This window comes from Salmo salar, chromosome 05 (genome assembly GCF_965601325.2).
Source record: "Salmo salar chromosome 05, fSalSal1, whole genome shotgun sequence".
In the NCBI taxonomy this organism is placed as follows: Eukaryota; Metazoa; Chordata; class Actinopteri; order Salmoniformes; family Salmonidae; genus Salmo; species Salmo salar.
The window spans coordinates 16,145,014-16,217,102 of NC_138295.1; the positions used below are offsets into that span (position 1 = coordinate 16,145,014).

At 43.7% G+C, this 72,089-nt stretch overlaps 1 pseudogene; it reads right to left on the reverse strand.

Moving 5' to 3' along the window:
* Nucleotides 1-8,026: 8,026 nt before the first annotated feature.
* On the reverse strand, nucleotides 8,027-31,278 carry LOC145879486 (uncharacterized; annotated as a pseudogene).
* Between the last annotated feature and the right edge of the window lie 40,811 nt (nucleotides 31,279-72,089).

The following is a 72,089-nucleotide window of genomic DNA, read 5'->3' on the forward strand; positions in this document are numbered from 1 at the left end:
GAACTAGTGTAGCCCATAGCCATATGGCATAGCCACATCAGGATCTGCTAAATGAACTAGTGTAGCCCACAGCCATATGGCATAGCCACATCAGGACCTGCTAAATGAACTAGTGTAGCCCACAGCCATATGGCATAGCCACATCAGGACCTGCTAAATGAACTAGTGTAGCCCATAGCCATATGGCATAGCCACATCAGGATCTGCTAAATGAACTAGTGTAGCCCACAGCCATATGGCATAGCCACATCAGGACCTGCTAAATGAACTAGTGTAGCCCACAGCCATATGGCATAGCCACATTAAGACCTGCTAAATTAACTAGTGTAGCCCACAGCCATATGGCATAGCCACATCAGGACCTGCTAAATGAACTAGTGTAGCCCACAGCCATATGGCATAGCCACATCAGGACCTGCTAAATGAACTAGTGTAGCCCAGAGCCATATGGCATAGCCACATCAGGACCTGCTAAATGAACTAGTGTAGCCCACAGCCATATGGCATAGCCACATCAGGACCTGCTAAATGAACTAGTGTAGCCCACAGCCATATGGCATAGCCACATCAGGACCTGCTAAATGAACTAGTGTAGCCCACAGCCATATGGCATAGCCACATCAGGACCTGCTAAATGAACTAGTGTAGCCCACAGCCATATGGCATAGCCACATCAGGACCTGCTTAATGAACTAGTGTAGCCCACAGCCATATGGCATAGCCACATCAGGACCTGCTATATGAACTAGTGTAGCCCACAGCCATATGGCATAGCCACATCAGGACCTGCTAAATGAACTAGTGTAGCCCACAGCCATATGGCATAGCCACATCAGGACCTGCTAAATGAACTAGTGTAGCCCACAGCCATATGGCATAGCCACATCAGGACCTGCTAAATGAACTAGTGTAGCCCACAGCCATATGGCATAGCCACATCAGGACCTGCTAAATGAACTAGTGTAGCCCACAGCCATATGGCATAGCCACATCAGGACCTGCTAAATGAACTAGTGTAGCCCACAGCCATATGGCATAGCCACATCAGGACAACTCAGAGTATGCTATTCTGTTCTGAAATAGACTACATTTTCTTCATATCATGTTTCTTTAGACAAAATAAATAATGGATTTATTGTGAAGGTTTAGGCTATATTACATGGATTTGTTAGACTTTTGAAAATGTAGATTTTTGAAAGGTCTGCATCAGTGGCTTGTTGGAAGCCAGGAGATGCTAAATGTGTTTATGTTAATTGCTGTCAATTACCGTGAGACCGACAGTTATTTGCGTGACAATCACCAGTCGATGAAATTTCATGACAGCCACAACCTAAGCTGCACAACTTGAATTTTGACAAAGGTAAGTATCATAAAAACTGCATGTGACTCTGAAGGAGGATTTGATAAAGTGATGTTACTTTCCCTGCATCTGTCAATTACAAGATACGCCCATCTCTTCATGTACAATTTGTGACCTGATAGGGTTAATATTGTCACTCATCAGATTAATGTCAATTTAATCTTGCCCATAGGCTAACTCTTATTATGTGTGAAATTCATTTAGGTGTAGTTTAGGTGTAGTTTAGGTGTAGTTTTGATGAGCCGTCTGTGCAGGCTGACTGGCATTATGTGTTTCCTGCTCAACAACTTGGATGGAGTCAAGGATATGTTTTGCATTATTCTAAAGGCCGAATGCAACACATAGCATTCCTTACTTTTCCTTACAATACATTTGTTATAGTAAAGAAAACTGTCTCATAAAAGCTTCCTTTTACAAAGTGAAACGTAAAAGAGAATGGTATCAACCGGCAAGGCATGGTTAAATGATGCTGATAATTACATAGGCATAAAACCAACTCATCATTACACTATTGTCTTTCTAAATTAAATCAACCACTTCACCCTATTTATCATTCAGTTAGGCCTAATTTAAATTCCATTGTGAGGTAAGGTGCACAATTATCCCCCATTCATCCATTTGTCATTCATTCAGTGAGGACAGAGAGACGCATTAGCACCTGGCTGGGTACCAACGTCCTACAGCACATTGTCTTAGAGCCTGGCTGGGTACCAACGTCCTGCAGCACATTGTCTTAGAGCCTGGCTGGGTACCAACATCCTACAGCACATTGTCTTAGAGCCTGGCTGGGTACCAACATCCTACAGCACATTGTCTTAGAGCCTGGCTGGGTACCAACGTCCTACAGCACATTGTCTTAGAGCCTGGCTGGGTACCAACGTCCTACAGCACATTGTCTTGGAGCCTGGCTGGGTACCAACGTCCTACAGCACATTGTCTTGGAGCCTGGCTGGGTACCAACATCCTACAGCACATTGTCTTAGAGCCTGGCTGGGTACCAACATCCTACAGCACATTGTCTTGGAGCCTGGCTGGGTACCAACATCCTGCAGCACATTGTCTTGGAGCCTGACTGGGTACCAACATCCTACAGCACATTGTCTTGGAGCCTGGCTGGGTACCAACATCCTACAGCACATTGTCTTAGAGCCTGGCTGGGTACCAACATCCTACAGCACATTGTCTTAGAGCCTGGCTGGGTACCAACGTCCTGCAGCACATTGTCTTGGAGCCTGGCTGGGTACCAACATCCTACAGCACATTGTCTTAGAGCCTGGCTGGGTACCAACGTCCTGCAGCACATTGTCTTGGAGCCTGGCTGGGTACCAACGTCCTACAGCACATTGTCTTGGAGCCTGGCTGGGTACCAACGTCCTACAGCACATTGTCTTGGAGCCTGGCTGGGTACCAACATCCTACAGCACATTGTCTTGGAGCCTGGCTGGGTACCAACATCCTACAGCACATTGTCTTGGAGCCTGGTTGGGTACCAACGTCCTACAGCACATTGTCTTGGAGCCTGGTTGGGTACCAACGTCCTACAGCACATTGTCTTAGAGCCTGGCTGGGTACCAACATCCTACAGCACATTGTCTTGGAGCCTGGCTGGGTACCAACGTCCTACAGCACATTGTCTTAGAGCCTGGCTGGGTACCAACGTCCTACAGCACATTGTCTTGGAGCCTGGCTGGGTACCAACGTCCTACAGCACATTGTCTTGGAGCCTGGTTGGGTACCAACGTCCTACAGCACATTGTCTTGGCGCCTGGCTGGGTACCAACATCCTACAGCACATTGTTTTGGAGGGTTAAGTTATGAATAGGTGTGAAAAAACAGATAAAAAGGCTCTAAATACTTTTCTGTTTGTGATTTCTAAATTCTGACAAATGAGTAATGTCAAATACAAACATTTAGGAAAAGTAAGGGAAGGAGCAGGACTTTTTTGGGGGGCAGATTTTTTTTATTTACAAAATTAAACATTGGTCGTTGGCCTATTACGGTTTTAATGTTAATGGGTGCTTTGCTATTCTTGGGCAGCGTAATGAACTTTGCCTCCCTCCAGGCCTGAGGACACACTCCATCTTCTTGGCTTAAATTGAAGATGTGGCAAACCGGAGTCACAATGTTTTCCCCTGCCAACCTCAGAAATGTACCATCCAGGTTGTCGATACCAGGTGGCTTGTCCTTATTTATATAGAGGCAAAAGAAACACCTATTTAGGTGAAGTGCTGGTTAGTGGAGTAGAACACTTGAAAAATGAAAGGAGAGCCGCACACTCTAGAAGCTCAGATGCAATAATTGAATAACCAAATAACCAACGTTTTGACAGACAAGCTGTCTTCATCAGGGTATAATGACAAACACTGCGGGGTGACTCGTTTATATAGTGTCAAAGGACACACACAGGTGTCTGTAATCATGGCCGGGTGTGGCCTGATATCATTTGTTAATTCTCAGATATAAAAATAACATACCAAAAACATGAATGGATAGTGCACAATCGTAGATACAATTTGGCTACATAGGCCAACAAACATTTACAATAGCAAAATCACAATAATCACAAGAATGGCTTCAGATCAAAGTCTACGTTGAGACTAAAGGGATCAAGGGTCTTTAAATTAAAGATCCAGGCAGCCTCTCGTTTTAACAATAAATTGACGAGGTCAACCCCTCTCCTAGGGAGGGTGACATGTTCGATGCCAATATAACGCAGGGACTAAATCGAGTGGTTTGTTTCCAGAAAGTGGGCCGCAACCGGGTAAGTCGAGTTTTTGCACCTAATGGTGCTACGACGCTCTGAGATTCGTACTTTTAAACTAATAACGTTGGTTATTTGGTTATTAAATTATTGCATCTGAGCTCCTAGAGTGTGTGGCTCTCCTTTCATTTTTCAATTGTCCTTATTTATAGGCAGCAACAATGTTTCACCTCTTTCACACCAACCTTGAGAAATTCAAAACTACAGTACTTGTCTTTCACTATTTGGTCTGATATGCATGAATATAAAGGCTCAGCATTTGTTGTTTGCATGTCATGCCCAAGTTTGCTAATCTTGTCAACAAAAAAGTTATTAAAGTGTTTGGCAAAATCAAAGGGTTTTGTTATGAACAAACCATCTGCCTCAATGAAGGATGGAGCCGATTTTGCTTTTTCGCCTAGAATTTATTGAAAGGCACCCCAGAGCTTTTTACGATCATTCTATATATAATTTATCTCTGTTCCATAGTACAGTTTTCTGTGCAACTTCTGGTGTGTGGTTACTGTGAACACTGAAGCTGTACCCGCTTTAAGTTCAAGTTTTAACAGTGGCCAAGTAGGCTACTGTGGCTATTTGATCATAATGTAGGCCTGCCAGAGTGGCATACCATCAAAAACAAAGAAAATGCATCCCATACATATTTTACATGTAATTAGCTGTTCTATCATTAAGCCAATGTGTGGTGTTCAATGTAGCCCTACATTCCATGAGACTTTTGAAAAAAACATCCAAGGCTTGGCATTAACTCGTTTAGCCACTTGTCTTTTAGACAAGGAGGTGACTGAAAATGTTGTGTTGTTTGATGCAAGAAAACACTTTACAAAATAAAAGATATTTATATTCCCATACCATCATTACAGAGAATCAGAGAAATTATACTACGCTCTGCCTATTGGCTACTTAGCTTACTCAAGTCTGTCTCAAAATAGAACACTGCCCCTTTAAGACATAAAATAACTCTTTACCTGACTGGCTTTTCAGTGATGGCTAGAAATGCACATATTTTGTGCTCTTATTTGTTGTAAGCAACTACTCCCCCATTGCTGACTAGACATTAGCTATAACTGTGCTAATAACTCACTAACTACTAAAGAATATGTCAAACGGTGCACATGTGGCTACATGCAGCTCTCGCTTTGATCTCAAAACAAGCTCATCTACTCACTGCTGCTCATATCATATCCTAAACACAGTCCAGTTCAAAGTGAATGGCACAGATCCATATATGACAATGGCTATTTGCATATAGGCCTACTGCATCTCGGATTGGTTATGGCGCACCGGTCTGTGTACAGTAGGGCCTGAGCTGTGTCTGTCAATGCAATAGAATCCTACTCCTATGCGCTCTGCCTACAAGAACATTTCTTGTACAGTTCATTTTGTATACTAAGTCTTACATAGTTCATTTTATTTCAGTATATTCCCTTTGAAAAGTGGCTAATATTGCGTTGATTCGATCACATTTCCCACAGTAGAGCGCAACATTGATACTGTTAACTAAAGGGGTAAACTCAAGAATGGTGAGTGAAGTTCAATTGACTCCAGCCTCCACACAGACTCCACACAGACACAGCGTGTAGACATGCTGCTGGACAGCCAGTACTGCATCCATCAAAACTTTGTTCATTTGCACAATATCTCTCTTTCACATTCGCTTGTAAATGTCCAAACTCACCAAAAATGACATTCGGTTGCTCCTACCTATATATGTATAATTTTATGAGCTGTATTGCCTGTCTTTGTAATTCGTTAATTTTCTTTTGCACTGGTTAGCATATTTAGCAAGCAGCCTCCATGCAAATTCGCTATAACTTATGAAGATTGTTGTGCATTCTGGTAATACACGCTCAATAGGCTTTTTTTGTGGGATTTTTTGGCACCCGCTTGAGTACTAAACCAGTAATACCGTAAATCCCAGGGTGAGAGAATATGACGATATGAAAATCTGAACACTGTCCAACCTTACTATATAGTGTGATTATAACGGGTTTTATATATAGTAGGATTAAAATGGGTTTTACATATAGTGTGATTATAATGGGTTTTACATATTGTGTGATTATAATGGGTTTTATATATAGTGTGATTAAAATGGGTTTTACATATAGTGTGATTATAATGGGTTTTACATATAGTGTGATTAAAATGGGTTTTACATATAGTGTGATTAAAATGGGTTTTACATATAGTGTGATTATAATGGGTTTTACATATAGTGTGATTAAAATGGGTTTTACATATAGTGTGATTAAAATGGGTTTGACATATAGTGTGATTATAATGGGTTTTACATATAGTGTGATTATAATGGGTTTTATATATAGTGTGATTATAATGGGTTTTACATATAGTGTGATTATAATGGGTTTTACATATAGTGTGATTATAATGGGTTATATATGTAGTCTGATTATAATGGGTTTTATATATAGTCTGATTATAATGGGTTTTATATATAGTCTGATTATAATGGGTTTTACATATAGTGTGATTATAATGGGTTATATATGTAGTCTGATTATAATGAGTTTTATATATAGTCTGATTATAATGGGTTTTACATATAGTGTGATTATAATGGGTTATATATGTAGTCTGATTATAATGGGTTATATATGTAGTCTGATTATAATGGATTTTATATATAGTGTGATTATAATGGGTTTTATATATAGTGTTATTATAATGGGTTTTACATATAGTGTGATTATAATGGGTTTTATATATAGTGTTATTATAATGGATTTTATATATAGTGTGATTATAATGGGTTTTATATATAGTGTGATTATAATGGGTTTTACATATAGTGTGATTATAATGGGTTTTATATATAGTGTGATTATAATGGATTTTATATATAGTGTGATTGGCTGACATTTGCTCTGACTTAACACTCATTAACCATCACCGACATCTATAGAGATGAACTCTTTACCTCTGGTGGAGAGAGCACCCACCCACCCACACACACACACGCGCACACACACACGCGCACACACACACGCGCACACACACACACACACACACGCACGCACGCGCACACGCACGCACACACACACACACACACACTGCACACACACACTGCACACACACACTGCACACACACACACACACACACACACACACACACACACACACACACACACACACACACACACACACACACACACACACACACACACACACACACACACTGCACACTGCACACTGCACACACACACGGACACACACACACACGGACACACTAATGACTCCTCAGTATGACAGGTCAGGAGTGGACATTACATGAGAGTGATTCAGTGGACTAGATACAGGACACACGCTTCCTGTCCTGACCACTTACACACACTCCTTAAATTATGACACACACACACAGATCTGACATGGCCTGATTATATAGGACATGTGATCACCCTGGAATACAGAGAAGAGTAACTGAGGCATACTGCATGCACAAGGCATCAGCCTAAAATATGCTGACATTTGACAAAAATAAGCTTGAAAGCAATACCTTCTCTCCCTCTTTTTCAAATACAGACACACAAATCCAGCCATGTAGTCTCATAGATCCTCCCGCAGTTCTCTACGTATCAGAGGACCCATCCATAATGTTACTGCTGTCATAACCACTCACATTTTTACTATTCAACAGCTTTCTGTACACATCAAATATCAACAGACAATCATAGTGTGTGTGCGTGTGTCTGTGTGTGAGTGTGCAGGAGATTCAAATCAAGCAGGACATCTCATTATTCTGCGACTGGCATGGGGATTGAAAAGGTTTTTCAACAATAACAAAACTCGTAGAATCTAACCTTGACAACCATTGTCTAACTAGCTCTCTTTTGTAACTGTCTACTGAGTAATGTACTGTTAAGAGATGACTCAGGGCAAGTCCTTCATCATCTCTGTATCTCTCTGTCTCTCTCTGTATCTATCTCTGTCTCTCCATCTCTGTCTCTCTCTGTATATCTCTCTCTCTCTGTATCTCTCTCTCTCTGTATTGATCTCTGTCTCTCTCTGTCTCTCTCTGTATCTATCTCTGTCTCTCCATCTCTGTCTCTCTCTGTATATATATCTCTCTCTGTAAGTCTCTCTCTCTGTATCTCTCTCTATATCTCTCTGTTTCTCTCTCTCTGTCTCTCTCTGTCTCTCTCTGTATCTCTCTGTTTCTCTCTCTCTGTCTCTCTCTCTCTGTATCTCTGTCTCTCTCTGTATATATCTCTGTCTCTCTCTGTATCTCTCTCTGTATCTCTCTCTGTATCTCTCTCTGTCTCTCTCTGTCTCTCTCTGTCTCTCTTTATATCTCTCTCTGTTTCTCTCTGTCTCTCTTTATCTCTCTCTGTCTCTCTCTGTCTCTCTATCTCTCTCTCTCTCTCTGTCTCTCTCTGTCTCTCTGTGTCTCTCTCTGTCTCTCTCTATCTCTCTCTGTCTCTCTATATCTCTGTCTCTCTCTGTCTCTCTGTGTCTCTCTCAGTCTCTCTCTGTCTCTCTATATCTCTCTCTGTCTCTCTATATCTCTCTCTGTCTCTCTCTGTCTCTCTATATCTCTCTCTGTCTCTCTATATCTCTCTCTGTCTCTCTATATCTATCTCTGTCTCTCTATATCTCTCTCTGTCTCTCTCTGTCTCGCTATGTCTCTCTCGGTCTCTCTCTGTCTCTCTATGTCTCTCTCTGTCTCTCTCTGTCTCTCTCTGTCTCTCTCTGTCTCTCTATGTCTCTGTCTGTCTCACTCAGTCTCTCAATTCAATTCAATTCAAGGGGCTTTATTGGCATGGGAAACATGTTAACATTGCCAAAGCAAGTGAGGTAGATAATATACAAAAGTGAAATAATCAATAAAAATTAACAGTAAACATTAAACATACAGAAGTTTCAAAAGAATAAAGACATTACAAATGTCATATTATGTATATATACAGTGTTGTAGCAATGTACAAATGGTTAAAGTACACAAGGGAAAATTAATAAGCATAAATATAGGTTTGTATTTACAATGGTGTTTGTTCTACACTGGTTGCCCTTTCCTTGTGGCAACAGGTCACAAATCTTGCTGCTGTGATGGCACACTGTGGTATTTCACCCAGAGATATGGGAGTCTATCAAAAGTGGGTTTGTTTTCGAATTCATTGTGGATCTGTGGAATCTGAGGGAAATATGTGTCTCTAATATGGTCATACATTGGGCAGGAGGTTAGGAAGTGCAGCTCAGTTTCCACCTCATTTTGTGGGCAGTGTGCACATAGCCTGTCTTCTCTTGAGAGCCATGTCTGCCTACGGCAGCCTTTCTCAATAGCAAGGCTATGCTCACTGAGTCTGTACATAATCCTAGCTTTCCTTAAGTTTGGGTCAGTCCCAGTGGTCAGGTATTCTGCCACTGTGTACTCTCTGTTTAAGGCAAAAAAGCATTCTAGTTTGCTCTGGGTTTTTTTGTTAACCTTTCTGGGAAGGGGGTTCCGCTAGCGGACACCTAGCCTACAGCCAGTGAAATTGCAGGGCGCCAAATTCAAACAGAAAACTCATAATTAAAATTCCTCAAACATACAAGTATTATACACCATTTTAAAGATAAACTTCTCGTTAATCCAACAACAGTACCCGATTTCAAAAAGGCATTACGGTGAAAGCACACCATGCGATTATGTTAGGTCAGCGCCTAGCCACAGAAACCATACAACCATTTTCCAACCAAGGAGAGGTGTCACAAAAGTCAGAAATAGAGTTAAAATGAATCACTAACCTTTGATGATCTTCATCTGGTGGCACTCCCAGGACTCCATGTTAGACAATAAATGTTTGTTTTGTTCGATAAAGTTAATCTTTATGTCCAAAAACCTCATTTGAAATTGGCGTGTTATGTTCAGAAATGCATTGTCTCAAACAAACATCCGGTGAAAATGCAGAGAGCCACATCAAATTACAGAAATACTCATCATAAACATTGATATAAGATACAAGTGTTATACATACGATTCAAGATACACTTCTTGTTAATCCAGCTGCTGTGTCCGATTTCAAAAAGGCTTTACGGTGAAAGCACACCATGCGATTATGTTAGGTCAGCGCCTAGCCACAGAAAACCATACAGCCATTTTCCAACCAAGGAGAGGTGTCACAAAAGTCAGAAATAGCGTTAAAATAAATCACTAACCTTTGATGATCTTCATCTGGTGGCACTCCCAGGTCTCCATGTTAGACAATAAATGTTTGTTTTGTTCGATAAAGTGAATCTTTATGTCCAAATACCTCCTTTTTGTTCACGCGTTTAGTTCCCTATTCCAAATGCACAAGACGCGGGCACTAAGTCCAGACAAAAAGTCAAAAAAGTTCCATTAAAGTTTGTAGAAACATGTCAAACGATGTATAGAATCAATCTTTAGGATGTTTTTATCATAAATCTTCAATAATATTCCAACCGGACAATTCCTTTGTCTTTAGAAATGAAAGGGAACGGAGCTCTTGCCCACGGCTGTGCACGTGACTAAACTAAAGGCTTTCAGCCAGACCACTGGTTCCAACAGCTCTTATTCGCTCTCCTTTTACAATAGAAGCCTGAAACAACATTCTAAAGACTGTTGACATCTAGTGGAAGCCTTAGGAAGTGCAATCTGACCCCACAGACACTGGATATTCGATAGGCATTCACTTGAAAACTACAAACCTCAGAATTCCCACTTCCTAGTTGGATTTTTCTCAGGTTTTCGCCTGCCATATGAGTTCTGTTATACTCACAGACATTATTTTAACAGTTTTGGAAACTGTAGAGTTTTTTTGATCCAAATCCACTAATTATATGCATATAATATAGCTTATGGGCCTAAGTAAAAGGCAGTTTACTCTGGGCATGCTTTTCATCCAAACTTCCCAATGCTGCCCCTTTTCCCTAAAGAGTTTATTCTTTCCAATGTGTCAAGTAATTATCTTTTTATTTTCTCATGATTTGGTTTGGTCTAATTGTGCTGCTGTCCTGGGGCTCTGTGGGGTGTGTTTGTGTTTGTGAACAGAGCCCCAGGACCAGCTTGCTTAGGGGACTCTTCTCCAGGTTCATCTCTGTAGATGATGGCTTTGTTGTGGAAAGTTTGGGAATCGCTTCCTTTTAGGTGGTTGTAGAATTTAACGTCTCATTTCTGGATTTTGATAATTAGTGGGTATCGGCCTAATTCTGCTCTGCATGCATTATTTGGTGTTTTACGTTGTACATGGAGGATATTTTTGCTGAATTCTTCATGCAGAGTCTCAATTTGGTGTTTGTCCCATTTTGTGAATTGTTGGTGAGCGGACCCCAGACCTCACAACCATAAAGGGCAATGGCATAGAATGCCCTTCTTGCCTTGTCTCTCAGATCTCTCTACATCTCTCTCTGTATCGCTCTGTCTTTCTCTGTCTCTCTCTGTATCTATCTGTTGCTCTATGTCTCTCTCTATCTCTCTCTCTCTCTCCAATTCTCTCATTTGTCAATAGAATAATATTTAGCTTTGGCTAGAGGTGGTGTTAGGTTTACCATGTTCAACAGACATATAGATGGATGAGCTTATGTGTGTTGGTGTGCCTGTGCAATCATCTGTGGGATCTCCTGTAGTCCACTGAGCTGAAGCCTAGGCCTCTTCAGGTCTCAAGCAAGGTTACTCATAATGGTGCGCACACACACACACACACACACACACACACACACACACACACACACACACACACACACACACACACACACACACACACACACACACACACACACACACACACACACACACACACACACACACACACACACACACACACACACACACACACCAACTCCTCAGCTGCCCATTTTGGATACATTATAATTCGCTTGCTTGCACTTCACTTCTCCTCCGCTCTCCTCTGTAATGTTCTACCTTTCCTTTCTTCTCCTCCGCTCTCCTCTGTAATGTTCTACCTTTCCTTTCTTCTCCTCTGCTCTCCTCTGTAATGTTCTACCTTTCCTTTCTTCTCCTCCGCTCTCCTCTGTAATGTTCTACCTTTCCTTTCTTCTCCTCCGCTCTCCTCTGTAATGTTCTACCTTTCCTTTCTTCTCCTCCGCTCTCCTCTGTAATGTTCTACCTTTCCTTTCTTCTCCTCCGCTCTCCTCTGTAATGTTCTACCTTTCCTCTCTTCTCTGCATCACAGCTCTATCTCTCTCTGCTTTTCCATATCAATATTTTAGCTGCTGCTTTAATGTGCATTTAATGACAGCAATCTCCAGTTGAACACTCCTCTCCTCTGTTCCTCTGAAATGGACACTAGGAGAGAAGGATGAAAGGATAGAGAGAGAGAGAGAGAGAGAGAGAGAGAGAGAGAGAGAGAGAGAGAGAGAGAGAGAGAGAGAGAGAGAGAGAGAGAGAGAGAGAGAGAGAGAGAGAAAGAGAGAGAGAGAGAGAGAGAGAGAGAGAGAGAGAAAGCAGAGAGAGAGAGAGAGAGAGAGAGAGAGCGAGAGAGAGAGAGCAAGAGAGAGAGAGAGAGAGAAAGAGAGAGAGAGAGAGAGAAAGAGAGAGAGAGAGAGCGAAAGAGAGAGAGAGAGAGAGAAAGAGAGAGAGCGAGAGAGAGGGGACATTGAGTGATGTGACTGTTAGAGTTACATGTGTGTTTCCAGGTAATAGGGGTTTAAATACAGCAGGTAGCATTTACCCTGATCCTCTTAATGATGTTTAAAATGCCAGGTTCTTGGAAACAGTCGTGTGTGTGTCTGTGTGTTTTAGCTAGAGACAGAATCACATGGCCGTAGTTGTGTTAATGAAGACTTCAGACACTTAGCACACTAAGCCATCAACCTTATGCTCTAACGCTGTATAATCCTACAGATTTAACTCAGGCCTGGAGTGTGTGTATGTGTGTGGCTGTGTGTCGCAAAAAGCATGGATAGAGCTCTACAGCAGAGTCTCACAACTCAATCGCTGGTTGAAAACTGTTTTCTGCCCCTCCCAAAAGATAGAATTTGTCGATAATTGGCCCTCTTTCTGGGACTCACCCACAAACAGGACCAAGCCTGGCCTGTTGAGGAGTGACGGACTCCATCCTAGCTGGAGGGGTGCTCTCATCTTATCTACGAACATAGACAGGGCTCTAACTCCTCTAGCTCCACAATGAAATAGGGTGCAGGCCAGGCAGCAGGCTGTTAGCCAGCCTGCCAGCTTAGTGGAGTCTGCCACTAGCACAGTCAGCGTAGTCAGCTCAGCTTTCCCCATTGAGACCGTGTCTGTGCCTCGATCTAGGTTGGGCAAAATTAAAAATGGCGGTGTTCGCTTTAGCAATCTCACTAGTATAAAGACCTCCTCCATTCCTGCCATTATTGAAAGAGATTGTGATACCTCACATCTCAAAATTGGGTTACTTTAATGTTAGATCCCTCACTTCCAAGGCAGTTATAGTCAATGAACTAATCACTGATAATAATCTTGATGTGATTGGCCTGACTGAAACATGGCTTAAGCCTGATGAATTTACTGTGTTAAATGAGGCCTCACCCCCTGGTTACACTAGTGACCATACCCCCGTGCATCCGGCAAAGGCGGAGGTGTTGCTAACATTTACGATAGCAAATTTCAATTTACAAAAAAAATAACAATGACGTTTTCGTCTTTTGAGCTTCTAGTCATGAAATCTATGCAGCCTACTCACTCACTTTTTATAGCTACTGTTTACAGGCCTCCTGGGCCATATGCAGTGTTCCTCACTGAGTTCCCTGAATTCCTATCGGATCTTGTAGTCATAGCAGATAATATTCTAATTTTTGGTGACTTTAACATTCACATGGAAAAGTCCACAGACCCACTCCAAAAGGCTTTCGGAGCCATCATCGACTCAGTGGGTTTTGTCCAACATGTCTCTGGACCTACTCACTGCCACAGTCATACTCTGGACCTAGTTTTGTCCCATGGAATAAATGTTGTGGATCTAAATGTTTTTCCTCATAATCCTGGACTATCGGACCACCATTTTATTACGTTTGCAATTGCAACAAATAATCTGCTCAGACCCCAACCAAGGAGCATTAAAAGTCGTGCTATAAATTCTCAGACAACCCAAAGATTCCTTGATGCCCTTCCAGACTGCCTCTGCCTACCCAAGGACGTCAGAGGACAAAAATCAGTTAACCACCTAACCGAGGAACTCAATTTAACCTTGCGCAATACCCTAGATGCAGTTGCACCCCTAAAAACTAAAAACATCTGTCATAAGAAACTAGCTCCCTGGTATACAGAAAATACACGAGCTCTGAAGCAAGCTTCCAGAAAATTGGAACGGAAATGGCGCCACACCAAACTGGAAGTCTTCCGACTAGCTTGGAAAGACAGTACCGTGCAGTATCGAAGAGCCCTCACTGCTGCTCGATCATCCTATTTTTCCAACTTAATTGAGGAAAATAAGAACAATCCGAAATTTCCTTTTGATACTGTCGCAAAGCTAACTAAAAAGCAGCCTTCGCAAATGGAGGATGGCTTTCACTTCAGCAGTAATAAATTTATGAACTTCTTTGAGGAAAAGATCATGATCATTAGAAAGCAAATTACAGACTCCTCTTTAAATCTGGGTATTCCTCCAAAGCTCCATTGTCCTGAGTCTACACAACTCTGCCAGGACCTAGGATCAAGGGAGATACTAAAGTGTTTTAGTACTATATCTCTTGACGCAATGATGAAAATAATCATGGCCTCCAAACCCTCAAGCTGCATACTGGACCCTATTCCAACTAAACTACTGAAAGAGCTGCTTCCTGTGCTTGGCCCTCCTATGTTGAACATAATAAACGGCTCTCTATCCACCGGATGTGTACCAAGCTCACTAAAAGTGGCAGTAATAAAGCCTCTCTTGAAAAAGCCGAATCTTGACCCAGAAATTATAAAAAACTATCGGCCTATATCGAATCTTCCATTCCTCTCAAAAATTTTAGAAAAAGCTGTTGCACAGCAACTCACTGCCTTCCTGAAGACAAACAATGTATACGAAACGCTTCAGTCTGGTTTTAGACCCCATCATAGCACTGAGACTGCACTTGTGAAGGTGGTAAATGACCTTTTAACCTGTTAGGGCTAGGGGGCAGCATTGACACGGCTGGATAAAAAACATACCCGATTTAATCTGGTTACCACTCCTACTCAGTAACTAGAATATGCATATACTTATTACATATGGATAGAAAACACCCTAAATTTTCTAAAACTGTTTGAATGGTGTCTGTGAGTATAACAGAACTCAAATGGCAGGTCAAAACCTGAGAGATTCCTTTACAGGAAGTGGCCTGTCTGACCATTTCTGGAACTTCTTTGCCATCTCTATCATTTACTAAGGATCTCTGCTCTAACGTGACACTTCCCACGTCTTCCATAGGCTCTCATAGCCCGGGAAAAAAGAGAATGTCGTCATTCCAGCCCCAGGCTGAAACACATTATCGCCTTTCTCAAGTGGCCCATCAAGAGACACTAGCTTATGCGCGTGACCCCGACCGCCCCCGCCTTTGGGATTTTTTCCTCTGTTTGCCGAAAAGGAGATTCCCTGTCGGAATATTATCGCTTTTCTACGAGAAAAATGACGTAAAAATTGATTTTAAACAGCGGTTGACATGCTTCGACGTACGGCAATGGAATACTTTGAATTTTATTGTCAGGAATTGCGCCAAGCGCGCGACACTTCTTTACTATTTCGGATAGTGTCTGGAACGCACGAACAAAACGCCGCTATTCGGATATAACGATGGATTATTTTGGACCAAACCAACATTTGTTATTGAAGTAGACGTCCTGGGTGTGCATTCTGACGAAGACAACAAAAGGTAATGACATTTTTATAATAGTAAATATGATTATGGTGAGTGCTAAACTTGCCGGGTGTCTAAATAGCGAGCCCGTGATGCCTGGGCTATGTACTTAGAATATTGCAAAATGTGCTTTCACCAAAAAGCTATTTTAAAATCGGACATATCGAGTGCATAGAGGAGGTCTGTATCTATAATTCTTAAAATAATTGTTATGCTTTTTGTGAACGTTTATCGTGAGTAATTTAGTAAAATGTTAGCGAATTCCCCGTAAGTTTGCGGGGGGTATGCTAGTTCTGAACGTCACATGCTAATGTAAAAAGCTGGTTTTTGATATAAATATGAACTTGATTGAACAAAACATGCATGTATTGTATAACATAATGTCCTAGGGTTGTCATCTGATGAAGATCATCAAAGGTGAGTGCTGCATTTAGCTGTCTTCTGGGTTTTGGTGACATTATATGCTGGCTTGAAAAATGGGTGTCTGATTATTTCTGGCTTGGTACTCTGCTGACATAATCTAATGTTTTGCTTTCGTTGTAAAGCCTTTTTGAAATCGGACAGTGTGGTTAGATTAACGAGAGTCTTATCTTTAAATGGCTGTAAAATAGTCATATGTTTGAGAAATTGAAGTAATATGATTTTGAAGATTTTGAAAATCGCGCCACAGGCTGGCAGTGGCTGTTACGTAGGTGGGACGAATTCGTCCCGCCGGTCCCATAGAGGTTAATGACGTCAGACCGAGGCTCTGCATCTGTCCTCGTGCTCCTAGATCTTAGTGCCGCTTTTGATACCATCGATCACCACATTCTTTTGGAGAGATTGGAAACCCAAATTGGTCTACATGGACAAGTTCTGGCCTGGTTTAGATCTTATCTGTCGGAAAGATATCAGTTTGTCTCTGTGAATGGTTTGTCCTCTGACAAATCAATTGTAAATTTCGGTGTTCCTCAAGGTTCTGTTTTAGGACCACTATTGTTTTCACTATATATTTTACCTCTTGGGGATGTTATTCGAAAACATAATGTTCAATTTCACTGCTATGCGGACGACACACAGCTGTACATTTCAATGAAACATGGTGAAGCCCCAAAATTGCCCTCGCTAGAAGCCTGTGTTACAGACATAAAGAAGTGGATGGCTGCAAACTTTCTACTTTTAAACTCGGACAAAACAGAGATGCTTGTTCTAGGTCCCAAGAAACAAAGAGATCTTCTGTTGAATCTGACAATTAATCTGGATGGTTGTACAGTCGTCTCAAATAAAACTGTGAAGGACCTCGGCGTTACTCTGGACCCTGATCTCTCTTTTGAAGAACATATCAAGACTGTTTCGAGGACAGCTTTTTTCCATCTACGTAACATTGCAAAAATCAGACATTTTCTGTCCAAAAATGATGCAGAAAAATTAATCCATGCTTTTGTTACTTCTAGGCTGGACTACTGCAATGCTCTACTTTCCGGCTACCCGGATAAAGCACTAAATAAACTTCAGTCAGTGCTAAATACGGCTGCTAGAATCCTGACTAGAACCAAAAAATTTGATCAAATTACTCCAGTGCTAGCCTCCCTACACTGGCTTCCTGTTAAGGCAAGGGCTGATTTCAAGGTTTCACTGCTAACCTACAAAGCATTACATGGGCTTGCTCCTACCTATCTTTCCGATTTGGTCCTGCCGTACATACCTACACGTACGCTACGGTCACAAGACGCAGGCCTCCTAATTGTCCCTAGAATTTCTAAGCAAACGGCTGGAGGTAGGGCTTTCTCCTATAGAGCTCCATTTTTATGGAATGGTCTGCCTACCAATGTGAGAGACGCAGACTCAGTCTCAACCTTTAAGTCTTTACTGAAGACTTATCTCTTCAGTAGGTCCTATGATTAACCTGTTAGGGCTAGGGGGCAGTATTTGCACGGCTGGATAAAAAAAATGTACCCGATTTAATCTGGTTACTAATCCTACCCAGTAACTAGAATATGCATATACTTATTATATATGGATACAAAACACTCTAAAGTTTCTAAAACTGTTTGAATGGTGTCTGTGAGTATAACAGAACTCATTTGGCAGGCAAAACCCTGAGACATTTTCTGATAGGAAGTGGATACCTGATGTGTTGTATTACCTTTAAACCTATGCCATTGAAAAACACAGGGGCTGAGGAATATTTTGGCACTTCCTATTGCTTCCACTAGATGTCACCAGCCTTTACAAAGTGTTTTGAGTCTTCTGGAGGGAGATCTGACCGAACAAGAGCCATGGAACGATGATGTCCCATTAGACACCTGGCGCGCGAGTTCATGTTGGGTACCCTCGTTCCAATACGTTATAAAAGAGTATGCATTCGTCCACCTTGAATATTATTCATGTTCTGGTTAAAAAAGCCCCTAATGATTTATGCTATACAACGTTTGACATGTTTGAACGAACGTAAATATATTTTTTCCCCTCGTTCATGACGAGAAGTCCGGCTGGCTTAGATCATGTGCTAACAAGACGGAGATTTTTGGACATAAATGATGAGCTTTTTTGAACAAAACTACATTCGTTATGGACCTGTGATACCTGGAAGTGACATCTGATGAAGAGAATCAAAGGTAATGGATTATTTACATAGTATTTTCGATTTTAGATCTCCCCAACATGACGACTAGTCTGTATCGCAACGCGTATTTTTCTGGGCGCAGTGCTCAGATTATTGCAAAGTGTGATTTCCCAGTAAGGTTATTTTTAAATCTGGCAAGTTGATTGCGTTCAAGAGATGTAAATCTATAATTCTTTAAATGACAATATAATATTTTACCAATGTTTTCTAATTTTAATTATTTAATTTGTGATGCTGACTTGACTGCCGGTTATTGGAGGGAAACGATTTCCTCAACATCAATGCCATAGTAAAACGCTGTTTTTGGATATAAATATGAACTTGATAGAACTAAAAATGCATGCATTGTCTAACATAATGTCCTAGGAGTGTCATCTGATGGAGATTGTAAAAGGTTAGTGCATCATTTTAGCTGGTTTTATGGTTTTGGTGACCCTGTCTTTGAATTGACAAAACATTACACACAACTCTTGTAAATGTACTGTCCTAACATACTCTAAATTTATGCTTTGGCCGTAAAACCTTTTTGAAATCGTAAAACGTGGTTAGATTAAGGAGATGTTTATCTTTCAAAGGGTGTAAAATAGTTGTATGTTTGAAAAATTTGAATTTTGACATTTATTTGGATTCAAATTTGCCGCTCTTGAAATGCAACTGCTGTTGATGGAGTGCACCACGGGGGGGACGCCTGCGTCCCACCTAGCCCATAGAGGTTAAGTATAGTCTGGCCCAGGAGTGTGAAGGTGAACGGAAAGGCTGGAGCAACGAACCGCCCTTGCTGTCTCTGCCTTGCCGGTTCGCCTCTTTCCACTGGGATTCTCTGCCTCTAACCCTTTTACAGGGGCTGAGTCACTGGCCTACTGGTGTTCTTCCATGCCGGCCATGGGAGGGGTGCGTCACTTGAGTGGGTTGAGTCACTGACGTGGTCTTCCTGTCTGGGTTGGCGCCCCCCCTTTGGGTTGTGTTATGGCGGAGATCGTTGTGGGCTATACTCGGCCTTGTCTTCGGACGGTAAGTTGGTGGTTGGAGACATCCCTCTAGTGGTGTGGGGGCTGTGCTTTGGCAAAGTGGGTGGGGTTATATCCTGCCTGTTTGGCCCTGTCCGGGGGTATCATCGGATGGGGCCACAGTGTCTTCTGATCCCTCCTGTCTCAGCCTCCAGTATTTATGCTGCAGTAGTTTATGTGTCGGGGGGCTAGAGTCAGTCTGTTACATCTGGAGTATTTCTCTTGTCTTATCCGGTGTCCTGTGTGTATTTAAACATGCTCTCTCTAATTCTCTCTTTCCCTCTTTCTGTCTTTCTCTCGGAGGACCTGAGCCCTAGGACCATGCCTCAGGACTACCTGGTATGATGACTCCTTGCTGTCCCCAGTCCACCTGGCCGTGCTGCTGCTCCAGTTTCAACTGTTCTGCCTGCGGCTATGGAACCCTGACCTGTTCACCGGACGTGCTTGTTGCACCCTCGACAACTACTATGATTATTATTATTTGACCATGCTGGTCATTTATGAACATTTTAACATTTTAATATCTTGACCATGTTCTGTTATAATATCCACCCTGCACAGCCAGAAGAGGACTGGCCACCCCTCATAGCCTGGTTCCTCTCTAGGTTTCTTCCTAGGTTTTTGGCCTTTCTAGGGAGTTTTTCCTAGGGAGTTTTTCCTAGCCACCGTGCTTCTTTCACATGCTTTGCTTGCTGTTTGGGGTTTTAGGCTGGGTTTCTGTACAGCACTTTGAGAATATCAGCTGATGTACGAAGGGCTATATAAAAATAAATTTTATTTGATTTTTGATTTGATGAGGGTCTGCTATACAAATTGATGGAAAGTGGTGTTGGGGGAAAAACATACGACATTATAAAATCCATGTAAACAAACAACAAGTGTGTGGTTAAAATTGGCAAAAACACACACATTTCTTCCCACAGGGCCGTGGGGTGAGACAGGGATGCAGCTTTAGCCCCACCCTCTTCAACATATATATCAACGAATTGACAAGGGCACGAGAATAGTCTGCAGCAACCGGCCTCATCCTACTAAAATCTGAAGTCAAATGTCTACTGTTTGCTGATGATCTGGTGCTTCTGTCAACAACCAAGGAGGGCCTACAGCAGCACCTAGAAATTCTGCACAGATTCTGTCAGACCTGGGCCCTGACAGTAACTCTCCGTAAGACCAAAATAATGGTGTTCCAAAAAAGGTCCAGTCACCAGGACCATAAATAAAAATTCCATTTAGACAGCATAGCCCTAGAGCACACAACAAACTATACATAACTTGGCCTAAACATCAGCGCCACAGGTAACTTCCACAAAGCTGTGAATGATCTGAAAGACAAGGCAAGAAGGGCCTTCTATGCCATCAAAAGGAACATAACATTTCACATACCAATTAGGATCTGACTAAAAATACTTGAATCAGTTAAAGAACCCATTGCCTTTTATGGTTGTGAGGTCTGGGGTCCACTCACCAACCAAGAATTCACAAAATGGGGCAAAAACCAAATTGAGACTCTGCATGCAGAATTCTGCAAAAATATCCCCCGTGTAGAACGTAAAACACCAAATAATGCATGCAGAGCAGAATTAAGCTGATACCCACTAATTATCCGAATCCAGAAAAGAGCCGTTAAATTCTACAACCACCTAAAAGGAAGCGATTGCCAAAACCTTCCTTAACAAAGCCATCACCTACAGAGAAATAAACCTGGAGAAGAGCCCCCTAAGCAAGCTGGTCCTGGGGCTCTGTTCACAAACACAAACACACCCCACAGAGCCCCAGGACAGCATTACAATTAGACCAAACCAAATCATGAGAAAACAAAAAGATAATTACTTAACACATTAAAAAAAAAATCCCCAAAAACAGAGCAAACTAAAATGCTATTTGGCCTTAGAGACTACACAGTGGCAGAATACCGGACCACTGTGACGGACCCAAACTTAAGGAAAACTTTGACTATGTACAGACTCAGTGAGCATAGCTATTGAGAAAGGCCGCCGTAGGCAGACCTGGCTCTCAAGAGAAGACAGGCTATGTGCGCACTGCCAACAAAATGAGGTGGAAACTGAGCTGCACTTCCTAACCTCCTGCCAAATGTATGACCATATTAGAGACACATATTTCCCTCAGATTACACAGATCCACAATGAATTTGAAAACAAACCAGATTTTGATAAACTCCCATATCTACTGGGTGAAATACCACAGTGTTCCATCACAGCAGCAAGATTTGTGACCTGTTACCATAAGAAAAGGTCAACCAGTGAAGAACAAACATAATTGTAAATACAACTTGTATTTATTTATTTGTTTTTGTACTTTATCCATTTGCACATCATTACAACATTGTATATGAACATACTATGACATTTGTAATGCATTTTGGAACAGCAATGTTTACTGTTAATTTTTATTGTTTATTTCACTTTTGTATATTATCTACTTCACATGCTTTGGCAATGTTAACATATGTTTCTCATGCCAATAAAGCACCTTGGATTGAATGGAGAGAGAGAGCAATTTTTCTATTTATTTTACTAGGCAAGTCAGTTAAGAACAAATTCTTATTTTCAATGACAGCCTAGGAACAGTGGGTTAACTGCCTTGTTCAGGGGCAGAACAACAGATTTGTACCTTGTCAGCTCAGGGATTCGATCTTGCAACTTTTCGATTACTAGTCCAAAGCTCTAACCAGTAGGCTACGCTGCCGCCCCAAGATGGAGGGAGGGAGCGTAATAGGTGGTATATTACAGTAGTAGAGTGAGATATCATGACAGAATAGGTGGACAGGAGGGTTCAGCACTACCATAGCTGCTCTACACAGATTCTCCCTCCTCCCTTCCATTTAGTTAAAGACAGAGAGCTAGTTAGACAATGGTTGTGAAGGTTAGATCCGACGTGGACATGCGAAAGCACTCAGCGAGATTATCGTAGAACTTGGGCCTTCTCCCTCAAAGTCCATCCAAACTGTACTGTGTGTGTGTGTGTGTGTGTGTGTGTGTGTGTGTGTGTGTGTGTGTGTGTGTGTGTGTGTGTGTGTGTGTGTGTGTGTGTGTGTGTGTGTGTGTGTGTGTGTGTGTGTGTAGCTGACGCAGCCTGCTGTCTAGTGGTGTAAAGTACTTAAGTTAAAATACTTTAAAGTACTACTTAAGAAGTTTTGGGCTGTATCTGTACTTTACTTTAAAATGTATATTTTTGACAACTTTTACCTTTACTTCAATACATTCCCCCCAAAATAATGTACTTTTTTTCTCCATACATTTTCCCTGGCGACCAAAAGTACTCATTACATTTTGAATGCTTAGCAGGATAGAAAAATTGTCAAATTCAAGTACTTATCAAGAGAACACGTGGTCATCCCTACTGCCCCTGGCCTGGCGGACTCACTAAACACAAATGCATCTTTTGTAAATAATGTCTTAGTGTTGGAGTGTGACCCTGGCTATCTGTAAATAATGTCTGAGTGTTGGAGTGTGACCCTGGCTATCTGTAAATAATGTCTGAGTGTTGGAGTGTGACCCTGGCTATCTGTAATTAATGTCTTAGTGTTGGAGTGTGACCCTGGCTATCTGTAAATAATGTCTTAGTGTTGGAGTGTGACCCTGGCTATCTGTAAATAATGTCTGAGTGTTGGAGTGTGACCCTGGCTATCTGTAAATAATGTCTGAGTGTTGGAGTGTGACCCTGTGTCACGGTTGTCGTAAGGATTGGACCAAAATGCAGCGGGAATATGTATACTCATCTTCTTTTTTATTGAAGAAGGAGAAACAACTAAATACATATACAAAAAGAACAAAACAAAACAGTCCTGTCAGGTGCAACAAACACTAAACAAGGAAACAACTACCCACAAACTCCCACAGAAAAACACCCCTCTTAAATAGGACCTTCAATTAGAAGCAACTAGGAGCAGCTGCTTCCAATTGAAAGTCAACCCAACAAACACCACATAGAAATAGACATACTAGAACTAACATAGAAATAGACTAACAAGAACATAACCCAACAAACCCCGAAACACTCTAAACAAACACCCCTCTTAAATAAGAACATAGCCCAACAAACCCCGAAACACTCTAAACAAACACACCCCTGCCACGTCCTGACCAAACTACAATAACAAATAACCCCTTATACTGGTCAGGACGTGACACCCTGGCTATCTGTAATTAATGTCTGAGTGTTGTAGTGTGACCCTGGCTATCTGTAAATAATGTCTGAGTGTTGGAGTGTGACCCTGGCTATCTGTAATTAATGTCTGAGTGTTGTAGTGTGACCCTGACTATCTGTAAATAATGTCTGAGTGTTGGAGTGTGACCCTGGCTATCTGTAAATAATGTCTGAGTGTTGGAGTGTGACCCTGGCTATCTGTAAATAATGTCTTAGTGTTGGAGTGTGACCCTGGCTATCTGTAAATAATGTCTGAGTGTTGGACTGTGACCCTGGCTATCTGTAAATAATGTCTGAGTGTTGGAGTGTGACCCTGGCTATCTGTAAATAATGTCTGAGTGTTGTAGTGTGACCCTGGCTATCTGTAAATAATGTCTGAGTGTTGGAGTGTGACCCTGGCTATCTGTAAATAATGTCTTAGTGTTGGAGTGTGACCCTGGCTATCTGTAAATAATGTCTGAGTGTTGGAGTGTGACCCTGGCTATCTGTAAATAATGTCTGAGTGTTGGAGTGTGACCCTGGCTATCTGTAAACATGGTGCCGTCCACTTTGATTAATATAAGGAATTTGAAATGATTTATACTTTTACTTTTGATACTTAAGTATATTTTTGCAATTACAATTACTTTTGATAAATAAGTACTATTAAAACCAAATACCATTATACTAAATATGACAATTGGGTACTTTTTGCACTACTGCTGCTGTCTACTGTGAGCTCTTAGTAACACCAAAGACCACAGGCAGGACACACACACACACACACACACACACACACACACACACACACACACACACACACACACACACACACACACACACACACACACACACACACACACACACACACACACACACACACACACACACACACACACACACACACAGAGAGAGAGAGAAGTAACGCAGTCTGGCAGGTGAAGAGAGGATGAGGACACATTAGGGTTAATCAGGCGTTGGCTCTCTGACCACTTCAGAGTTTGTGTGTGTGTGTGTGTGTGTGTGTGTGTGTGTGTGTGTGTGTGTGTGTGTGTGTGTGTGTGTGTGTGTGTGTGTGTGTGTGTGTGTGTGTGTGTGTGTGTGTGTGTGTGTGTGTGTGTATGTGTGTGTGTGTGTGTGTGTGTATCCTTAATGATCTCACTCATCCCATCAGAGATTTGTGCCTTCTCACTTATTCATCTGCCACTCTTAGAGGTGAAATGGAGGGAGGGAGTGAGAGAGCGAGGGAGATGGAGGGAGGGAGGGAGGGAGGGAGAAAGAGAGAGGGGGGAGGAGGGAGAGGGAGGGAGGGAGGGAGGGAGGGAGGGAGGGAGGAGGGAGGGAGGGAGGGGGAGGGAGGAGGGAGGGAGGGAGGGAGGGAGGGAGGGAGGGAGGGAGGGAGGGAGGGAGAAAGAGAGAGGGGGAGGAGGGAGAGGGAGGGAGGGAGCGAGAGAGGGAGATGGAGGGAGGGAGCGAGAGAGAGAGGGAGAGGGAGGGAGGGAGAGAGATATCAGACAGGGATCAGAGTGAAGAAGGAAGTGGAGAGAAAGAGAATAAGAGAGATGGAAAAAGACAGAGCACCGGATGAATTAGAGTGTAAAGCCCAGTAGGGAGTATCACCATGTGACACGCTCTACATCAAACTTCCCCTTACATCCTGATTTGATATGAATCAGAGATTTGAGTGAATATTCACAGGCTGTATGGACACACATTTCTAGTAGCTAATGATTGTGCCCTGAATGAACAACAAGTTGGATCAGTTGGAGTGGGGGTTTAAACCAGTCACCATGAGGCCACAGGTTAGAACATCATCTTTTAATAACAGGCTGACAGACAGACAGACAGACAGACAGACAGACAGACAGACAGACAGACAGACAGACAGACAGACAGACAGACAGACAGACAGACAGACAGACAGACAGACAGACAGACAGACAGACAGACAGACAGACAGACAGACAGACAGACAGACAGACAGACAGACAGAAAAGCAGACAGACACACACACTTTGCTAATGCGTACTAGCACTAGCAAGCTAGTCACAAGTTAAGTTCACTCATGCAATATTTCAAAATGCCACGGCTGGAGGACGAAGAGCACGCCCCCATTCTCATCGACGGGGCTGCAGTGGAGCAGGTTGACACCTTCAAGTTCCTTGGTGTTCACATCACCAACAAACTAACATGGTCCAAGCACACCAAGACAGTCGTGAAGAGGGCACGACAAAACCTATTCCCCCTCAGGAGACTGAAAAGATTTGGCATGGGTCCTCAGATCCTCAAAAGGTTCTACAGCTGCACCATCGAGAGCATTCTGACTGGTTGCATCACTGCCTGGTATGGCAACTGCTCGGCCTCTGACTGCAAGGCCCTACAGAGGGTAATGCGAACAGCCCAGTACATCACTGGGGACAAGCCTCCTGCCATCCAGGACCTCTATACCAGGCGGTGTCAGAGGAAGGCCCTGAAAATTGTCAAAGACTCCAGCCACCCTAGTCATAGACTGTTCTCTCTGCTAACACACGGAATGCGGTACCGGACCGCCAAGTCTAGGTCCAAGAGGCTTCTAAACAGTTCTACCTCCACGACATCTAATCAAATGGCTACCCAGCCTATTTTCATTGCCCCCCCCACTCCCTCTTTTACACCACAGCTACTCTCTGTTGTTATCATCTGTGCATAGTCACTTTAATAACTCTACCTACATGTACATATTACCTCAACTAACCCGTCCCCCGCACATTGACTCTGTACCGGTACCCCCTGTATATATAGCCTCACTATTGTCATTTTACTGCTGCTCTTTAATTACTTGTTACTTTTATTTCTTATTCTTATCCATATTTTTTTTAACTGCATTGTTGGTTTGGGGCTCGTAAGTAAGCATTTCACTGTAAGGTGAATACTACACCTGTTGTATTTGGCGCATATGACTAATATAATTTCATTTGATTTGTTCCACTACCTTCATCAGCCCAATCTGTCAGGGTCATCAGCCTAATCTGTCAGGGTCATCAGGCCAATCTGTCAGGGTCATCAGCCTAATCTGTCAGGGTCATCAGGCCAATCTGTCAGGGTCATCAGGCCAATCTGTCAGGGTCATCAGCCCAATCTGTCAGGGACATCAGCCCAATCTGTCAGGGTCATCAGCCCAATCTGTCAGGGACATCAGCCCAGTCTGTCAGGGTCATCAGCCTAATCTGTCAGGGTCATCATCCCAGTCTGTCGGGGTCATCAGCCCAATCTGTCAGGGTCATCAGGCCAATCTGTCAGGGTCATCAACCCAGTCTGTCAGGGTCATCAGCCCAATCTGTCAGGGTCATCAGGCCAATCTGTCAGGGTCATCAACCCAGTCTGTCAGGGTCATCAGCCCAATCTGTCAGGGTCATCAGGCCAATCTGTCATCAGCCCATGAGAACGCTTGCATATCAGCCCATGAGAAGGCTAGCATGTCAGCCCAATCTGTCAGAGTCATCAATTTATGGGGAGGCTAGCATGTCAGCCCAATCTGTCAGAGTCATCAATTTATGAGAAGGTTAGCTTGTCAGCCCATGAGGAGGCTAGCATGTCAGCCCATGAGAAGGTTAGCTTGTCAGCCCATGAGGAGGCTAGCATGTCAGCCCATGAGAAGGTTAGCATGTCAGCCCAAGAGAAGGTTAGCATATCAGCCCATGAGGAGGCTAGCATGTCAGCCCATGAGGCTAGCATGTCAGGCCATGAGGAGGCTAGCATGTCAGCCCATGAGGAGGCTAGTATGTCAGCCCATGAGAAGGTTAGCATGTCAGCCCATGAGAAGGTTAGCATGTCAGCCCATGAGAAGGTTAGCATGTCAGCCTATGAGGCTAGCATGTCAGGCCATGAGAAGGTTAGCATTTCAGCCCAAGAGAAGGTTAGCATGTCAGCCCATGAGAAGGTTAGCATGTCAGCCCATGAGAAGGTTAGCATGTCAGCCCATGAGGCTAGCATGTCAGGCCATGAGAAGGTTAGCATGTCAGCCCAAGAGAAGGTTAGCATGTCAGCCCATGAGAAGGTTAGCATGTCAGCCCATGAGGCTAGCATGTCAGGCCATGAGGAGGCTAGCATGTCAGCCCATGAGGAGGTTAGCATGTCAGCCCATGAGGCTAGCATGTCAGGCCATGAGGAGGCTAGCATGTCAGGCCATTGGGAGGTTAGCATGTCAGCCCATGAGAAGGTTAGCATGTCAGGCCATTGGGAGGTTAGCATGTCAGCCCACGAGAAGGTTAGCATGTCAGCCCATGAGGCTAGCATGTCAGGCCATGAGGAGGTTAGCATGTCAGGCCATGAGGAGGCTAGCATGTCAGGCCATTGGGAGGTTAGCATGTCAGCCCATGAGAAGGTTAGCATGTCAGCCCATGAGGCTAGCATGTCAGGCCATGAGGAGGCTAGTATGTCAGCCCATGAGGAGGCTAGCATGTCAGGCCATTGGGAGGTTAGCATGTCAGCCCATGAGAAGGTTAGCATGTCAGCCCATGAGGCTAGCATGTCAGGCCATGAGGAGGCTTGTATGTCAGCCCATGAGGAGGCTAGCATGTCAGCCCATGAGGAGGCTAGCATGTCAGGCCATTGGGAGGTTAGTATGCCAGGCCATGGGGAGGTTAGCATGGCTACTGCTTCAACTTCCACAGCCCAGCTAGCTCATCATCGCCAGCCCTGTCTCATCACGTTGAGCATGTCATCACGAGTCCACCTGCGGATTTGTCTGCAGTTGACAAACCACCCACACAACCCAAAATGTGAGTGTTTCCCACTACAGCAATCGATGTAAAATCCCAGTATTTCTCATGGTATCGGTATGGACTGTTTTATTAGCTGGAATACAGTTCGACAAGGGATACTGTTTTCTGAAAAATGTGTAAACATTTCCCAGAGGCCACTATGGAAAGCTGATTTGTTACAAACGGATATAAGGATTGGAAGCACCTTTGCAAGGCATGCTTCTGTCAGGAATTCCCATCCTGTATTGAAGTTTTGGACAGCTTCAGCCCTGACATTTTCCCTAACATCAATAACTACCAAGGCCCACCATCACCATTCCTATGACTTCATCTTCTCCACTATAGGCCGCATCAAAACATCCATCAGATCGTGCATGCTGACCGCACGTCTCAGCCATTTAGCCCTGTTGTCCTTTGAAAGGGAACTCAATGACTCTTTGGACTAAAATGAAATAATCTCCATCTTCAACACCAAGCCTAGGCGTCTACGCCTAGTGCTGTAAAACGTGAAACACAAGAAAGGTAAGCCTGAATACTGTTTATTTATGATTTGGTCTAATGTTTTCATGCGGGCCTTGGTAGGCAAAGTCTATATGTGTGTGAGTCAAAGTGAGCTACTGTATTCATACCCACCATGATTTTGGGCTATGTATAGTGAACAAAATTATAAACTCAACATGTAAAGTGTTGGTTCTACGAAATAAAAGATCCCAGAAATGTTCCATATAAACAAAAAGCCTTTTCTCTCAAATTCTGTGCACAAATTTGTTTACATCCCTGTTAGTGAGCATTTCTCCATTGTCAAGATAATCCATCCACCTGACAGGTGTGGCATATCAAGAAGCGGATTAAACAGCATGATCATTTCACAGGTGCACCTTGTGCTGGGGACAATAAAAGGCCACTCTAAAATGTACAGTTTTGTCACACAACACAATGCCACAGATGTCTCAAGTTTTGAGGGAACATGCAATTGGAATGCTGACTGCAGGTATGTTCACCAGAGCTGTTGCCAGAAAATGTAATGTTAATTTCTCTACCATAAGCCGTCTCCAACATTGTTTTAGAGAATTTGGCAGTATGTACAACAGTCCTCACAACCGCAGACCATGTGTAACCACACCAGCCAAGGACTTCCACATCCGGCTTCTTCACCTGATGGACCAGACACCTGGACAGCTGATGAAACTGTGGCTTTGCAAAATCGAAGATTTTCTGCACAAACTGTCAGAAACCGTCTCAGGGAAGCTCGTCTGCGAGCCAGTCATCCTGACCAGGATCTTGACTTGACTGCAGTTCGGTGTTGTAACCGACTTCAGTGGGCAAATGCTCACCTTCGATGGCCACTGGCACGCTGGAGAAGTGTGCTCTTCACGGATGAATCCCGATTTCAACTGTATCGGCAGATGCTAGACAGCATGTATTGTGACGTGTGGGCCAGCGGTTTGCTGATGTCAACATTGTGAACAGAGTGCCCCATGGTGGCGGTGGAGGTATGGTATGGGCAGGCATAAACTACGGACAACGAACACAACTGCATTTTATTGATGGCAATTTCAATGCACAGAGATACCTTGACGAGATCCTGAGGCCTATTGTTGTGTCATTCATCCGCCGCCATCACCTCATGTTTCAGCATGATAATGCATGGCCCCATGTCGCAAGAATATGTACACAATTCCTGGAAGCTGAAAATGTCCCAGTTCTTCCATGGCCTGCATACTCACCAGACATGTCACCAGCCATTGAACATGTTTGGGATACTCTGGATCGACGTGTACGACAGCGTGTTCCAGTTCCTGACAAAATATTCAGCAACTTCACACAGCTATTGAAGAGTAGTGGGACAACATTCCATAGGCCACAATCAACAGCCTGATCAACTTTATGAGAAGGAGATGTGTCACGCTGCAGGAGACAAATGGTGGTCACACCAGATACTGACTGGTTTTCTGATCCACGCCCCTACCTTCTTTTTAAGGTGTCCGTGACCAACAGATGCATATCTATATTCCCAGTCATTTGAAATCCATAGATTAGGGCCTAATGAATTTATTTCAAATGACTGATTTCCTTATATGAACTGTAACTCAGTAAAATATTTGAAATTATTGCATGTTGCATTTATATTTTTGTTCAGTGTTTTTGTTCAGATTTCGTGTTTTCATGCCTGCCTTGGTAGGCCAGGTTTAATTTTGCTGATTCAAGTGAGCTATTGTTGTCATATCTGCCATGGTATTGTGTATAATCAATTCATGTTTACTTATTCAGCTTTAGCTGTTCATTTCATACCCGTCGTACAGTTCAAGATATAGAGCTGAAGTGTTTATTGTATTGTGTGTGACTGTTTTCATCTGGCAGAAAGTGTGCACTTTTAGGCTTAATGAAAACACTCAGGGCTTTCTATTCTTCCTTGCTTCCTTGTGCAATAAGCTGTTTGCTCATATTCCAATCCGGTGCTGAGCTGGTGTCTGGCCTATGCGCTGACCATGGTCCTGAATCCACCTGTTGTACCTGTACTGTAGATCTTTGAATGGAAGTGGTTGATCTGGTCTTATAATAGGTTGATTATTTCATTAGGTTGGACTGAACACTTCATCCATTTTCCGTATTTTGTGACAGCATAATATTTCAAATTTTATCACTGCACTTGTCTGCTGCTGTAGAATCTCTCTCTCTCTCTTTATCTCTCTCTCTCTCTCAATTCAATTCGATTCAATTCAAGGGGCTTTATTGGCATGGGAAACACATGTTAACATTGCCAAAGCAAGTGAGGTAGATAATATACAAAAGTGAAATAAACTATAAAAATGCACAGTGAACAGTAAACATTACACGTGTAAACATCGACGTGTATCTCTCTCTCTATCTCTCTCTCTCTCTCTTTATCTCTCTCTTTATCTCTCTCTCTTTATCTCTCTGAATATGTAAGTGATATGCATGTTGTGTATTTCATTATGTTTGTTTACTGTCGTAAGCGTTTCTGTAATTGTGCACTTGCTGCCTACTTGGCAATAATAACGGGCTTGTTTGTCAAGGGAAATGTGTTGTTTCTTGTGAAACCATAGCATAGGCATATATTATTCAGCACTAGGGGCAGGTAATGTGGCTTGGCCGGCGCTGACTGAACCCGCGAAAGTGGGATCAAAGATTTCAGCACCGGACAGCTCCACACTCAGCTCTAACTCTCTGACTCCTGATGATTCGTATTCACAAGGAGAATTGTGCATGTATTCCCATGTCTCATGAGTTCTACAGTTTAGCCTCTGTATTTTGCTTCTCCATAGAAGAGCTTGAGGAACAGGCGATGATGTTTAGGCCAGGGCTCTGACTCAATTCCGGTAGCGATCACCATTTCCCCTATAGATGAAATAGCCTACAGAAATATGTGGCAAAGATTACAGCCTAGAAAAGTTAATAAAACAATAGTAATAATAGGATAGAAATATGTGGAAATCATGGTGTATGGAATTGAATGTAGCCTAGGCCTTTTTTTGTTACCCATAAATCTCCTCTAGCAAAACGCACAATACAGAGATGAACCAGCAGCGACTAGCATCCAAGCCTTCAACTGATGTGAAGTGTAGGAACTCCTCGAGTTTCCGGTTCACCTGTAACGCACCACCACAGAAAGCTATGCATTTTCTTACCTCTGTGCATATCTGGTCCCTTGGCCTAACTTGACAGCCATATTTAATTCTGGATATCATGGTGGAAATATTTTGCGTTGTCATGATGTTAGGTCATTCAGAGTAGCCTACGTATGTTTCTTATAGAATTTTTCACACAGGGCTAAACCAGTCAGGCCGTTTGGGAATTTCTGGGCAAAATTTGAGTATACTCACTTCTCTATGCAACACGACTACACCAGTGATGTCTCGTTTTTTTTTGCAGAATTTTTGCTGTAAAATGTTGTCCCAGTCACACTGACATTTCTGCCTACGGCTCTGCAGGCAGGCCCAGGTACGGACGCAACGCACCAAGTTGATCATCCCAGAGGGAGGTTTAGCTTTAGCCTAGTGACAGCGTCAGAGACAGGTCAAGCTGATCATCCCAGAGGGAGGTTTAGCTTTAGCCTAGTGACAGCGTCAGGGACAGGTCAAGCTGATCATCCCAGAGGGAGGTTTAGCTTTAGCCTAGTGACAGCGTCAGGGACAGGTCAAGCTGATCATCCCCGAGGGAGGTTTAGCTTTAGCCTAGTGACAGCGTCAGAGAGGTCAAGCTGATCATCCCCGAGGGAGGTTTAGCTTTAGCCTAGTGACAGCGTCAGGGACAGGTCAAGCTGATCATCCCCGAGGGAGGTTTAGCTTTAGCCTAGTGACAGCGTCAGAGACAGGTCAAGCTGCCGCAGCATGGAAGTTGCTAGAGCTTTATTATGATAAAGTGACAGTAGCCAGCTGCCTGCCCCCGCACACACACCCACACACCGGGTCAGAGAGAGCGAAGCGCAGAACTAATAGTGAGCTGAGCACTGCATGACTCTACAACCGTACGGCAGGTCCGATCACTGCACTTCTGGAGGGAGATAAGCGGTGTAGATACAGCAACACAAGGCAGCCTATGCCTAATACTGTTCGTGACATGATATAGGCTACTGCTGACTGGGTCAACAGCTAAAGAAGGCTAGCTGACTAGCAGACTCGTTATCACAAGGCACGGAACTTAAGTCTAAGGTAACTTGTCTACTATATTCATGTAAGGGCTACAGTGATAACAGAGAGCTCGATAGAGTGCTGCTAGCCTATTCTGTAGCGACATGCGCTTCTTGCGAGAGGAGATGCAGTAGAGGGAACTCGCTTGGTTCGCTCTTGTGTCCCCTCGCATCCCCACACCACTCGGGTCTAACTGCAGTAGAGGGAACTAGCTCGTGTCCCTCGCATCCCCACACCACTCGGGTCTAGCTGCAGTAGAGGGAACTAGCTCGTGTCCCCTCGCATCCCCACACCACTCGGGTCTAGCTGCAGTAGAGGGAACTAGCTCGTGTCCCTCGCATCCCCACACCACTCGGGTCTAGCTGCAGTAGAGGGAACTAGCTCGTGTCCCCTCGCATCCCCACACCACTCGGGTCTAGCTGCAGTAGAGGGAACTAGCTCGTGTCCCCTCGCATCCCCACACCACTCGGGTCTAGCTGCAGTAGAGGGAACTAGCTTGTGTCCCCTCGCATCCCCACACCACTCGGGTCTAGCTGCAGTAGAGGGAACTAGCTCGTGTCCCCTCGCATCCCCACACCACTCGGGTCTAGCTGCAGTAGAGGGAACTAGCTTGTGTCCCCTCGCATCCCCACACCACTCGGGTCTAGCTGCAGTAGAGGGAACTAGCTTGTGTCCCCTCGCATCCCCACACCACTCGGGTCTAGCTGCAGTAGAGGGAACTAGCTCGTGTCCCCTCGCATCCCCACACCACTCGGGTCTAGATGCAGAAGCACCAAAGCTCATTCAAATCCTAGTCTGACATCTTAGCTGAGAGGCTCGTGTCGTTTCACTCTGACACACACACACCCGTCCTCTATTCTCTCTTCTGGGGATAGACTTTGGAAACAAATATCCGACGATGCAGTGTCCACTGCACTCGCACGCACACACCCACAAACAAGAAACCTCAATGTCATCGCAGGCTACAACAACGCCCTTCTCTCACACTGGGTGTGATAAAACTGATGCAGACACATTTAGGCGATATGTAGTTTGTTGTTTAAGCACAACAACAGGCTTCTACCACTCTGCATTGTAACCAATGACGTGGAAACGAGCAGAGCCGCGAGCGGCGTTCCAAAGAGGATGTATAATTCCTTACCTGTCTCAGCTGCGTGGCTCTCTCTTCATAATCCTTTCCAACGGAAACTTTTCCTCCACTCCAGACAAACGGTCAAAAATAACCTACACTTATTTTAGACTTCCCCCTCGAATAGATACTTTGAACCACCACCCCACACAAATGTAGACAGGCTGGGGCTGAGAGGAGAGAGAGAAAAATATGCTTCTGAATTCTGGGGAAATCGATCATGAAAATGGATCATACAATCCAGCAGGTCATTTTCCTCTCGTTCCAATCAGAAAACAGTAGACGCGACAGATTCAAACGTCTCTACACAAGATCTGATCCACACATACACATGCACCGCAGGCAGGCAGGCATTCTCTTGACTGAATGAGCGCGGTGGCCAATCTGAAACGCTGCGCGCGGGAGACGCGAGGGAGCGAACTGTTTAGTCGTCGAGGCGCGGGAGCGATAACTCCGCTCAGCCCTGAGCATTCCAACGCGCGCTCACGGTGAAGTCAACGGTCAGCAGCAGATCATATGGGCTGCAATCTGCCTTCTGATGCCTTTGGCGGGACGGTTGATATGATGATGATATGCAAGTTGAAATATTTTAATAAAACAGGACACAAATTTAGTCTACGAAAACAAAACGAAGAAAGACATTACAACATGAAAATTAATTTTCTGGAGTTCAGTCTAATGTTGCGTGTGCAAACAAGTCTTAACTTTTTTGGAAAAAGCTTATGCTCGGAATCTTATTCTTGTAGCATTTATTCAACTAAATGAAGTGCTTATAAATAACTGTGTAAAGTTGCTATTGTGTATAGGCATAATTTATCAACACAAAGCCATTCAGGCACCATGGCGTTATAAATGCTTATACAACTGGTCACTACGCCTATACCAGCATTGATTGAAGATGATACGTTTTACAGTTTGGGTTTTATTTACATGTTCTTTCCGACTTATACACCATGTACTGTATTTGGTCATTGTCAGAGGCTAGGTCCACCATGTCTAACAAAACATGACAATAAAGTTTACAATATTATGGGAATTACAATGCATTTCCACACAGTGCTGTAAAGTACTTAAGTAAAAATATTTTAAAGTACTACTTAAATCGTTTTTTGGGGTATCTGTACTTTATAATTTATATTTTTGACAACTTTTATTTTTACTTCACTACATTCCTAAAGAAAATAATGTTATTTTTACTCCATACATTTTCCATGACACCCAAAAGTCAAATCAAATCAAATTGTATTAGTCACATGCGCTGAATAAAACAGCTGTAGACCTTACAGTGAAATGCTTACTTACCAGCCCCTAACCTACAGTGCAGTTTAAACAAAATACAAATAAGAATAAGAGATAAAACTAACAAGTAATTGAAGAGCAGCAGTAAAAATTAACAATATATACAGGGGGGTGCCAGTACAGTAAATGTGCGGGGGCACCGGTTAGTTGACGTAGTATGTACATGTAGGTAGAGTTAAAGTGACTATGCATAGATGACAACAGAGAGTGGCAGTGGTGTGGAGAAGTCTGGGTAGCCATTTGACTAGTTGTTCAGGAGTCTTTTGGCTTGGGGGTAGAAGCTGTTTAGAAGCCTCTTGGACCGAGACTTGGCGCTCCGGTACCGCTTGCCGTGAGTTAGCAGAGAGAACAGTCTATGACTAGAGTGGTTGGAGTCTTTGACAATTTTTAGGGCCTTCCACTGACACCGCCTGGTATAGAGGTCCTGGATGGCAGGAGGCTTGTCCCCAGTGATGTACTGGGTTGTTCGCACTACCCTCTGTAGTGCCTTGCAGTCAGAGGCCGAGGAGTTGCTATACCAGGCAGGGATGCAACCAATCAGGATGCTCTCGATGGTGCAGCTGTAAAACCTTTTGAGGATCTGAGGACCCATGCCAAATCTTTTCAGTCTCCTGAGGAGACTGGGAATAGGTTTTGTCAAGTCTGCTTCACAACTGTCTTGATGTATTTAGAACATTTTTGTTTGTTGAACTTGAAGGTCTCAACCTGCTCCACTGCAGCCCCATTGATGAGAATGGGGGCGTGCTCGGTCCTTTTTTTCCTGTAGTCGACAATCATCTCCTTTGTCTTGATCACGTTGAGGGAGAGGTTGTTGTCCTGGCACCACACCGCCAGGTCTCTGACCTCCTCCCTATAGGCTGTCTCGTTGTTGTCGGTGATCAGGCCTACCACTGTTGTGTCATCGGCAAATTGAATAATGGTGTAGGAGTCGTGTCTGGCCGTGTAGTCATGAGTGAACAGGGAGTACAGGACGGGGCTGAGCACGCACCCCTGAGGGCCCCTGTGTTGAGGATAAGCATGGCGGATGTGTTGTTACTTACCCTTACCACCTGGGGGCGGCCCATCAGGAAGTCCAGGATCCAGTTGCAGAGGGAGGTGTTTAGTCCCAGGGTCCTTAGCTTAGTGATGAGCTTTGAGGGCACTATGGTGTTGAATGCTGAGCTGTAGTCAATGAATAGCATTCTCATATAGGCGTTGGTGTTGATATGGTGTTGATATGATCCATCAGCCATGCTTGGCTTAATATTTGGACTTTTAAAAGATTTATACTTTTTCTTTTGATATTTAAGTATATTTTAGCAAGTACATTTACATTTGGTCTTATGTATATTTACAATCAAATACTTTTAGACTTTTACTCAAGTATGATTTTACTGTTTGACTTTCACTTTTACTTATTTTAAGTAACTTTCTATTAAGGTATCTTTACTTTTACTCAAGTATGACATTTGGGTACTTTTTCCACCACTGTTTCCACATAACATGATCATTTGAATATCCACAGTATCTTCGCCCTTATGTCTGTACTAGCAATGTAGTGTTAGGTATCAACAGCCATTCCAGTAAGTGTTGGAAGCTATAATGAGCTTCAATTGGTCAATAGCACCGCAATGCCGCAGAGTATTTGCATAAAGTTTAGCTTTCCCCAACCTTTGTCTCACCCTGTTTACACTCCCTCGCAGATGCTCACATTCCCTGCCCACTTCCCTTCCCTCCATTGAAAATGAATGGCTTCTGAAGTGTCATTGGCCCCTGACAGTGGATTTCTGAAGGGGACCAGAAGGGCGATGAAATGTCAGATCCCTGGATTAGCTGTTGATACCTAGCACTATCTAGCCTGCTTGCTAGCACGCATATGAGGGTGAAGCTAGCGTGGCTATCCAAAATATTGTGTTATGTGGAAACCCTCGATTAGCCTACAATCTCCCGCAGTGGCGACAATGGAATTGCTACAATCCCAAACTATTCCCCACGCCTAGTCCAACCCCAGGGAGAACAACTGGGAAGTGACAGGTAAACAAGTATTTTCCTTGATACCTGTATGATAACTCAAATTACTCAAGGGGAGGGAAAATATCGATAACAACATTACTCTATTGAGCGACAGGAGAGGTGGCTGAGACATGAAAATGTTGCCAAATGGTGGTCTGCTCGAGTGTCTTTATCAACATGAAAGGGAAATGGCTCACTACAGTGACATGACATATACAAAATGATATACAATATTTGGTCATGCTTTGAATATTATTTTTGGCCGTGTATCTGCTGTGCTAAACCAAGTTCTTTATACAATTTTAACTGTATGCCCCAACCACACCCTCTTTGCTGCGTAAGCCAATACCCACTGGCACAGACTTCATTTCAACGTAGATTTTTTTTTACATATGGTTGAGTTGTCAACTAAGGTGAATTTAGGTTAAAACAATACAAAATTCCCTTACATTGATGACTTTTTGCAAATGAAATCGCAATTTATTTGTTAGAATGACATGAAAACAACATTGATTCAACCAGTTTTTGGCCACTGTGCAGCCCCTATTCATATTGCCTTCTCCTAATGTCTTCTGTGTATCAGGACCAATAGGAAGACACGATAACTAACAGCACAGTGAAATTAGCTCAGCTAACTAGGGAGATAACGTTCAAAGTTAGCCTATTGCTTTACACCCAACCAAGCTTTAAATGCATATTTCCCCAAGGACACAGAATAATAAAACTTGATTATTCGAAAACACCTTGTTAAGGAAACCCTGTGGCTGCTTTGATGAAGGTTTAACACTAAAGGAGGGTCTAATACATAGCTGGGGAATTAATAGTACCTGGTGAAGATGTAAACCTTGGAATTCTAATTTGGTTCCGTGTCAGTTAAAGGGACATTCTGTTAGATCTAAGTCCCCTTGTGATAACAACAAGACACAGTATAGGCCTACAAACACAGTCCACCTAAATAGGCTACAACAAACATAGAACAAAAATAAAACATGTTCTTTAATATATGCAGATTGAGACTTTAAACGAGGAAGGGAAAGAGTGACTAGCGTGTATTAGGAAATAAGAAGAGGAGATGCAGGGGTGCACAGTACATCTCCTGTGGGTAACAACACAGGTGCGCTATATAACAAAGATGCAAATGAAAGTAGGACTGTAGCTTCTCAATGTTTTTCTAACATACCCCCAAATGATGAATTGGACAATAGTTTTCTGACCTACTAAAGCCTGCATCAGGTGCAAGTAGGCCTAGCTAAAAAAGTTCTGTCAACCACAAAAATACACATTGTATACTAAGCTACAGCTTCACATAAAAAGCACTACCATGCTAAAAGCACAAGATGTATGATTGTGCATGTGCCTGTGTGTGTGTGTGTGTGTGTGTGTGTGTGTGTGTGTGTGTGTGTGTGTGTGTGTGTGTGTGTGTGTGTGTGTGTGTGTGTGTGTGTGTGTGTGTGTGTGTGTGTGTGTGTGTGTGTGTGTGCCTGCTACCAACCCCAAAATACATGATGTAAGCTACAACAGTCAGCTTCATAAAATAAAAACCCCAAAAATGGTATGACAGCTTGATGTAAAAATCTGTTTCATCCCAGACATCAGCCACATGCTGACTGTGTATGCCTGTGCATCCCCTACCTATTCCCTATGGGCCCAATAAAGTGGTGCACTATAAAGTGGTGCACTATATAGTAAATAGTGTGCCATTTGGGACTTAACAACGTTCAGGAGGGGGGATTGTAAAGCCGTGATGTCAGCGGTATTAAATCTGCACTGGCCACTTGTCTGCACTAAAGTCCACACAGATAGACATGCAAGGAGATTATCCCTGTTTTTTTTAAAAATAATCTTCAGTTAGCACAACAAGCTAAGCTTACTGCCTAGCTAGCTTATTGCTCAGCCCCAGCCTTATTCCTACCCTTCGCCATTAGCGCTTACATGCTAATGTTATCTCAGCTTACTTAGCACCACCTATAATAAGCATCCAGACCTTTTAGCTATTGCAAGCTGAGGCCTAGCTTGACCCTCGACACGTGTGCTTACCAAAGGCTAACAATTAGGCACAACTCATCATCATACCCATCATACCTATTGCCAAGCGCACAAGCTAAAGCGTGGCTTAGCGAAGGAGCCTTGAGCCTTATTAGCTCCATATGCATGAGTTAGTTCTGACTGAGTCTCCGGTGCGATCTTGGCCATTACAACTTGCACAGAGTCAGACATTCCATTTAACCTTGTTCAAGAGTTCCTTCTGACCTACTCATCACAGCCAATCATATCACCATCCTCAAGGGTTAACATACATGGTTCTATGGAAGGTTGTGTGTGTGTGTGTGTGTGTGTGTGTGTGTGTGTGTGTGTGTGTGTGTGTGTGTGTGTGTGCCTGCCTGCGTGTGTGTACTGTATGCATAAGTGTGTGTGTGTGTGTGTGTGTGTGTGTGTGTGTGCCCGCTGAGCCGACAGAGAGAAGAAGATGCATTGCACTGTTAATTATAAAATCAATGCTGATTAATTCTCAAAATGCAAATTAGCTCATTAAAGGACCTCAACTTATAGAATTACTACTGATTAGCAAGCTAAGCACTATCGCTGGCCCATGGACACAACCTTGTTAGGCTGCATTAACCATTCCTCTCTCTGTTCCTCTCCTCTCTCTGTTCCTCTCCTATCTCTGTTCCTCTCCTCTCTCTGTGCCTCTCCTCTCTCTGTTACTCTCCTCTGTTCCTCTCCTCTCTCTGTTCCTCTCCTCTCTCCCTATAGTGCTAACATGACGCTTAATTCAATTAAAGATACTCTGAAGAAAGAAAATGAAAAGAAAGTGTAGCATTTCTTGGGCATTTGGTCAAAGAAGGAACTCTGTGAAGTAAATCCTCTTTACAGCACAGCTCAGTGCTAATAGAATCATGTACCCCCAGCAAACGTGGAAACATATATTATAAAAAGGCTAAATACTATACACAGTTAGCTTCCCCTCTCTCCCATTATTTTCATACCTCAACCAATGCGAACAAACATCTTCTTTGTCTCTGGTGTGTGTGTGTTCTGATATGGTAGTCTAACCCAGTGTTTCCCAAACTCGGTCCTCGGGACCCCAAGGGGTACATGTTTTGGTTTTTGCCCTAACAATACACAGCTGATTCAAATCATCAAAGCTTGATGACTAGTTGATTATTTGAGTCAGCTGTGTAGTGCTAGGGAAAAATACAAACGTGCACATAGGGGGACGACGGCTCTTGTCTAACAACTACTGGAGGGACTGGGGTCTCTCTCTCGCTCTCTCTCTCTCTATCTTTCTCTCAGGTACAGTAGGGATACTGGGGTTTGGTTTGGTAAGATCCTATTTAAATTACATCAGGGCCACAGGGGCCAAATGAGCATTTATTTTGGGGAACGGGGGGGTTCCTCAAAATGAGGTCTCTCCGCACGTGCTGTGAGCGTATGTGTGCATGCGTCCATGTTTGTGAGCGTGCATGTGTGTGCGTGTGTGTTTGTGTTGGGGGTAATAGATCCACAGCACACATCTGGATGCTTCTAGACAGCTTACAGATCAGCAGGGGATGATGAGGGAGGAGAGGTAAAATGGGGGAGGGAAGGAGGAGGTAGGAGTAAGAATGCTGGAGGGGCAACTGAGGTACACAGCTGGTTTTTAAATTAATCCCCCCCCCCCTCCCTCCCCCCTCCCTCCCTCCCTCTTTGTTTCTGCTCAGCAGTTTCCCAGCTGATAGCTCAGAGGAAGTAAATAGCTCCATACAGCAGTATGGAGGCTTCCCACGGACTGCTCTGCACATGCTCCGTTAGGATCATGTGACCAGAAGTAGGCACCTCCAATTAGGACCCCTGACAGCTGTCTGGTTCTCATGGATCGATGTAAGTCTCCAACGCTCTAAAGTTGAAACTACCTGCTTCTTATGTCTCTCATGACCACTCAGCTGCTCGTCAGCTGCCTAGTTGAATCCGGTGTGTTGGAGCAGGGCTGGAACAAAAGCCTGAATAGCCAGTAGCTCAGGAGTAGGGTTGACCACCCTTCGTTTAGTTAAAGGAGCCAAAGACATTGTGAATTATATCAAACAGATTAAGAAACAGAGACCGATGAACCTAGAGAATCCATTAACAGCTGATGAAGTCCTATCCTGTTATTCTAAAGGCTTCCATTTCCAGAGGTGCAAAAGTGTCAGGAGGACGTGTCAACCTATTCATTTTGACACAAACAAACAAACAAAAAGAAGGATCTTTGTGCTAACGAGCGGTGTGATAATTGTCTGGGTGTAGAGAGATTTGATAGTGTGAAAGGTCTAAGCTGGGAGCATTGCAGTGCTGAATACTTGTATTCTCGGATGCTAATCAACACGTGTCTGCTTCCCCAGTTCAGACACAGAGTCTGCTTCCCCAGTTCAGACACAGAGTCTGCTTCCCCAGTTCAGACACAGAGTCTGCTTCCCCAGTTCAGACACAGAGTCTGCTTCCCCAGTTCAGACACAGAGTCTGCTTCCCCAGTTCAGACACAGAGTCTGCTTCCCCAGTTCAGACACAGTCTGCTTCCCCAGTTCAGACACAGAGTCTGCTTCCCCAGTTCAGACACAGAGTCTGCTTCCCCAGTTCAGACACAGAGTCTGCTTCCCCAGTTCAGACACAGAGTCTGCTTCCCCAGTTCAGACACAGAGGAAAGACAGTGTTTTACTGCAATAGTACTTCCTACAAGATGAAGCATAACTAGTCATTGTTGAAAATATCTGTAGTGGTATTATAACTGTACCATTTTAAATATTGCTAAAGTATTTTAGCCACACTCAGTGAAAATGATATACTGCCTTAAAACACTTTCCATTTCTATAATTGCTATATTTAGTATACTGTATCTACCCATGGGGGTGTTACAGATAGTACATTAGGTGAGTTCCCCCACCTACAATGGGAAGCCTTTTCAGCACTGTCTAGGAAAAATGCCTATTCATTCCACTGTTATTATTTGTTATATTTATGTGCAGTATTTTTAGAATCATCAGCAGGAGCAGTAATAACTGTTGAGCTGGTGGTGAAATATGTAGTTGACATATTCATCATCTAATCGACTGAGTCCGTAATCTCCTACTTGGCTGTTCTTGACTGTATCTGAATGCTGTCAGAGGGCCCTTAGAGCATGGACTATGATGGGCTAAGTCTCACACTCACACACATACACACACACACACACAGACAGACAGACAGACAGACAGACAGACAGACAGACAGACAGACAGACAGACAGACAGACAGACAGACAGACAGACAGACAGACAGACAGACAGACAGACAGACAGACAATGATGGGCCTTGCTTTTCTTTCAATACATTGCAATCAGATTCACTGAGGGGAAAAAGAAGGAAGAGAGAGGCTGGCAGGATGGGCTCGCTATTTAGAAAGACTACTCACTCACTTTTTTGTCTCTATCTAACTCTCTTTCTTTAAAATCTGCTCTCTTTCGTTTAAGTCAAATCAAATCAAATCAAATTTATTTTTATATAGCCCTTCGTACATCAGCTGATATTCTCAAAGTGCTGTACAGAAACCCAGCCTAAAACCCCAAACAGCAAGCAAAGCATGTGAAAGAAGCACGGTGGCTAGGAAAAACTCCCTAGGAAAAACTCCCTAGAAAGGCCAAAAACCTAGGAAGAAACCTAGAGAGGAACCAGGCTATGAGGGGTGGCCAGTCCTCTTCTGGCTGTGCAGGGTGGATATTATAACAGAACATGGTCAAGATGTTAAAATGTTAAAATGTTCATAAATGACCAGCATGGTCAAATAATAATAATCATAGTAGTTGTCGAGGGTGCAACAAGCACGTCCGGTGAACAGGTCAGGGTTCCATAGCCGCAGGCAGAACAGTTGAAACTGGAGCAGCAGCACGGCCAGGTGGACTGGGGACAGCAAGGAGTCATCATACCAGGTAGTCCTGAGGCATGGTCCTAGGGCTCAGGTCCTCCGAGAGAAAGACAAAAAGAGAGAAAGAGAGAATTAGAGAGAGCATATTTAAATACACACAGGACACCGGATAAGACAAGAGAAATACTCCAGATGTAACAGACTGACCCTAGCACCCCGACACATAAACTACTGCAGCATAAATACTGGAGGCTGAGACAGGAGGGATCAGAAGACACTGTGGCCCCATCCGATGATACCCCGGACAGGGCCAAACAGGCAGGATATAACCCCAAGTCAGCTCTCTTTCTTTTAAATCTGTTCTCTTTTTAAAAAATCAGCTCTCTTTTAAGTCAGCTCTCTTTCTTTTAAGTCAGCTCTCAATCTTTTAAATCAGCTCTCTTTTAAGTCAGCTCTATTTTAAGTCAGCTCTCTTTCCTTTAAATCAGCTCTATTTTAAATCAGCTCTCTTTCTTATAAGTCCGCTCTCTTTCTTTTAAGTCAGCTCTCTTTTAAGTCAGCTCTATTTTAAGTCAGCTCTCTTTCTTATAAATCAGCTCTATTTTAAGTCTGCTCTCTTTCTTTTAAATCAGCTCTATTTTAAGTCAGCTCTCTTTCTTTTAAGTCAGCTCTCTTTCTTTTAAATTAGCTCTCTTTCTTTTAAGTCAGCTCTCTTTCTTTTAAGTCAGCTCTCTTAGGTCAGTTCTATTTAAAGTCTGCTCTCTTTCTTTTAAATCTGCTCTCTTTCTTTTAAGTCAGCTCTCTTTATTTTAAGTCAGCTCTCTTTCTTTTAAATTAGCTCTCTTTTAAGTCTGCTCTCTTTCTTTTAAGTCTGCTCTCTTTCTTTTAAGTCTGCTCTCTTTCTTTTAAGTCAGCTCTCTTTCTTTTAAGTCTGCTCTCTTTCTTTTAAGTCAGCTCTCTTTCTTTTAAATCAGCTCTATTTTTTTTAAGTCAGCTCTATTTCTTTTAAGTCTGCTCTCTTTCATTTAAGTCAGCTCTTTCTTTTAAGTCAGCTCTATTTTAAGTCTTCTCTCTTCCCTTTAAATCAGCTCTCTTTCTTTTAAGTCAGCTCTCTTTCTTTTTAAGTCAGCTCTCTTTCTTTTTAAGTCAGCTCAATGTCATAGGAAGAAATGCCATCTACCCACAGATTTCCTCACGATCCACTTACATAGACCTCTGGCATTAGACCCAACCCAGATCCTAGCAATTGTAATGGATAGTGAAAATGAATTCAAGGACACTTTGTATTTATTTGAAAAATAGATTGTTTATTTCTCCAGCGCAAAACAAAACACATCCGGAATAAATGTTATTCTCACTATAGGAGGGTGAGATTGTAACAGCAGTCATACGTGTGTGAGAGAGCATATGCTGAGTACTCTGTCTACGGTTTAGCTAACGCCCCTGGAGGAACCCCTGAGGAATGTCTAATGAGGAAAGATTAAGACGCAGTAGGGATGGAATACACACACACACACTCAAAGAGTAAATTAATAATGGCCCTGTGATAATAGTATGAAACTGCTCCCTTGTCTCCTTCACTTTATAGCCACCTTGTTTTGTTCATTTTGGCTGCGTCCGAAATGGCACCCTGTGTCCTATGTAGTGCACTACTGTTGTCCAGAGCCCTCGGGCTCCTGAGTGGCGCAGCGGTCTAAGGCACTGCATCTCAGTGCTAGAGGCATCACTACAGACCCTGGTTCGATCCTGGGCTGTATCACAACCGGATGTGATTGGGAGTCCCATAGGGCGGCATACAATTGGCCCAGCGTCGTCCGGGTTTGGCCGGGAGAGGCCGTCATTGTAAAATAGGAATTTGTTCTTAACTGACTTGCCTAATTGTAAAGGTTAAATAAAAATAATTGATAACTGAGTTGGCTAAACATTCACATCCAATTTCCCTGAGTCTCTGTCTGTCAAGTGAGCAACACTCCTACATGATAACTTCAATTAATCTCAAGTTGAGAAGTAAGACGTGACAAAACACTGTCAAACACTCCCACCAGTCTCACTCACACACACACACACACACCGAACAAGTCTGCCAGGAATGAACAAAGAGAAATTACACATCCATCACTCAAAACTATGCCGGGAAAGAGAAGGAGGGCCAGATGCAAGGAGGAAGGAAAAAAACGATGATTAAGTAAATGAAGCCTTGTCTTATTTGCATGATCTCAATGAATGTACAATCCATGTAGTAGTGACAGACAGACACACAGCAGACATCATATTAGCTGATATGAAAAAACAGCTGTCTGTGGATTCCTCCACTCTCACAGGACTGGCACCAAAACTAGGTCTGCATCCCAACTAGCACAATGTTCCCTTTATAGCGCACTACTTTTGACCTGGGCCCATAGGGTTCTGTATAGGCAATAAGATGTCTAGGATGAAGATTACCACTGTCTGTATACTAGAGTGTACAGTGGTGAATGTCTGGCTAACAGACAGGTGTGTGTGAGAAAGAGAGTGACAGTCAGTCAGTCCCTGGTAGGAGATACGAGGTGTCAGTCAAACAGGAAAACTCTCTGCCAGTGGACTATAAATAACTGTGACAGAACAGGAATCAAACCCAAGTCACATGTGACTCAAGAGCATACTAGCCCACTGAACATAGATCCCTTTACTGCAGTCAAATGACCAAATCACCCACTAGTGGCCTCATGGGTGGAATGTTATTCATAATTTTCCTTTTCCATCATTAATAAACATGATTTAAAAAAAATACAAATATTTGAAAATCCAGTGTTTCTATGTCAAACAGTTTTGCTATATTTCAGTCTTCTGTTCTATATAAAGTGTAATATTGGGATGCAAACTCCAAATGTAATACATTCCAACTTCGTATCTGACATGGTAAAGGTGTGGTAAGCCTATAACCATGTGTGTGAAGTGTATACTTTTGTTTCAAAGTAGATTTATTTAAGACTACCAAGAAAAACTCTGTGTGACCCTGATTAACCCACTGCAGTAAAAGGTCACTACCTCTTGCCATTCTGGGTAGCACTCCTCTGTGTCTCATTTAACCATTGATATGCAGAAGATGAAGTCAGAATGACATTGATTAGTGACATCAGAATACATTGTGGTCATGCATACTGAACAGACACACACCTGAAGGGTTCAATATGAGGATGGACATTTTCATGTTTAACTGTCTGTGTGTGTGTATCTTGCTGAGTGTGTGATTGCGTGCCTAAGTATGAGTGTGTGGCTTGGTTTATTGGATCTACCCTCATGGAAATAGATATTTTCAGTAAGATGTCGTGTACGTGTGTGTGTGTGTGTGTGTGTGTGTGTGTGTGTGTGTGTGTGTGTGTGTGTGTGTGTGTGTGTGTGTGTGTGACTGCTGTAAGAGAAAAGACAGAGATTGCAGAGCAGCTTGGTTATGAAATGGTGCGTGTCACCTTCCATCATCCACTCTACTCTAGAGACAGACAGCTGACTGCCTAGTAGACCCCCACATTAAGTTTGTGTTCTCTATCTTTCTATCCTCTAGAAAAAAAACAATGATAGGGAAATCCCAACAGTTTCTCCTAATCTAGCACGGCAATGTCATTAAAACCCAACATCAGCCAATCATCATCATTAGAATCTAACACCAGCCAATCATCATCATTAGAATCTAATACCAACCAATCAACACCATTAGAACGCCAACAAGAGCCAATCAAGGCACCCTGACTGTGACAGATGGACATCGAGTTTTAACCACCATTCCATGACAGTCACTCCTACGCCACATGAAATTACCATCATCATTCTCTACCACAGAAAAACACACAAAAAAATAAAAAAATCACAACAAACAGCAATATAATTTAATTCATATGAAGTGTGCAATCTGCGAGCAGACACAATGAACGCTCAGACAATCAATATTTCCCCTTTATTCTTTTCTACCGTCTCCCTTTAATATATTGGAAATGGAGTTAGAAAGATTGATTTGGTACACAGGCGCTACGGGCCAAAAGAAAATTAAATGAAAATGCAAATGAAGGTGTTTTGTGTTGTGCATTGTATTGTGTTGTTTTTCATGTGTTGTGTGTGATGTTGTCCCTCGAGTGAAGTTGTGCTCTCAGGTCTTTTGTTGTTTGAAATTTAGGAGAGAGAGACAGAGAGAGAGAGAGAGAGAGAGAGAGAGAGGAGGGAGGGAGGGAGGGAGGGAGAGAGAGAGAGAGAGAGAGAGAGAGAGACGAGCTGGCCCATTGATCTAGTCAGATATGTCTAACAGAGGAAAACACTAACAAGGTTGAAATCCTATTTTGGAACTGAGCAGATAGAAACACACAGTAGACAACCTCTGTCTGACTGCCATTCGCGAGAGCAGACGTTATCTTGTACCATATAATACAGTATGGCCTTTTTGTTCTGTCCAGGTAATCGTACACGGCACACTCAACCGTCGTTTTGTCGGAAGGATTTTCTGTTATGAGAGTAGACGTAGATTTGATGGTAAATAGAACTTCATGGCTTTGTATGGATGGCATTGTAAGTCTCTGCAGTATGAACCATTTCATATGCTCTTTATATGTTTAAATGTGTGCCCGACCCAGAGACACTTTGCCAACAACGACAACACCCAAGAAGCACCGTGACCCAGAACAGTCTAGATCACGGCTGCCCAGACTTTAGTTACATAGGATCTACTTTTTCCACCCTCTTCCCAATGCGGTCTACCCCCCCCCCCCCCCCCCCCCTCCCCCGCATGCTGTCAGTTAGCTTAGCATGGTCTGGGTTGTAGCTGCTGATTGCCAGCCTCAAGCAGGTGTCCAGCTTGATTCTGCTGCCTCTAAAAATGCCTATTTTACCATTTCTCCATCCTGGAACGGTGCCTTGTGCTTTGCTAGTATACGACTCACCCGAAATGATGTGATAGTGGCTGTCTTTGATGTTGAGCTGGGCCTTCTAAAGATTGATTGTTGGGCAGCAGGTTGAGACTTCAACTTTTCAACTTTTCTTTTACGTAGTTCACCTTTAGCTGGAAAGTCACTTTCATATTTCTTGTGAACTGTTTTGAAATGCCTCTCGACATTTCCCTTCTTAGCAAGAGCTACATTTGAATGGTAGATCAGACACACAGATTTTGAATTTGTAGTGGGGAAAAAATAATCTTCCTCCCACTCAATGTGAAAGTGAAAGTTCTTGCTGCTTGGTCCAGCACTCATATTAAAAATGTAACCGCAACTTCATAGAAAAAAACAACCACTGGAAAAACAAAGATGATTCTGTTTCAGGTCTGTTGCAGGTCTCTCAAGAGTGGAAATGTAAACATACTAACTGCAGACAGTTGCTATGGTAGCGACAAATGTAGCAACTATAGTGCCGCGGGTTGGTCCAATTTTATGTCAATCAAGCAGTTTTTTTTGTATTTTGTCTGTGCAGTAATATTCAACAAAGAAGCTAACCTGTAAGCAAAGCATACGGTGCTTCAGATCGGTGGACCTCATTATTTTTAAGCAGACTCGATGGTAATGCTGTGAACTGGCAAGATAAATATTTTGAGTGCATACATTTTGAAACTTTAATGCGGTCTACTAGAAAGAAGATTGCGATCGACGTCCTGGACAGCAATGGTCTAGATGCTTCTGAATCCTAGTACTAACTGTACTTCTGTAGGTTTCAGAACGGCTGAGGTTACACACACACACACACACACACACACACACACACACACACACACACACACACACACACACACACACACACACACACACACACACACACACACAGTCTTGTACAACTAACCTTGTGGGGACACACAATTCAGTCCCTTTCAAAACCCTATTTTCCCTAACCCCTAACCCTAAACCTAACCTGTACCCTAACCTGTATCCGTACCCTAACCCAAAAACCCAACCTTAACCCTAACCCTAGCCCCTAACCCTAAACCAAACCCTAATTCCTAACCCTAACCCTGAACCTAATTCTAACCATAACACGAATTCTAACCTTAACTCTAAACCACCTGGAAAAAAATAGCGTTTGACCTTGTGGGGACTAACAAAATGTAAATTGGTAAAAACGTTGTTCGTTTACTATTCTTGTGGGGTTAGCTGTGTCCACACACAGCTAACTGGCTAGCTAGCATTTGGACAGTGACGCTACATGTGTCTTGCTACACAGGGAATAAAGTGGTAACTTTTATCCTCAGAAAAGACATGGAGAGACAGAATCAGAGGGACACATAGGAGAGAGAGAGAGAGAGAGAGAGAGAGAGAGAGAGATAGCAAGAGAGAGAGAGAGAGAGAGAGAGAGAGAGAGAGAGAGAGAGAGAGAGAGAGAGAGAGAGAGAGAGAGAGAGAGAGAGAGAGAGAGAGAGACAGAGAGACTGACTGTAAAAACTAGCCCTGGCATTTAACATCAGTCATAGCTTGCCCAGTACACATGTAAGAGTCCGAAAGTGTATTACCCAGTGCAAATAGCTGTGTGTGTGAGAGCGAGAGCAGTCTGTGACCTATATAGGAAACTGGCAAAGAGAGCAGCAAAGGAACATAAAAATACCTCAAAGGGTTCCTTTGAATCCATCGTTACCCCCCAACTTAGAGCACACACACACACACACACACACACACACACACACTGCTTTCCGAGGTCCTGGTTTGAAATTTGTCTCACATTGCTGAGTTGGCAGGCAGATGAAGTTATTCAGTAAAATCATATTAAGTAGGAGACTCTTTGACTCTCAGACTGTCATTATGAGTGAGAACACACTGCTATAACCATGACCCAAATGGTTAGGATGGACTCACACTGCCCTGCATGTATCATCATTAGTATCACAGCGCATCAGCGCTACAGGAGCTGGCTAAGGTGCTGATCCCTGTCTCCCTGTTCCCTTGCCAAACTGTGATCCCTGCAGTACCAACAGAAAGAAAGAGATCAGCACCATGGATAGCAGCATTATGGTACACCAGACATTCAGCACCAAGGATAGCAGCTGTATGGTACACCAGCCATTCAGCACTATGAATAGCAGCTGTATGGTACACCAGTCATTCAGCACCATGGATAGCAGCTGTATGGTACACCAGTCATTCAGCACCATGGGTAGCAGCTGTATGGTACACCAGCCATTCAGCACCATGGATAGCAGCTGTATGGTACACCAGTCATTCAGCACCATGGATAGCAGCTGTATGGTACACCAGTCATTCAGCACCATGGATAGCAGCTGTATGTTACACCAGTCATTCAGCACCAAGGATAGCAGCTGTATGGTACACCAGCCATTCAGCACTATGGATAGCAGCTGTATGGTACACCAGTCATTCAGCACCATGGATAGCAGCTGTATGGTACACCAGTCATTCAGCACCATGGATAGCAGCTGTATGGTACACCAGTCATTCAGCACCATGGATAGCAGCTGTATGTTACACCAGTCATTTAGCACCAAGGATAGCAGCTGTATGGTACACCAGTCATTCAGCTGCTAGCCCTTTTCTTGTGGCAACAGGTCAGAAATAATGCTGCTGTGATGGCACACTGTGGTATTTCATCCAATAGATATGGGAGTTTATCAAAATTGGATTTGTTTTCGAATTGTTTGTGGGTCTGTGTAATCTGAGGAAAGTATGTGTCTCTAATATGGTCATACATTTGGCAGGAGGTTAGGAAGTGCAGCTCAGTTTCCACCTCATTTTGTGGGCGGTGTGTACATAGCCTGTCTTATCTTGAGAGCCTTCTGTGGCCTTTCTCAATAGCAAGGCTATGCTCACTGAGTCTGTACATAGTCAAATATTTCCTTAATGTTGGGTCAGTCACAGTGGTCAGGTATTCTGCCACTGTGTACTCTCTGTTTAGGGCCAAATAGCATTCTAGTTTGCTCTGTTTTTCAGAAAATTCTTTCCAATGTGTCAAGTAATTATCTTTTTGTTTTCGCATGATTTGGTTGGGTCTAACTGTGTTGCTGTCCTGGGGCTCTGTGGGGTCTGTTTGTGTTTGTGAACAGAGCCCGAGGACCAGCTTGTTTAGGGGACTCTCCAGGTTTATTTCTCTGTTGGTGATGGCTTTCTTATGGAAGGTTTGGGAATCGCTTCCTTTTAAGTGGTTGTATAATTTAACGGCTCTTTTCTGGAATGGAATTCTTCCAATCGCCAAATCTTCCAACAGTGCCAAAGTAATTTGTCCTACTATTTCCTAGCAGCTTGGTAGTTAAGTAGCATTCTTTTTTAAAGCTTTATATAACAAAATGACCCAGAGATGATTGTTTTTTACTTTTCCTTCAGAAGTAGGTTCAGACTGAACATTACTGAATATCAGTGTTGTGTTGGATGGTATTTCCAGGTTCCGCTGTGTATCTTCTGCAGGTTTTGGTATGTTAGAAGTTTTTTTCTTCTTGATAGTCCTTGGTAGTAATAGTCCATTCAGGTAATTTTGTCCAAAATCAAGATATTAGGTATGGAATTGTGATTTGGATTGACGGTTTTGATGTTGAGTTTAGTATCCTGTAAAAGTCCTTGTGAAAAAAAAGCAAGTTTATCTACATTTATCCAAATATAATTCTACATGTTTTCAGAAGAACTCTTTGTCTCTCTCTGTCTCTCTCTGTCTCTCTCTCTCTGTCTCTGTCTCTCTCTGTCTCTCTCTCTGTCTGTCTGTCTCTCTGTCTCTTTCTCTGTCTGTCTGTCTGTCTGTCTGTCTGTCTGTCTGTCTGTCTGTCTGTCTGTCTGTCTGTCTGTCTGTCTGTCTGTCTGTCTCTGTCTCTCTTCCTCTGTCTCTCTGTCTCTTTGTCTCTCTGTCTCTCTGTCTCTCTCTGCCTCTCTCTCTCTGTCTCTCTCTCTCTTTCCTTTTTTTCTTAGGTCAGTCAACTTGCTCTACTGTATCTAAAAGGCTAAGGATGAAAGTCAGCGAGGAGCAAGGTCGTGAGCAGAAGACCTCTTTGATACATGGTAATATTAGCCATTATGTTGACATGCTTGTTTGGGTGGAAATTATATCACCAGGGGCCCTCTTTAGTGTGTCCACGCATGGGAAAATGATGTGTCAGTCCAGGGCACTCTGAGGTCGAAACTGCCCCATGTAGTGTGTCTGTAATGCATTGCTCCAGGGGCCACTTCTTCAGCTGTGTCCCTGTGCCCTAGAGCATAGAGCAGAAGCCAGGTAGAGCAGAAAGAATAGTAGGTAGTGCGCCTCTTAGTTCATGAGGTTCAAACACGCAGAAGCATTAGCGGGGCCACTTAGTAGTCAACAGGAAAATAAAGAGGGCAAACATCTTATTCATGTGCCGTGAAGTGCTGGCACTGTGTGTGTGTGTGTATATGTATTAGTGTTTGTACATATGTGTGTGTGTGTGTGTATAAGTGTGTGTATAATACTTGTTCACTACTGTAACTGGAACACTAACTAACCCAAATGGACACAGTGCTGGGGGAAACATGTCCCCTGTTGAGAGATGGGGGAAACATGTCCCCTGCTGAGTGCTGGGGGAAACAAGTCTCCTGCTGAGTGCTGGGGGAAACATGTCCCCTGTTGAGAGATGGGGGAAACAAGTCTCCTGCTGAGTGCTGGGGGAAACATGTCCCCTGCTGAGTGCTGGGGGAAACATGTCCTCTGTTGAGAGATGGGGGAAACAAGTCTCCTGCTGAGTGCTGGGGGAAACATGTCCTCTGTTGAGAGATGGGGGAAACATGTCCCCTGTTGAGAGATGGGGGAAACATGTCCTCTGCTGAATGCTGGGGGAAACAAGTCTCCTGCTGAGGGATGGAGGAAACATTTACCCTGCTGAGTGCTGGGGGAAACATGTCCCCTGTTGAGTGCTGGGGGAAACATGTCCCCTGTTGAGTGCTGGGGGAAACATGTCCCCTGTTGAGTGCTGGGGGAAACATGTCCCCTGTTGAGTGCTGGGGGAAACATGTCCCCTGTTGAGTGCTGGGGGAAACATGTCCCCTGTTGAGTGCTGGGGAAACATGTCCCCTGCTGAGTGATGAGGGAAACATGTTCCCTTCCGAGGGATTTGGGAAATGTTGGAGGGATATGGGACAAGGAGGAGGGTGGCTTTGGGTATTATTGGAGGCATGAAGAAAGAGGGGTTGGTGGTAGTTTTTGGCAAATGGAAATGGGAGTTGGTCACTGAACAATGGAGGTGGAGAGAGTTTTCTCACGCTAAGCCCACCCTCCCCAAAACTGGACAAAACATCTATGTTGCCATCGCTTATAGTTTTACTCTCACACCCCTCCCTCACTCCCTCCCTCCCTGCTTTTCCCTCCTTCCCCCCATTGGAATGTTGAAGCAGTTTTAAATTGACATTAGCTCTGTGTGTGTGCTTGTGTGTGTGCGCGTGCGTGTGTGTGTTACCCTGTGGAGGGGTAATGAATGCCGATGTTCATTATTCTAAATGCATAAATCTGATCACTTTAGTTAAATTAAGGCTCTATGTTTGCGTATTAAGGATGCCTCCTTCTCCTCTCCAGTAGCTGGGGTGAATTCATAAACACTGGGATAAATTCTGCAAAAGAAATACATTATTGTATACTACTGGCTTACTGCCACGTTGTGCTAAATAGACACTTGAAGGTCACTGTTGTCATGACGTTGGCCTGTGGGTAAGGTTTATGACCCCCCCCCATAAATACCTTTCTCCCTTCCCCTCTCTGATCCTACTGAAGGACTTGAATAGCCTGTGTTAAATATAGAGAGTCTGGGAACATCAAACAAATGGGGAAAAGGAACCATATTTTGGTAATAAAACCAGTTGGAAATATGCTTGGGAACGTAATGAGTATGTATGTCAGTTCGGTTGTCATCTGAGACATTATGACTGATGACAGGACGACATAAACTGTACCTGAGAAAGTATACACCCTCTAGTTATCAGAGTAACATGGAATTGTTATGCAATTGAAATGTTTGATATTGAAATTGTTTGTTGGGAGATGAAATGTAATTTTAGCTTCCAAATGAGAGATTTGGGTTTTCATAAGGAAAGTGCCCTGCTTGATCAGTGGCCCACCCCTGTGAAGAGGAGGGGTTATAAACGATGAAACACATCCTTCCCCCTCTCCACTATATAAGCCTTTGACGAAAAGATAACCAGGTTGTCCCAGTACGTGAGGTCTGCAGCCTCTACGTTAGAAGGACACACATGTCAAGTACAGAACTAAGCCAACCTCGGCGTGAGCTTTGGTGGCGAATGGTATGAACTTTGAGCTTATTCACTACAGAAGTGATACTTCCTAGCCGTTGAGTTAGCAGCGGCTGCTGTAGACGTGGGCTAGGAAAGGACGGAAGACGGATCCAGTCTAACAACCAGACGAAGATACCACCACGTATCCACTTTACCACCATTGACATTCTTCCGAGGACAGGAAGATCTGTTGGCCAACACGGCCAGCATCTACGACCAATATACCGAAGCGCAGCTCAGAGTAAATATTTATTGCGTTTTCCTTTTCCAAATGGGCGGTAATTTAGTAATGCATAAGATAATGTATTTACGATAGCATAGCTGCTGTTTCTTCGTTCCTAAGTCTTCGCGCTCTTTCATTCAAGCCCAACCCCCTTTCCTTTGTGTAACCAGCCATCATACAGGTTCCGTCCACCAGGACGTTTTCTGTATGACATCATTTTATTCTGTGTATATGTAATTCTGTGTGATTAGTTTAGGTATTTAGTAAATAAATAATTAAACCCAATTTGGTATTGCTGATTCAACTTGTTAGCCAGGGTTCGTGAAGATAGCCAAGAATTTACAACTTTCATTATGAGACTGAAAATAAGATAAGGGTTAATATTGACTGCTATCGATGTAAAGTATTACTAAGTATTTTAAGAGTTTATTCGGAAGATAACAGCTCTATAAACGTTCTTCCGTGGTGCCCCGACTTTCTAGTTAATTACATTTACATGATTAGCTTAATCAGGTAATATTAATTAGAGAAAGAATTTTATAGGTTAGCATGTCATATCACTCAATCCGGCATAGCCAAAGACACGACACTGTCTATCTGGTTACTAAGTATTTTATGTGATATGACTTTACATATTTATTTGTTTTCAGTCTTACCAAAACAAAAGAATACAAAATAAGCTTTACGGTAGACCATACTTATATAAACTTTATCCTATTGGAGGCAGCTGTGTTCGTGTATGTTGTGGTGACAAAGGGCCTGAACATGAAGTTCTGACAGAACACTATAGTGGGCAGATCTTATTGAATCAACAGAAGTTAGTAGAAGGTGAGGGCACAGCCATCCACTCAGACCAGCTCCAGTTTGACATGTTTTCATATTCCTCGTTCTCGCCGGATTTAGTGACGAACACTTTTAACAATTTTCACTATTTCTACTCAAAGTGAACAACAGGGAAATTGAAAGGAAATTTCAACCTTTGAATGTAATCTATGATGTAGTTCATATCTCCAGAAAGTCTTGATCATCACATCGTTCAGATACTATCTACACCTCATCAAAGCTAGAGATGTAACCAGAACAGACCTGTTGGGGACACCCTTTACATGAGTACTTTTCTCTTCCAAACCCAGCCTCCCTCCCTCTCAGAGATCAATGGAAGGTTTGATGAATAGCGTGTCTTTGTGAAATAATCTCATGAATTGGCCATCTGTCTCACTCTGCAAGAAATTGCTTTTGAATAACAAAATGTCAGCCGGTCTTTGTGGAATCAACATGGATCCTGTTATTTGCAACAAGCTCTCAGTCTCAGAATTAGACATTAATCCACGTTTTTAAAACGTCAAATTCAGAAGTTGTTCCTCAAACACACACACACACACACACACACACACACACACACACACACACACACACACACACACACACACACACGTCACATTTCAAAGTGTTTAAGATCAAGTTTAGGAATTAACTTCTAATTTTAAGGTTAGTGTTAAGATTAGGCATTAACTCTGAATGGTTAAGGAAGGATTAAGTTTTGGGATAGGCTTAAAACAAAAATATCAAAAACAACTTTCTCTCATAACCTTTTGCACCAGACCTGGATTGACGTTGCACACTGACTTGTATCACAGGTGACCTGGCTGGTTATTTCTGCTGTTACCATGTCGTTGGACAGATTAAAAGCTTTCACCACTCAATACATTGCTGCTCCCTATACAGGCTAGAATATAATGATGAACAAGATGGAGTTTTCTAAATGGCACACACATACACTCACACACACACACACACACACACACACACACACACACACACACACACACACACACACACACACACACACACACACACACACACACACAGACATAGATATAAACACACACACATACACACACGCATATAAACAAACAAACACACACACACACTCACAGACATGTGTATATATATATACACACACACACATGCATATAAACACACAAACACATGCATATAAACACACATGCGCATAAATGCACAAGCATGCATATAAACACACACACACACACACACACACACACACACACACCACACACACACACACACACACACGCATATAAACACACACACACACACATACACATACACTCACAGACATGGATATAAACACACACACACACACACTCACTCATACACACGCACATAAACACACTCACACACATTCATGGAAACACAAACACACATGCATATGAACACACACATACACATGAACACACACACACGCTCATGCACATGCTCATGAACAAACAGAGGGCACAAACATCCTTTACAAAATGCAGCAATATGATTCAAGGAAGGAACTCAAGGAGAATCAATCTGAAATAACCTGAATACTGCAGTAAAAAAAAGGAAATTCTTTCCTCAGAAAATTATTTTTACACTGCCTAGAGAAATGTACACAGAGGCAAGCAATACACACACACACACACACACACACACACACACACACACACACACACACACACACACACACACACACACACACACACACACACACACATACATACAGTGTTGTACAGCTAACCTTGTGGGGACATACTATTCAGTCCAATTCAAAATCCTATTTTCCCTAACCCCTAACCCTAAACCTAACAGTAACCCATACTCTTACCCTAACCTTAACCCTAAACCTAACCCTAGCTCCTTACCCTAACCATAAACCTGACCTTAGCTCCTTACCCTAACCATAAAACGAACCCTAGCTCCTAACATAAACCTAACCCGTGCTCCTAACCCTAAACCAAACCCTAGCTCCTAAACCTAACCCTAGCTCCTAACCCTCAACCTAACCCTATCTCCTAACCCTAAAGCTAACCCTAGCTCCTAACCCTCAACCTAACCCTATCTCCTAACCCTAAACCTAACCCTAGCTCCTAACCCTAAACCTAACCCTAGCTCCTAACCCTAAACCTAACTCTAACACTAATTCTAACCTTAACCCTAAACTCCCTAGAAATAGCATTTGACATTGTGGGGTCCAACAATTGTCCCCAGTTTTTGTTTGTTTACTATTCTTGTTTACTATTCTTAACCACAATAATAGTTAAACACGTCCACGCACACACACACACACACACACACACACACACACACACACACACACACCACACACACACACACACACACACACACACACACACACACACACACACACACACACACAAACAAAACTGGGATATGAGGATGGAGCTGAGATATGAGGATAGAGCTGGGATATGAGGATAGAGCTGGGATATGAGGATGGAGCTGGGATATGAGGATGGAGCTGAGATATGCAGATGGAGCTGGGATATGAGGATGGAGCTGAGATATGAGGATGGAGCTGAGATATGATGATGGAGCTGAGATATGAGGATGGAGCTGGGATATGAGGATGGAGCTGGGATATGAGGATGGAGCTGGGATATGAGGATGGAGCTGGGATATGAGGATGGAGCTGAGATATGAGGATGGAGCTGGGATATGAGGATGGAGCTGGGATATGAGGATGGAGCTGAGATATGAGGATGGAGCTGGGATATGAGGATGGAGCTGAGATATGAGGATGGAGCTGGGATATGAGGATGGAGCTGGGATATGAGGATGGAGCTGGGATATGAGGATGGAGCTGGGATATGAGGATGGAGCTTGGATATGAGGATGGAGCTGAGATATGAGGATGGAGCTGAGATATGAGGATGGAGCTGAGATATAAGGATGGAGCTGAGATATTAGGATGGAGCTGAGATATAAGGATGGAGCTGAGATATGAGGATGGAGCTGAGATATAAGGATGGAGCTGAGATATGAGGATGGAGCTGAGATATGAGGATGGAGCTGAGATATGAGGATGGAGCTGGGATATGAGGATCGAGCTGGGATATGAGGATGGAGCTGAGATATGAGGATGGAGCTGAGATATGAGGATGGAGCTGGGATATGAGGATGGAGCTGAGATATGAGGATGGAGCTGAGATACAAGATCTGTGATACATTAGCAGCTGCCAGGATTGATGTGAGAGATGTTGCTGTAGCGCTCCACAGCCTGAGGCTATATACCCTCTACTCTCTCTCCCTCCACATGTCTCCTGCTCCTCTGTTCTCTCTAGCCCTTCTGTCACTTCTGCTCCTGTCCTCTCTATTCTTCCACCATACCGAACATTCTGCTACCTCAAGCTAGAGCTACCCTCCCTGGGCTACCTGTGTCTGCACTTATCCCATCACCCTTTCTGCCTGTGTCTGTGTGAGAGAGAGACTCTGTCTGTTTGTGTGGTGCGTGTGTGTGTGCTTGCATGCCTTTGTGTGTCTGTGTGTCTGTGTGTGTGTGTCTGTGTGTGTCTGTGTGTGTGTGTGTGTGTGTGTGTGCGTGGACGTGTTTAACTATTATTGTGGTGACCTGAAGTCTCCACAAGAATAGTAAACAAACAAAAAATTGACCAACTGGGGACATTTTGTTAATCCCCACAATGTCAAATGCTATTTCTAGGGGGTTTAGTGTAAAGGTTAGAAGTCTGACACCAACAGGCTCCTGAACATTTACATTTATCCTTATTACCCAGGTTCATCCTTATATCCCAGTTCCATTGTTATATCCCATTCCCAGCCCTTATTTCCTCATGTTACGGTCTTACTGTAGGTGTCATACAGAGCCTTCAGAAAGTATTTACACCACTTGTGTTTTTCCACATTTTGTTGTGTTACAGCCTGCATTTAAAATGTATGAAGTGTAAATGTTTTGTTACTGACCTACACACAATATCCCATAATGTCAAATTGGAATTATTTTTGTTAGAACTTTTTACAAACGAATAAAAAATAAAAAGCTGAAATGTCTTGAGTCAATAAGTATTCAACCCCTTTGTGATGGCAAGCCTAAATATGTTCAGGAGTAAAAATGTGCTTAACAAGTCACATAATAAGTTGCGTGGACTCACTTTGTGAATGACTACCTCACCTCTGTACCCCACACACCCTAATTTCTGTAAGGTCCCCAAGTCGAGCAATGAATTTTAAGCACAGATTGAACCACAAAGATCAGGGAGTTTTTCCAATGTCTAGCAAAAAGGGCTTCTATTTTTAGATGGGGGGGAAAAAAAGCAGACATTGAATATCCTTTGGAGCATGGTGAAGTTATTGCACTTTGGATGGTGTATCAATACACCCTGTGACTACAAAGATACAGATGTCCTTCCTAAGTTGCCGTAGAGGAAGGAAACCGCTCAGGGCCAATGGTGACTTTATGACTTTATGACGCCAATGGTGACTTTCAAATAGTTACAGAGTTGAATGGCTGTGATAGGAGAAAACTGAGGATGGATCAACAACATTGTAGTTACTCCACAATACTAACATAATTGACTGTGAAAAGAAGGAAGCCCGTACAGAATAAAAACATCCCAAATGGGCATCCTGTTTGCAACAAGGCACTAAAGTAATACTGAAAAAAAATGTGGCAAGCAATTCCCTTTTTGTCTTGAATACAAAGTGTTATGTTTGAGGCGTGTGTGTGTGTGTGTGTGTGTGTGTGTGTGTGTGTGTGTGTGTGTGTGTGTGTGTGTGTGTGTGTGTGTGTGTGTGTGTGTGTGTGTGTGTGTGTGTGTGTGTGTGTGTGTGTGTGTGTGTGTGTGTATAGTCAGTATAAAAATCAAAAATCAAATCAAAGGGTCACATCAGATAGTCCATGTAGACATTCTATTAGCTATTTAACAGTCTAATAGCTTGGGGACAGAAGCTGTTCAGGAGCCTGTTGGTGTCAGACTTGTTATGTTTGGGGCACGTCCAATACAACACATTACTGAGTACCACGCTTCAAATTTTTAAGCATATTGGTGGCTGCATCATGTTATGGGTATGCTTATGATCATTATGGACTGGGGAGTTTTTCAGGATAAAAAATAAACAGAATGGAGCAAAGCACAGGCAAAATCCTAGAGGAAAACCTGGTTCAGCCTGCTTTTCACCAGACACTGGGACATGAATTCACCTTTCAGCAGGATAATAACGTCAAACACAGCCAAAATCGACACTAGAGTTGCTTACCAAGAAGGCAGTGAATTTTCCAGAGTGGCTTAGTTACAGTTTTGACTTAAATCTATTTGAAAATCTATGGCAAAACCTGAAAAGATTTGTCTCGCAATGATCAACAACCATTTTTACAGAGCTGGAACAATTTAGAAAATAATATAGGGCAAATGTTGCACAATCCGGCTGTGGAAAGCTCTTAGAGACTTAATCAGGTGTGGAATGATCTTAGAGACTTACCCAGGTGTGGAATGATCTTAGAGACTTACCCAGGTGTGGAATGATCTTAGAGACTTACCCAGGTGTGGAATGATCTTAGAGACTTAACCAGGTGTGGAAAGCTCTTACAGACTTACCCAGAAAGACCCACACCTGTAATAGCTGCCAAAGGTGCTTCTTCAAAGTATTGTATTTCATGTTCAATAAATTTGCAAACATTTCTAAAAACATGATTTCACTTTGTCATTATTTTTACTATGTGTGGGTGAGATGAGTGAGAAGAAATATCTATTTAATCCATTTTGAATACTATCTGTAACACAACAAAATGTGGAATAAGTCAAGGGCTATGAATACTTTCTGAAGGCTCTGTATCTGACAGCACATGCCCAGATCACTTTAATGATAGACCATGATTCCTACACACACAACCCTCACCCCCAACACTCACACAGACATTATGACACCCACACAGTCACACAGACATTTGGAGTGTGTGCTTATGTGTGTGTGTGTGTGTGTACCTGTGTGTGTGCGTGTGTGTGTGTGCGTGTGTGTGTGTGTGTGTGTGTGTGTGTGTGTACGTGTGTGTGTGTGTGTGTGTGTGTGTGCGTGTGTGCGTGCGTGTGTGTGTGTGCTTATGTGTGTGTGTGTGTACGTGTGTGTGTGTGTACGTGTGTGCGTGTGTGTGTGTGTGTGTGTGTGTGTGTGTGTGTGTGTGTGTGTGTGTGTGTGTGCAGATAGATGGTGAACTAATAACAAGATAGGAAAACTCTGCTAACAACACACAGACATGGCATTACCGGAGAGTATTACGTGTCCAATTGTATTGTCTCCAGCCTAATGCATTAGTATTCTGAGTTTGTAATATGGAGAGATGGTGGAGGGAGGTGGGTAGAAGAAACATAGTGACTGAAAGAAAGCATAAAGAGGATGATATGAAAGAGAAGAAAAGACAGATACTGTACTGTATGTTAAAGAAAAGATGAGGAGAGGATGAGGAGAGGAGGAGAGAGGAGGAGGAGAGGTGGAGGAGGAGAGGAGGAGAGAGTATGAGGAATGGAGGAGAGAGGATGAGGAGAGGAGAGAGGAGGGGAGGAGGAAAGGAGGAGGAAAGAGGAGGTGGAGAGAGAAGGAGAGGAGGAGAGAGGAAGAGAGAGGTGGAGAGAGGAGGAGGAGGAGGAAATGTGGAGGAAGGGAAGAGGAGTGGAGGAGGAGCACGAGGAAGGAGAGAGGAGGAGGAGAGAGGAGGAGAGAGGAGGAGTGAAGGAGAGAGGAGAGGAGGAGGAGGAAAGGAGGAGGAAGGGAAGAGGAGAGGAGGAGGAGAGGGGGGAAGGAGAGAGGAGGAGGAGAGAGGAGGAGAGAAGGAGAGAGGAGGAAAGAGGAGGAGGAGAGGAGAAGAGAGGAGGAGAGCACCATCGGTGTGGAGGAAAGGAGAGGAGAACTGTAGTGTTTGTGTGTGTAGATTGAGCCTGCGTATTGTGTGATTGAGTAGGAACAGAACACAGGGGACAGTGATCTCTGTGTGTATGGCTGGATCTCTACCACTGAGAGAGGAGAGGAGTCAACCAACACCTCTATCACTACTGCATTGGTGTGTGCTTCACTCTCTCCTCTGCTGTCCTTGAACTGTCTGCATCCCTCCTTAGATTGAGCTGTTAGACACTTGGGAGGGGTTGGCCTTTACTTACACTCCACCGCAACACCACTCACAGGTCTGCTACATTTCTGTGTGTGTGTGTGTGTGTGTGTGTGTGTGTGTGTGTGTGTGTGTGTGTGTGTGTGTGTGTGTGTGTGTGTGTGTGTGTGTGTGTGTGTGTGTGTGCCTGTGGCTTTGTGAGAACATGTTTGCCTTGTGTGTGTATAATAAATAGGGGCGATTGGGAGCATTTGGAAGGAGGGGGCAGGACCCAGCACAATGCAGCTGATGCTGTATTCAGAGGAAAGGAAACACACACATCCTTCTAACTCTCACCTCACCCTACCTCACTCCATCTCACCCTGCCTCATCCTACCTTACCCCACCTCACCCCATCTCACCCTGCCTCATCCTACCTCACCCCATCTCACCCTGCCTCATCCTACCTCACCCCACCTCACCCCATCTCAACCTACCTCACCCCATCTCACCCTGGCTCATCCTACCTCACCCCACTTCACCCCATCCCAACCTACCTCACCCCATCTCACCCCATCCTACCTCACCCCATCTCACCCCACCTCACCCCACCTCATCCTATCTCACCCTACCTCACCCTACCTCACCCCATCTCACCCACCTCATCCTATCTCACCCTACCTCACCCTATCTCACCACATCTCACCGCATCTCACCCTACCTCATCCTATCTCGCCCTATCTCACCCCATCTCATCCTACCTCACCCCAACTCACCCTCTCACCCTACCTCATCCTATCTCACCTCACCTATCTCATCTCACCCTACCTCATCCTACCTCACCCCACCTCACCCAACTCACCCCATCTCACCTCATCTCATCTTACCCTATCTCACCCCACCTCACCCCACCTTACCCCATCTCACCCCACCTCACCCTACCTCACCCCATCTCACCCTACCTATCCCCATCTCACCCTACCTCATCCCATCTGGCCTAATCTCTATCTCCCATTATATTACCCTTTGTATTGTAAATTCTCTCACCACTGCTCTGTAGGTCTGACAGGTCTTACGGATTGATTTGCTGTGTACAAGGAGAATGGTGGCTGGGTATATATATCTCTCTCTCTCTCTCTCTCTCTCACACACACACACACAAACACACAAACACGCATGCCTCAGGCAAGGTCCCAGTTACCAGCTGTCTTTTAGCTAGCAGCAGAGTATTGAAATGAGACAGAGAATGACAGCTATCCAACCGAACAGCAGGAGGCTGCTACAGAATGGCTGCACCTTCCAATCTTCATGGAACTCATATCATATCAAATCAAATCAAATTTTACTTGTCATATGCGCCAAATACAAATCAAATCAAAATGTATTTGTCACATACACATGGTTAGCAGATGTTAATGCGAATGTAGTGAAAAGCTTGTACTTCTAGTTCCGACCATGCAGTAATATCTAACAAGTAATCTAACAATTTCACAACAACTACCTTATACACACAAGTGTAAAGGAATGAATAAGAAAATCAGAAACTTTCTGTCCAAAAATGATGCAGAAACATTAATCCATGCTTTTGTTACTTCTAGGCTGGACTACTGCAATGCTCTACTTTCCGGCTACCCGGATAAAGCACTAAACAAACTTCAGTTAGTGCTAAACACGGCTGCTAGAATCCTGACTAGAACCAAAAAATTTGATCATATTACTCCAGTGCTAGCCTCCCTACACTGGCTTCCTGTTAAGGCAAGGGCTGATTTCAAGGTTTTACTGCTAACCTACAAAGCATTACATGGGCTTGCTCCTACCTATCTTTCCGATTTGGTCCTGCCGTACATACCTACACGTACGCTACGGTCACAAGACGCAGGCCTCCTAATTGTCCCTAGAATTTCTAAGCAAACGGCTGGAGGTAGGGCTTTCTCCTATAGAGCTCAATTTTTATGGAATGGTCTGCCTACCCATGTGAGAGACGCAGACTCAGTCTCAACCTTTAAGTCTTTACTGAAGACTCATCTCTTCAGTAGGTCCTATGATTAAGTATAGTCTGGCCCAGGAGTGTGAAGGTGAACAGAAAGGCTGGAGCAACGAACCACCCTTGCTGTCTCTGCCTTGCCGGTTCCCCTCTCTCCACTGGGATTCTCTGCCTCTAACCCTATTACAGGGGCTGAGTCACTGGCTTACTGGTGTTCTTCCATGCCGTCCATGGGAGGGGTGCGTCACTTGAGTGGGTTGAGTCACTGACGTGGTCTTCCTGTCTGGGTTGGCGCCCCCCCCCCCCTTGGGTTGTGTTATGGCGGAGATCTTTGTGGGCTATACTCGGCCTTGTCTTAGGACGGTAAGTTGGTGGTTGGAGACATCCCTCTAGTGGTGTGGGGGCTGTGCTTTGGCAAAGTGGGTGGGGTTATATCCTGCCTGTTTGGCCCTGTCCGGGGGTATCATCGGATGGGGCCACAGTGTCTTCTGATCCCTCCTGTCTAAGCCTCCAGTATTTATGCTGCAGTAGTTTATGTGTCGGGGGGCTAGGGTCAGTCTGTTACATTTGGAGTATTTCTCTTGTCTTATCCGGTGTCCTGTGTGAATTTAAATATGCTCTCTCTAATTCTCTCTTTCTTTCTTTCTCTCGGAGGACCTGAGCCCTAGGACCATGCCTCAGGACTACCTGGCATGATGACTCCTTGCTGTCCCCAGTCCACCTGGCCGTGCTGCTGCTCCAGTTTCAACTGTTCTGCCTGCGGCTATGGAACCCTGACCTGTTCACCGGACGTGCTTGTTGCACCCTCGACAACTACTATGATTATTATTATTTGACCATGCTGGTCATTTATGAACATTTTAACATCTTGACCATGTTCTGTTATAATATCCACCCGGCACAGCCAGAAGAGGACTGGCCACCCCTCATAGCCTGGTTCCTCTCTAGGTTTCTTCCTAGGTTTTGGCCTTTCTAGGGAGTTTTTCCTAGGGAGTTTTTCCTAGCCACCGTGCTTCTTTCACATGCATTGCTTGTTGTTTGGGGTTTTAGGCTGGGTTTCTGCACAGCACTTTGAGATATCAGCTGATGTACGAAGGGCTATATAAATACATTTGATTTGATTTGATCTGAAGAATATGTACGTAAAAATATATATGGTTGAGAGCTGGCCAAACGGCATAGGCAAGATGCAGTAGATGGTATAGAGTACAGTATATACATATGAGATGAGTAGGGTATGTAAACATTATATAAAGAGGGGGTGCTCCCTCTGCCACTTTAATAATTAAAAATTGGATGTAATAAATGTATCACTAGTCACTTTAAACTAGTGACTAGTGATACATTTATTACATCCAATTTTTAATTATTAAAGTGGCTACAGATTGAGTCAGTATGTTGGTAGCAGCCACTCAATGTTAGTGATGTCAGTTTAACAGTCTGATGGCCTTGAGATAGAAGCTGTTTTTCAGTCTCTCGGGTGCCAGCTTTGATGCACCTGTACTGACCTCGCCTTCTGGATGATAATGGGGTGAACAGGCAGTGGCTCGGGTGGTTGTTGTCCTTGATGATCTTTCGGCCTTCCTGTGACATCGGGTGTTGTAGGTGTCCTGGAAAGCAGGTAGTTTGCCCCCAGTGATGCGTTGTGCAGACCTCACTACCCTCTGGAGAGCCTTCCGGTTGTGGGCGGAGCAGTTGCCGTACCAGGCGGTGATACAGCCCAACACGATGCTCTCGATTGTGCATCTGTAAAAGTTTGTGAGAGTTTTTGGTGACAAGCCAAATTTCTTCAGCCTCCTGAGGTTGAAGAGGCATTGTTGCACCTTCATCACCACGCTGTCTGTGTGTGTGGACCATTTCAGTTTGTCTGTGATGTCTACGCCGAGAAACTTAAAACTTTCCACCTTCTCCACTACTGTCCCGTCGATGTGGATAGAGGGGGTGCTCCCTCTGCTGTTTCCTGAAGTCCATGATCATCTCCTTTGTTTTGTTGACGTTGAGTGTGAGGTTATTTTCCTGACACCACACTCCGAGGGCCCTCACCTCCTCCCTGTAGGCCGTCTCGTCGTTGTTGGTAATCAAGCCTACCACTGTAGTGTCGTCTGCAAACTCGATGATTGAGCTGGAGGCGTGCATGGCCACGCAGTCATGGGTGAACAGGGAGTACAGAAGGGGGCTGAGCACGCACCCTTGTGGGGCCCCAGTGTTGAAGATCAGCGGGTTGGAGATGTTGTTTCCTACCCTCACCACCTGGGGACAGCCCGTCAGGAAGTCCAGGACCCAATTACACAGGGCGGGGTCGAGAACTGTAGTCGATGAACAACATTCTTACATAGGTATTCCTCTTGTCCAGATGGGTTAGGGCAGTGTGCAGTGTGATTGCGATTGATATGATCCTTGACTAGTCTCTCAAAGCACTTCATGATGACGGAGGTAAGTGCTACGGGGCGACAGTCATTTAGCTCAGTTACCTTAGCTTTCTTGGGAACTGGAACAATGGTGGCCCTCTTGAAGCATGTGGGAACAGCAGCCTGGGATAAGGATTGATTGAATATGTCCGTAAACACACCAGTCAGCTGGTCTGCGCGTGCTCTGAGGACGCGGCTAGGGATGCCGTCTGGGCCGGCAGCCTTGCGAGGGTTAACATGTTTAAATGCTTTACTCACGTTGGCTGCAGTGAAGGAGAGCCCGCAGGTTTTGGTAGCGGGCCGTGTCGTTGGCACTGTATTGACCTCAAAGCGAGCAAAGAAGTTGTCTAGTTTGTTTGGGAGCAATGAAATGCTTACTTATAAGCCCATAACCAACTGTGCAGTTTTAAGTAAAAAATAGATAAGTAAAAAATAAAAATAACAAATAATTAAAGAGCAGTAGTAAAATAACTGTAGCGAGGCTATATACAGGGGGTACCGGTACAGAGTCTATGTGCAGGAGCACCGGTTAGTCGAGGTAATATGTACATGTAGGTAGAGTTAAAGTAACTATGCGTAGATAATAAACAGAGAGTAGCAGCAGCGTAAAAGAGGTGGGTTGGGGCAATGCAAATAGTCTGGGTAGCCATTTGATTAGCTGTTCAGGAGTCTTATGGCTTAGGGGTAGAAGCTGTTAAGAAGCCTCTTGGACCTAGACTTGGCACTCCGGTACTGCTTGCCACGCGGTAGCAGAGAGAGAGGCAATGACTAGGGTGGCTGGAGTCTTTGACAATTTTTAGGGTCTTCCTCTGACACCACCTTTTATAGATGTACTGGGTCGTACACATTACTCTCTGTAGTGCCTTGCGGTCTGAGGCCGAGCAGTTGCCATACCAGGCAGTGATGCAACCAGTCAGGATGCTCTCGATGGTGCAGCTGTATAACTTTGAGGATCTGAGGACCCATGCCAAATCTTTTCAGTCTCCTGAGGGGGAATAGGCTTTGTTGTTGTCACGTCTGTCTTCGTCTTCTGACGATATAGCGAAATCGTCGGCTGAAAATGTAGACCAATACGCAGTAGAGTTGGTGCTCATCATCTTAATTTATTAAATAACGTTGAACACGAGAAAACAAGAAAACAACAAGAACGACGAATGACAGTTTTGCAGGCTATACTAACGAAGTGCAAAAACAATCTCCCACAAAAGACAAACACAAACACACCCTCATATATGGGACTCTCAATCAAAGGCAAATAGACAACACCTGCCTTCAATTGAGAGTCCCAACCCCAATGAACCCAAACATAGAAACAGACACACTAGACTCAACATAGAATACATGAAAATCAAACAGTGCCCAAAAACCCCGGAATACCTAAATCAACTGCCCTACAACAAACACACCACCCCTAACCACATAAAACAAATACCCTCTGCCACGTCCTGACCAAACTACAATACCAATTAACCCTTAGACTGGCCAGGACGTGACAGTTGTTCCCTCTTCATGACTGTCTTGGTGTGTTTGGGCCATGATAGTTTGTTGGTGATGTGAACAACAAGGAACTTGAAGCTTTCAACTTGCTCCACTACAGCCTCATTGATGAGAATTTGGGCGAGTTTGGTCCTCCTTTTCCTGTAGTCGACAATCATTTCCTTTGTCTTGATCACGTTGAGGGAGAGGTTGTTAGCTTGGCACCACGTACCATCAATTCTGCCGTCTGCTATATAAACAGTCATACTAGCGGTTACCTTGATATGTTATGGGACAAGAGATTTCAGAGGTGTTCGCAAAAGGTCGCTATACTCATCTGTGAGCGTGTGTGTGTCTGTGTGTTTGTGTTGGTGTGTGTCCTTTCCTTGCCCTTGCTTAGCTCTGTCTTTGCCTCCAGTCCCCAGGTGGCACTACCATATAGTCATAGTGGTGTGGAAAGCCTGTGTGTGTATGTGTGTGTGCAAGTGAGTGTGTTTCTCCCTTCCTCCACGTCTCACACAGAGAGACGACCAATGCCAGGCCAGACCATGTCATCAATTTTAATCATCTCTCTCTGTCTGGACACAGTGGATTGTCTGAAACAGCTCTCTCCTGGTGTGGGGCTGTATGCATCAAGCATCTCAGAGTAGGAGAGCTGATTTAGGATCAAGTACTATTTAAATTATTTCAATTACTTTCACGTATATTTCAAAGTAAGTATTCTGATATAATTAGTTGAATATTAGAACGTATATAAATAAATAATCCCATGCATTTCAACCCAGGTCCATGCATTTCAACCCAGGTCCATGCATTTCAACCCAGGTCCATGCATTTCAACCCAGGTCCATGCATTTCAACAAAGGTCCATGCATTTCAACCCAGGTACATGCATTTCAACCCAGGTCCATGCATTTCAAGCCAGGTCCATGCATTTCAACCCAGGTCCATGCATTTCAACCCAGGTACATGCATTTCAACCCAGGTCCATGCATTTCAACCCAGGTCCATGCATTTCAACCTAGGTCCATGCATTTCAACCCAGGTCCATGCATTTCAACCCAGGTCCATGCATTTCAACCCAGATCCATGCATTTCAACAAAGGTCCATGCATTTCAACCCAGGTCCATGCATTTCAACCCAGGTCCATGCATTTCAACAAAGGTCCATGCATTTCAACCCAGGTCCATGAATTTCAACAAAGGTCCATGCATTTCAACCCAGGTCCATGCATTTCAACCCAGGTCCATGGATTTCAACAAAGGTCCATGCAATTCAACCCAGGTCCTTGCATTTCAACAAAGGTCCATGCAATTCAACCCAGGTCCATGTACTTCAACAAAGGTCCATGCATTTCAACCCAGGTCCATGCATTTCAACCCAGGTCCATGCATTTCAACCCAGTATTAATAATAATATATTTGGAATAATATATCTAATAAATATTTTTTAAATTCTAATAGTAGACTATTTATAGGAAATTAACAGAAAATTATTTCAAAAACCTCCAAATGAAGTAGTTGATTTTGTATTTTTGTAAGCAGTATTTAAAAATACTGACATACACAGAATATACGTATTTAAATAACAAATAATGAAATACTCATATTTGAACCCAGGTCTGCTAGACACCAAAGCTAATGGTTCTTATGCATACTATCAGAGGTTATTGATTAGGCTAGTCCTCCTCATCAATAAGTAATCTGATTACATGAGTAATAAATCAATCAATCAGTTAGTGTCCATTACCCCATGGCCCGCCCTAATAGACTGAGGTCAGCTAGCTTGGGGTCACTAAAGGTCAAACTGTTTACCTCCACTTGAAAAAGCTATCACCCCTGATGGATTCTATCTCTTGATCATAGACACATTTTAGAGTACTCACAAAGCACCTGCACTCTCTCAAACACACGTAGGGTTTACACCCTTATTCAGGCCTTAAACAACACATAATTCCCAGACCCAGATTAAGCCTAGTCCTGGATTTAAAAACATGCACAATGGAGAATAGGAAGTGCTTTTCTGTCCTGGATTATACTTAGTCTGTGTCCAGGAGTTCACAGCCCTGAGTGTATTTGCTTTATTCTAAACATAGTAGTGATTCTACGGACACTGTTTCCTCCTGTCCTCCTGCCTCTATTATGATGACTCCCGCTAAGAGTTTGTTCTCTATGTCTCTCCTGACACTCCTTGAGCCAATCTGATACTTTTTAAAATTGTTGTCTTTCTTTAATGATACATTCTCATTTCATTAACCCACCCCCCCAATAAAAAACCATCAAATATCCCCTGTACTGCAGCACTGCATACTCACCTTTCTCTCTACCACACGATGCAAAAACAACACCACACATCACAATAACCAAAAACCTCACCATTTCCACAACCGTATATCCAACCCATCTTCCACCGCTGTACAGACAAGCCCGCCAACACACCATATATCCTAAAACATCTCCACACTTTTTTATCATTTTATAGAACTCACTTCCACCCTAAGGCGCGCAGAAACCATCCCATTAATGCGTCCCCCGCATGCTTCGGTAGCTCTAAACCGCGAAGGTTTGAATCAAACGCCAGCTTTGACTGGGCCCGTCAAGAGTGAACATTAAATGGGGATGGCCGGTGTCTAGCGGTTATGTACTACCAGGTATCAGGTTCACCTGAGTACGGGACTCTACACGTTAAGGTGGGAGCTCTCTTCCATGCTTCTCGGAGCATGAAGTGGAGTGGCATGTGACTAAGCATTAGCTGACACTACCAGGTCTCAGGCTTGCCTGAGTGCGGGACTCCAAACACTGTAGGTGTGGCTGTCTCCTCCACGTTCGGAGACTTGAGGCGGAGAAAACCCATAGGCCTCGCGGCAATTGCATGGAGACTCATGACCTGATTGAGTGATTGGGGCATGAGGTCAGTAAACAATCATGTGGTCTATCAGTTTAAATAATAGTAAATGGTCTGTTATCCCTCCACCTTTGACCCTGTTCCTCCTTGTTAGCCATACAGCCAACTTTGCCTGAGCAAACAGAAAATTCAACAACACACATTTGGCCTTCTCCTTATTTCAATACCTGTACCCCATTATAAACATCCCGACAGAAAAACCCACCCCCAACTTCTCACACAGACATTCCAACATAGACATTAATGGCATTAACCTGGTGCACACAGAAAACACATGAATCACAGTTTTACTCATGACACAGAAAGGACACCCCTGTCCTTCTCCCTGTTCAACCCGTGCCAACCAGCTGTTAGTGACCAGGGCTCCATGTAGAACCCTCCACTGGAGGTCCCCTGACCTCTTTGGTGCTGGGGGTTTGTAGAGCCCCCTCCATCTAAAACCCACCATACTCTCCTCCCCACATACCCCCCGCCACTGATGTGCCTTCATTCCTAATGTTCCTTACCTTAATGCAGCGGTTGCAGAGGGCTTTACCTCCCTCCCCTTCAAACTCCCCTAGGCTCAGAGTGTTAAAACCTGACAAGTCCTCCAGAACCCCTTGCCAGTCCCCAGTTTCTGCCGTCACCTGCAGTGGCGGAGTCATTGGTGGCCCCTCCCCCTTTGGCTGCTCAAACACCCCCCTTACCGGCTCAGACAGTGCCTCCTGGACCTCCTCTCCCAGCA